The sequence below is a fragment of the Athene noctua genome, chromosome 8 (genome assembly GCF_965140245.1).
Source record: "Athene noctua chromosome 8, bAthNoc1.hap1.1, whole genome shotgun sequence".
In the NCBI taxonomy this organism is placed as follows: Eukaryota; Metazoa; Chordata; class Aves; order Strigiformes; family Strigidae; genus Athene; species Athene noctua.
Window position 1 is genome coordinate 1,071,349 of NC_134044.1, and position 53,248 is coordinate 1,124,596.

A 53,248-nucleotide genomic window follows, 5' to 3' on the forward strand; every position below is an offset into this window, starting at 1 on the left:
GGGTCTCCTGATTTTGAGTGGTTTCACCCATGGCAAAGGTTGCTCTTTCCTAAGGAACGGAACAAACCGCTGAAAACAAACAAACAAAAAAATGCCAAAACAGATAAAAAGCATTTTTATTTTCTTTCCATGACGCGTACGCCTGCCTGCTCGGGGGTGACACTATTTCAGGCATGTCTATTATTTATGTTTCGCTATATTTATATTAATTAGAGATGCCATCTATGTACGTAGTTCTCCAACTTCAAAAAAAGCAGGAGAAGGTGACTGACAGCTGAGACTAAAGTTTCTCGAGAGAAACAGGCAGAGAGGAGCAGAATACACAGCTATAGCTGCACTCTGCGTGCCGGTCCCATATGACATTCCTGCTCTATGCCTAGGATCTCACCAGTCCCAGCCCCACTTTCCCTTCCTCCTTCCTGACAGGGACCCCAGAGCAATGGGTTGGGGCTCCTGGCTGGGATGTTGAGGATGATGGAGTCCCCAGAGTCATGCCAGTTTTAGGAGATGTGGTGGCACTCATGTCATCTGTGCCTGGGCAAGAGAAGCATCCCTTCAGAACTCCCACTGGCCCCTGGTGATAGGCTGCGGCAAAGCACAGAGGAGTCTCACCTTGCAGAGCAGTGGAAAGAGGGCCCTGAGCTCCCCCACTCCCATCCACACTGACTGTCCCCCTCAGGAGTTGTAATCCGTGTCAACACACCGCCAAAGTGAGTGGCCTCTCCTCTTCCCTGAGATGAGTGTCCCTGTCCCGTTCTCATCCCATCCGATGGCTCTGGATCACTTGTCCTCCATCCCTGGGATGTCTCTCCATGGGTGAGAGGAGCAGGAGGAGAACAGGGAAGCTCCTGGCTGGACACGTGCTATTGCCTTCGCCCAGGGTACCAGGGCACATCCGCTCCTGGTCAGCCAGAGACCCAACCAGAGCTGCTGAAATACCTCCTGCAAAGGCTCAGCTGGCAACACAGAGTCCTTTTCCCAGAAAGAAGCCTTGCACCAGATGAAACCCTGCTCATCTCAGGGCTGACCCCAGCCCTTGCAGGAGCGATGCACTCAGGATGTGCTATTACCTCCAGCATTGTTCTCTGCCTGGCAGCAGCCTCCCGGGGCTCTCCAGATGTCTGGGAGCTCCCGCAGCTTTGGCCAGGGGTTGGAAGTGGCCCTGCATGACTGATGCATGAATATTTTTTTCAGACAGGGAGCCCAGCTCGACCACAAGAAGCCGACGGGATGTGCTACTCCTCTACTCTGCGTTGGGTTTGCTCTGCCAGGCTACTGGTGAAACACTCCCAACACACCCGGATGAGTGAGTTTCATTCTTTCCTGCATCCAAGTAGGTATTCCTTCCAGGGATTAATTAGTAAATTAAAAATGTAGAAAGACAAAATTATTATGATTAAGCACAAGCCCTTGTGATGATGTCTCTCTCTTGCAGATCTGCATGCTGTGCCTCAGCACATTCCCACCTCTCTTAAAGGGCTGCGGGCAGCAGATTCACCCACAGGATTGATTCCATTAATGGGAAAGACACTGGGGTTGGGATTGGGGCAGATGAGAGCTACCTACCGGTGCCTTAAACACAGATCCCCAGCCCTGAAAACCCTGATCGTGAAGCCCACCGTGCTTTGCACCCACAGGAGAAGGAGGGTCCCTTTGCTGGGGCATCAGCAGCCACGACCCAGGGATGCCGGCAGCAGCTGCACAGCCTCTGTGCACTGCCTCTGCACACGCTGGAGGTGAAAAACCTGGGTCTGGGGAAGTGGGAAGCAAAATGTGCCAACAGGGGGACACTGCCCTGTTTCATAATCTCTCCCCCTGGGGATTCATAACATCTCCCTGGTCCCCATCAGTTTACCAGTCCTCTCTCTGCTATGCTGGTGGCTCCCTGCCGCTGACTGGACATGACCTACCACAGGCCAGAGACCCCACAGCCGCGGCTGCCTGCACCTCTTCCGCAAAGGGCTCCTGCCAAGCCCTGCGCCTCGAGGCTGGGGCTGGCCGAGCCTCTCTCTCCAGATTAATGCAAGCGATGCACTGAAAGCTGGATTGATTAGAGCTGCAGCCCTGTTTTCTAGCCTTGTCCAAAAAACCCATCACATCTTGCCTGGCAAAAATTGTCCTTCTTAAACCTGAGTCACTTACAATTCCTTGTTCTGATGCTCAGTAGTTTCTTTTTTGCCACTGGTTCCCCCTGGCAGGGCCCCAACCCCTGTGGGGATCAGCAGGCAAAACACTCGACAAAGCCGTGGGCAGAAAGTGCAGGTCCTGGCAACTTTGGGGGCTGAAATCCCCTCCCTGCCCGTTCCCAAGGAGATGGTTGCTCTGCAGAGCCATCAACCTCCAGAGTGGGCACTGATGGGCAGCCCCCACTGCTCCTGGAGACTGGGCAGAGGCACACGGGGCCAGCCTTATTTTGGGGCTACCCAAAGGGAAGAGGATGCTTTTCTCAGTGCAACAAGCAAAGGAGAGATTAAAAGTGTCTTTTCATCATCTGGGCAGATTTGGGGATTTTTATCAGCTCTCTTCTTGTTTTAACTGGTTAATTTTCTCTTGAAATGCTGACCCAAGGCAACTCTGAGGTTTGCTCCTAACTCAGTTTAGTGCCACTTCCTCTGCCTGGGCTCTGTTACATAGGGGAGAAAGAATCCCTAGCAATTAGAACTTGATTATTTTACCAAATGTGTGATTACAAATGGGAACCACAGAGCCTGTTAGGGCCCTGAGTAATGAGCACCGCAGTCAAGATACAATTAAAATGAGCCCGAGCTCCCCCAGCCCCAACTCTTCCTCCAAAAACAAGTGGGCTGCTCAGAAAGCCATTCACCCACCCTTCACCCCCCTGCCAGTTATTGCTCAGTGACCAGTGGAAAGATGGTTAAATTTCAAAGGGAAAAAGAAAAACAAAAAAACCTTGAGAAATTTCCAGGCATATTTTTTTTCTTTTACAGCTTTTGTTCGGCTCGATGATGGTGCCCTGGGGAGAAGGACCAGCTCTGCTGCTCCCACCCGCAGGTGGTCACCAGCGTTATATTAAGTCGCGGTGAGCCTGGAGAGCAGCTGATTAGGCTGGAAATTAGAAAACGCGGCAGGAATGGGATGTCCCCCGAGAAGGACTCAGCCGCAGAGCCGGGACACACCAGTATGGCTGAACTGGCCCCTTCCCAGCCACCAGTCATGGTGATGAGGGGTGCCCCGGGGTGTCATGCTGGGGCCCCTGTGCCCAGCGAGCTGTGCCCACAGCAGGTCAGGCCAGCCAGCCCCTCGGCTGCTCGGCTGCTTTCATTACTGTGTGTTTTTCCAAACAACTTGGTGTAACCCCGGCAGGCTTTTCCCAGCCTCTTGCCTGGCTTTGCTGAGCATTGGAGGTGGCGGGAAACCAGCATCTCTGCTGCTGGCTGCCAGCTGACTCCATCCCTGCCTCCTGCGCCTGGAGACCATGCTACCCGGCTCTCCCCCAGAGAAGGATTTTTAGGCAAAGTGACATTCTGGAGTGTGAAATGTTTCTGATTTTGGAATCTATGGGGCTGGCGTATCACATGAGGGAGCGCTGGCAGGCAGCAGGCAGGAGCTGCAGCGATGCAGTCAGAGGGAATACGCACAGCGGTGCCAGCAGCAGCTCTCAAAAGGCTGCACATCTCTTGCCCAAACCTGGCTCCTGTGTGGAGTCAGCCTGCTGTCGGGGAAAGATGGTGCGAGTGAGTCAGGGATTTGGGCGAAGCGGTGTTCTCTCCACACCTGGAGGAGGACCCCATGCCAAGATAGCGACCGGCAGCATGGAGCCTGCGAGCCACCAGCTCCCTCTGAGCCCAGGAGCTCGGCGTGGGCTGGGGAAATCCAGGTGGGAGGGAGCTGGGTGACCGAGAGCCATGCTATCACACAGAATCCCAGAATCATTCAGGTTGGAAAAGACCCTCGGGATCATCGAGTCCAACCCTCAGCCTGACTCTACAAAGTTCTCCCCTACCCCACATCCCCCCACAGCTCATCCAAACGACCCTTAAACACACCCAGGGATGGGGACTCCAGCCCCTCCCTGGGCAGCCTGTTCCACTCTCTGACCAGTCTTTCTGGGAAACATTTTTTCCTAATGTCTGACCCTCCCCTGTTGCAGTTTCAAGCCGTTCCCTCTTGTTCTGTCACTAATCACCCATGAGAAGAGACCAGCACCAACCTCTCTGCAATGTCCTTTCAGGAGCTGCAGAGAGTGATGAGGTCTCCCCTCAGCCTCCTCCTCCTCACACTGAACACTCCCAGCTCCTTCAGTGGCTCCTCACAGGGTTTATTCTCCAGGCCCTTCCCCAGCCTCGTTGCCCTCCTCTGCCCTCGCTCCAGCCCCTCAAGATCTCTCTCGTGCTGAGGTGCCCAAAACTGGACACAACCCTCCAGGTGTGGCCTCCCCAGTGCAGAGCACAGGGGGACTGTCACCTCCCTGCTCCTGCTGGTCACACTATTGCTGATATAAGCCAGGATGCCGTTGGCTTTCTTGGCCACCCGGGCTCACTGCGGGCTCCTGTTCAGCTGCTTGTCAATGAGAACCCCCAGATCCTTTTCTTCCAAAAGGAAGGGCCAAGTCAGAGCACTCATAGGTGCTCTGCTAAACATCAGCCCTGCTCTGTTTCCCCTTGAGTGACCCTGAGCCTGCAGAAGATGATGACCACAGTGACAATGCGATGGCTCAGAAGGTGATGGCATCATGGCATCATGGCACCGCACGCCGTCAGCAGAGAGCACCAGGAATGGCCTCGAAACACAGGGCACAATGTAGCACCTTCCCATCCATGTCTCAGCCATGTTGCTCTCCAAAATTACATCTTGGCAGTGTAAATGCAGAGAGCAAAGACACGCGGAGTGCTTCAGCAGAGCCGTGCAGGAGGTGCTCTGCCTGTCTCTGCTAATGTTGGTGTGACAGTGTGTTATTAAAACATTTAGAAAAGTGTGCTGTAGACGGCCATGTCTGTGCTCCCAGTGGTAATTTTAACTCAAGTAAATGGCATAGTGGAAGCATCACACATTCGACCAAATACATGGAAAAACCCTTTTGTACAGAGATACCAACGTACCATCTGCAACCTCAGGTGACTGATGCTGTGGGTGACAGTTCATTGCACACACCTGGGTGCAGCTGGGTGCCTCCAGCAGGAAAAGGGAGGTGGGAAGAGGAGGGCAGGTGAGGAGCACAGAGCAAATCTGGGGTGCAGGAGCCCATACTACGGCTCCACGCCCTCGGGTCAGGCATGGGAACAGTAGGTTCCTGCCTCCCCTCGGCTCTCGGCTCAGGCTGCTGCCTTGCTCCGAGCACGTGGAGCAGAGCAGAGCAGGGAAGGGAGTCAAAGAGCTGTCAGATGTTGTTAGTGGTGTGACATCTCTTAATAAGGCCCATCTGGTTGGAAGGCAGTGGATCCGGCAGGATTTCTGCAGACCTGATGGTAAATGCTTTTGCCAAGGTTTTACAATCAGCATTAATAAACACGCTGGGGCGGCATTTGGCACTGTGAGCTCAAACTTCCCAGACTGAGACTGAGAAAAACCAGCAAAAAATCCTCACTGCGCAGCAGAGCTCCTGGGCAACTCACTCCACCTTCCGGGATGGGCAGATCCCACACAGCCTGCAAACACCCACCAGGCTGTGGGTCACTTCTGGTGGGGCAGCTGGTTCCCCCAGACACCCCATCTCGCTGGGAGTGTGTGCCTAGATCCTGCATCCTTAGGCAAAGGGTTGGCTGGGCTGCCCAGGTTTTCCACCAGCCTTTCATCCACAGAGAGCCACCAGACCTTTCCACGGATGCACCACCAGGGACATGGGTGGCTGCGTGGGGCGATAACCACAGTGTGGAAAGCCCTGTCCTCTGGGAAGGGGGAGTGTGGGGAGACTGCGGGGATCAAACCTGCTGTGACAAATGTGTCTCACCTAAAGGCAGTATGTGTCACGCAGGCAGCGGGCACTTTTAAAGCAGGATGGCAGTGTATGGAAAGTATCTGGGAGGGAACAGCTGGACCTGTAGGTGTGTAATAGCAGCAGGAAGATGTCCATGTGATTTAGGGAAATGCCACATTCAGGGATGATGAAAGGGTAGAGCTGAACTGAGTGGCTATCGATGAATCACAAGGCTTTATGGAACATGCTAGCAGGCGTTTAAATTACTCTGTAAAGCTTGGCTCAGTTCCGGCAAACATTTGGGCATTGCAGGAGTGGGCTCTGCCACCCATTCCCAGGCTTCTCCCACCAAAGCCGGGGAAATGGTGCAGGGCAGAGAGGGGAATCGAGCGCTGTGGTGCCTGGGGGGGCCCCCACACACTGCCACCCCCGAGGCATGGGAAGGGGCCAGCAGTCAGGTGCCTCAGGCTGGAGCACCTTGAAGTTGCTGATGCCGTGTATCCCTGGGGATGCTCTTCCTGTTATTCCTGCAGCTGGTCCAGACCGTGTCCCCTCTGTGCCTCCTCTTCCTCAGGGTTGTGTGCTCGGTTGTAGGTCTGTCCCCAAAACCTACCCCACTGTCCCCGAGGGCTGCTTGGAGCACTTGCTGTGAGTGATAAGAATTACTTTAAGTATATACTTCCTTAAATCCCTTGAACTCCTGAATTAAAATAAGGATGTGGGATTTAATTTGGAAGCTTTTGAAGCAGATATTTTTGTTATACATCATCATGTATGTCATGAGTCTAAAATATTTGGAAGGGCTGTATAAATAGCCGTTTGATCACCTTTTCTCAGCTGGCTCCTGCTTCCCTCTATCTCACAGCTGCCATGGAGCAGAGAAATGCATGTGGCACTCATGAACCTGCAGTTTTACTTTCAGTTACTTTCTGTGTTTACATCAGAGATGCTGTCACAAGGCTTGTTTCATCCAAAAGGAAAGGAGGAGAGGAGAGGAGAGGAGAGGAGAGGAGAGGAGAGGAGAGGAGAGGAGAGGAGAGGAGAGGAGAGGAGAGGAGAGGAGAGGAGAGGAGAGGAGGGGAGGGGAGGGGAGGGGAGGGGAGGGGAGGGGAGGGGAGGGGAGGGGAGGAGGGAGGACAATAGAGGACCAGGGTGTGTGAGGATGCTGTTTCCCCGAGCATCACTCAGACACCCGCAGACTGTAAGGACAACATTGTTGGCACCAAAACACCATCACGTTACTGGCAACTACATTGTGCTCTGGGCAATTGTTCTGTCAACCACAGCACTCCCGGCGTGTGAAAGAGGGGAATTTTCATGACATTTTCAGCGGAGAGAGTGACAAAATAAGCCAGAGGCTGTTTCCCACCTTGACAGCTGAACCAGCCAGGGAGGCCTGGGGGCATGGTTTGGAGCGCCCCACACCTTCCTTCCCATCGCCCTCCTCTCAGGCATCACCCCAGGCCAGCAGCTGGTAGAGATGCCCCAAGGTCTGCACCCCAAAAACACCCACCAGGTGATGGGGGCCAGGGCAGGGGGCAACTCTGACAATCCCAAGGTTGGTTTTTTTTTTTAAAGATACGTCAAGAAGATGTTTCTATTAAAAGACCTTCTGGGTCTAAGATGTGAATCCGCAGTTGCAGCCAGCCAGCTTGTCTCGGTTTCATCTTAAAACCCTCCACTGCTGGGCTGCTGGGGCCAGTGCCGCAGCCACTGGGAGATGAGAAACATTTGCCATATGCTGAGGGATTACTGTATAAAACTGAGATGCTTGGCTGCATGCCAAGGTACAGGGTTTCCAAATAGAGTCTGAATCCTGGACAGAAAAGTTCCAACTAAATATAGCCATGACAGCCTCGGAGTTAACTTTTTTTTTTTTTTTTTGTGAGTTCATTTAAAATAGCCTGTTTTGGTTGGTTGGTATGTTTGTTTGTTTTTTGTGCCCCGACAAGGCAGCAGGTAGAGGCATGTTTACCAACAGAGGTACAAACCCAAGGAGATGGCAGGAAAAGAAACCTTGTCCTTCCTCTTTCCCGCCCTGGGATGGTCCTAAGGGAGGGAGGGGATGCAGGTGCAGAGCCCCTGGGCTCTTGCCTCCTATTCCTCATGCTCTGCCCAGAAAAGGGCTATCTGCCTAAAAACCATTGCAAGGAGCCCTAAAAGTTGGGGGGAGGAGTGTCATGATAACACGATGGACAAGAGACAAACAAGTGGCCTCAAAGAAAGGCTGGCACCCACGGGGATGCGCTCGCACGTAGCTCACCGAGCTTTGCCGGGTGGTTTCGGCAGAGCCAGTCATGTTGCCAGGAGCCAGGAGAGATGGGAGGCTGAGAAAAACTCAGCAAGGAGATGGTGCTTTCACTTGGAAAAGGCGATGTGGATTTTCTGGGCTGCCAGCCCTGCTCACACCTTTCTGAAATGTGGGCTGGATTACTCAGCCATAGACCCATTGGAATGCAGAAACAAAATCAAAATCAAGCAGCGGCATGGAGCAAGGGGCTGGGATTTCAGCTGCACGCTGACAGAGCCAGCCCTCAGCTTCGGGATGGAGCAGCTCTGGGTGCAGTGAATGAAATACTTCCACAAAAACCCATAGAAAAAGCAACAAAGCCTAAATATCTGGGCTGGGAAAGCAGGCGTTGGATGCACTCCTCAGCACAGCGCACTGTGAGGAAGCGCTGGAGAGAAAGTGGTGCGAACTCATCCTCAGCAACACAGGCAGCATCGCTCCTGCTCACGAACTGGCCATGTGCACTCGAGGCAGCAGGATGCTGAAAATTCTTTAAAAGTTTGGGGAGAAAACTCCCAGAAAGCCATAAGTCATTGGCTATATAGTATCATATATATATAATGCAATATATATAATATCGTAAAATATTGTTAATAACCTTGATGAGAAAAAGGAGGCAAGACAAGCTCCTACATGTGCATTGGCTTGCACAGTATCTGCAAGAGCTTTCCAACACCTTTGCATTTCAGGCAGTATTTTATTTAAGGGTCCACAGCTCCTAGGATAGGGATAAGAATTAAACAGATGACCAAGACAGGCCTTAAATGAGGGCGGCCATGGGATGTCTAAGATGGGCAAGTATTGAATAATCAGGAGTTGTCCAAAAGAAACAAACTGGGTTTGTAAATTATATAAAAAGGCAGGAAAGAGGCCCGAGGTGTGATCCCACCGCAGCGGAGGAGCTGCTGGGAAGAAGTCTGGCTCTGCAAAATTAATGTTCCTAAACAACAGCATTGGGGAGGTCGGTGACATGGGGGAGGTACGGCTAATAATAACAAATACTGCCCGAGTTATACCTTACATAGATAAAACCACTGCTGGAACCAGCTTTCTGAGAGCCCAGAGAAAAGCTTTTGTTTAATTTATGGGGCTCAGGCTATATTTAGCCATCAGATCCTTGGGGTTTTATCACTGCTCTGAGCCAGCAGCTGGAACATTTTAATTGTTTGCTCTGGGTTTGTTTGTTTTTTTTTTTTTTTCCCAAAGGGAGAAAAAAGAAAGCAGGTGCTGGCGTCTGACCCCACCGGCCTCCCAACAGCTTTGGCAGCACCTCATGGGGCAGGGAGGGCAAATGGTCCTTGGGAGGGCTCTCTGCTCTCTTGGGAGGCTTTTTGCAGTGGTGCTGGGGAGTTCACAGGGTGAACTCCTGTCCTCCAGCCCGGTGGGGGCTGCACCCGCTGGGCACCACATTCATCCCCAGCCCCTGACAAAGGGCAGTGATCAGCAGGCAAGAGCACAGAGGGGGGACTTCCCCCCCCAGCTGAAGGCACGCTGTGTCTCCCCATCCTCTGGTTGCTACAGTGATTTAAAAATAGCCTGGGCGGTCCAACGAGGCGAGAGCATCCCCTTCTTCCAGGAAAATGAGAAGCACTGCCCCAGGCCTGGGAACATGCCTGCATTCGGTCGGGGTTTCGTTTGTCAGGAAAGCCCTTTGGTATCTGCCCGGAGCGTGGATGTGAGAGGAGCCATCTGCTCGGGGACAGGCGATTTACGCCGCCACGCCAGCCCGGGCAGACACGGCCACTTCAGATGCCTCGTCCTCAGCTCCCAGCACGCTGCCGGCGCCTCCACCCTGCTTGGCCCTCATGATGAATGCAGCCGGCTCTGTTTAGGAAAACACCCGCTCTGCCATGCCGGGATCTCCCACGGCAGCTCAGAAATCCCCCCCCTGGCCTGTGGCTGACAAGAGCCAGCGCAGCAGGGTGGCAGTGGGGACAACCGCACACCCAGGGTGTCCCTGCTGTGCGGGGCACCCGACAGGCTGCCAGCCCCTCTTTGGAGATGTGCCCTGGTGCTGAGCAGAGTGGGGCTGGAGGAGCCTGGGCTGGGGGGTCCATGGGCTGGGGCATCCCACCCAGCACAGCAGGGGTTTCAGGGCTTTCTGGTCCACCAGCGATGCCCAGAACTGCAGGCAGGGACCTTTTCTGGCCCCGAGTGACATTGTTGGTGACTTGATGTGAGAAAAAGGAGGCAATTAAAAGCAAAATGGGGCACCTCGGCCATGCACATGCCCCCAGGAGAGGCTGGCTTAGGCTCAGTCATTTGGCCCAGCACCGAGGGTGCTCCAGAACCCCCATCTGCCTGCACTGACTAGAAGGGATGTGGGGTTGGGACTAAAGGCAAAACTTTGAAGAAGGACAAGTGAAAGCAACTGTTTTGAACTTTACTTTTTTTTTTCCCCCTCTTTTTTTTTTTTCCTTTTCATCCCTACAGAGTAAATTTTTTTTCATTTGGACCCTGCTGACACAAACAAGCCCAGGTTTTGCACCAAAACGCTGGCAATCACCCCTTTCCATCGCCGGCTGGCGTGATGAGCTAATTTTATCCACCCCAGCTCCCCCCTAGCTCCTGGAGATTGTCCTGTTGCAGCCAGGGAGTGCTAGAAAATAGCACATCGCCCACTCATCCAGCCTCCTTCAAGGGAAATATTTATATTATGCCAAAGAGAGGGTTTCCATGGCAGTGATGACTTTAGCACCGTCGCCTTGGAAACCACTTGAGGCCATCTTGAAGGGTTTGAAATTACCCTTCAGAGACAAATAAGGAGAGGGAGTGGAAAGGCTGGCGGGATTAGAGCAGTGTTTTGGTCTCCCCCGGCTTGCTCATCAGCACCTTGCCCCCCTTGCTGCCTGGGTGCCTGCTCACGGGGGCTCACTCTGGGTCCCTGCCTGTGCTGCCAGGATGCTCCATACCCTAAGTGTCGCTTCATGTATGAACCCAGGAGAAACGACAGAGGCACTTTGAAAACAGAAGTCGTTTGATCGCTTCCTCCAGCCTCCCAAGCCAGCCGACAGTGGCTCCAGTGTCAGGGCATTGCTTAGCAGGTGTGAAAGAGCTGACGCCAGCCCAGGAGGTGGCTTCAGGGAGACTTCCCTGGGCCTGCTAACGCCGCAGTGATGACAGTGCCTGTCCAGCCTTGAGCACCATCTGCTTCCAGAGGGACAAACCCACAGGTCTCATGGGTTTTTGGCAGCTCCCAAGTCCTCGTTACATGAAAAAAGCCCCGTGTTTCCCCTGAGGAGTTGCCAAAATCTGAACCACCTGCAAGAGGCGGCTGCTGGCGTCAGAGCGCTCGCCTGGGGTGGCAAAATCAAGAGAGGCCCGTTCCCTCCTCCGCATCACGTGTCTCCCGTGGCTCAGCCCCCACATCCCACGGTTTGGCTGACCTAACGCTATCGGCCGTTTACTCTCCCAGCCTGCAGGAGCTCTGTCACCAGCGGCCAGCCCATCTGGCTCTCAAGGACACCAGGAACACAAGAGGGAGAGCGAAGCTTTCAGAGCAGACGGACGATGAGCTCCACAATGAAGCTGGCGGTGGCAGGGGCAGCCAGCGACTGCTGCCTCCTCAAGCTACGGGATTGCTTTCTTTATGTTTTTTTTCTCCATTTTCCTGAAAAATATTGGTTGTCTTTTAATTTAGTTAAGGGCAATACAAAATACATTTTCTTCCTTCTCCCCGAGCTGCCTCCACACCAAGGAGCTAGTTATTCGCCCAGCCAGAGCTGTGCCCTCGGCACCCACGCTCAGCTCTGCAGTGCACCTCTGGCGCTGCCTCCTGTCTCCCACCCACGGGCTCCTTCATGCCACCCCATGCCTGTCCCACAGCCAAAATCACTCAGCCATGAAAAACTCGGCCAGCTCGTGTCTCCCCATCCTGCTGCCTGTGCCAGGCTGCCTGCTCCTGCCTGTGCCTTGAGGGGGTCAAGGTGTGTTTCAGGGGCGTGAGAGGAATGGGCTGATGGTGCCAGGGAGTGACACCCTCTGGGGATTTGCAGCTATGTGTCTGCCTGAAAAAGCTTGGTCTTATTCTGAATCAGCCTGGCCTTTACGCCGGAGCCCAGCCCACCCAGCTTTGAGGGACAGTGGCTTCAGCCATCGCTGCAGAGCAGGGAAACAGTGGCCGGTGGGGATACAGCACCCTGTGGTACCCAGGGGGCCCGGGTGCAGGATTGCAAGCCAGGATGGGTACACCTGTAGGAACAGCGGCTTTGCCCTGCTGCTGCCAAGAACCCCATGTGCATGTAGTGATATTCCTACCCCACGGGATCTGGGGTAAAACAGGTCCCAGAGAAGCCCCACACAGGCAGCATCACAACCTTCCTCGCAGTGACAGTCAGAAATTGATTTCTTTTGGGCTGTCTGCATCACTGTGTATGAGTTGAGCGGTGTGGAGCTCTTTGGCTCCAGCACAGGAAAGCACTCAGTTGTATTCTTCACCTATAGCATGTGAAAATCCCTGTTTATATCCACGCAGCTTCTCGCATCTTGAAAGCTGAACACATGGGCTTGAGGCCAGCAGGCTCCTTGCTTTGCCCAGGAGGGAGACCCCAGCGCTCTGTGTGTCATAAAAATTTGCACCTATATATTTATTCATGTGCAGAAGGCGTCCCAGCCAATCAGGGCACCCAACTGTGACTTTTACAGAGTTTTTATGCCCTTCAAGTGTTCAGGTACAACACAGTTGGACTAGTCCCTAACACCCACGCTACCAGCCGCTAACCATGGTAGAACTTTGCAAAGCCACTCTATTTCTGCAGCGTTCTTGCCACTTGTCTGTTGATCCAGGCGTCCCTGGAGTCGGTCTCGCTCGAGTTACTGATCTGTGACGCCAGGCGATGCTGGGAGGGTTTCAAAGTGGTGTCAGAGGAGCTGGGATGCTGGTGTTCCCGTGGTTGTCACAGGGATGAAGCTGTCCTTTATCCCTCATGGACAGCTCTAAGCTTTCCAGAGGCAAAGTCCTGTCCAGGGCTGGGCTGTCTTTGATGTTGTTCATATTTAAGTAAAACAAATGAAAAGTCCCCAGTAAAATTCCGCTACCTCATCACATCACAGTGTACCATGTGAACTAATGTAGATATTAACAAAGCTAATGCACTTCCGTGCTATAAAGGCTGCTGTAACCGTGGGGGTCGGGGATGCGGGGGAACCTTCGGGGGTCGATCCGCGCCGGGGGCAGGGCCCGGGTCTCCGTTTCGGGCTGGCCCTACCCAAACCCCGAGAGATTTGCGAGCGGGCAGGTGCCTCCGCAGGCTCCCGCCACCCTCCCGCGGGGGTCTGGCCCCCTCCTGCGGCCGGGCCCGGGGCTGCGCGGGGGGCGGCGTGTGTGTGTATGTGTGTCTGTGTGCGTGTGTGTGTCTGTATGTCTGTGTCTGTGTGTCTCGTGTGTGTGTGTCTGTGTGTGTGTCTGTGTGTGTGTGTCTGTGTGTCTCGTGTGTGTGTGTGTCTCCGTGTGTGTGTCTGTGTCTCCGTGTGTGTGTCTCTGTGTGTGTGTGTCTGTGTGTATGTCTGTGTGTGTCTGTGTGTGTGTGTGTGTCTGTGTGTCTGTGTCTGTGTGTCTCGTGTGTGTGTGTGTGTCTGTGTGTCTGTGTCTGTCTGTGTGTGTGTGTCTGTGTGTATGTCTGTGTGTGTCTCTGTGTGTGTGTGTCTGTGTCTCGTGTGTGTGTGTCTGTCTGTCTGTCTGTCTGTGTCTGTGTCTGTGTGTCTGTGCCCCCGGGGGGCTCCGGCAGCCCCGGGATGGGGGGGCAGCTCCTCCGGCCCCCGCACCGGCCCGCCTCTGGCCCCACGGGTGTTCCTCCTCCTCCTCCTCCAGCCGGTGCTCGGTGGCCGCCGGCTCCGTGCGTTCCGCCGCCCGGGCCCGCCGGGGAGGGGCCCACCGGGGCCGCCCCCGGCCCGCCCCGCGCCCGGCCCTACTTAGACGACGGCGCCCGCCCTACCGAGCCTCGGCCCCGGCCCGCCCCGCCATGGCCCCGGCGCTCCGGTTCTGCGCTGCCCTGGCCCTGGCGCTGCTGCCCGCCGCCGCCGCGCAGGACGTGGCGGGAGGTAAGCGCGGACCCGGCCCCGAGGGGTCCCGTCCCGGCTCCGTGACATCCCCGGCGCTCCCTTCCGCCGGGCCCGGGGAGGGGGCGGCTCGGAGCCTTGCGATCGGCTGAGCCCTGCCGGGTACCCCCCCCAGCCCCGCGGTGCAGCGGATGGGGACCGATGTGGGCAGAGCGCCCCAAACTGGTGCCTTTGCGGTTACTTTGGAGCCCGTTTTTGCGGGACGTGCGGTGCGTGGAGCAGCCCGGTGCAGGCTGTCGCGCCGTGGGCTGCGCTCCCAGTGTGCGCTGGGCACGGGGTGGCCACTGGCGGCGGTGCTGTGGCCACGCCGGGTGGGGCTGGGCAGGTCCCGGCCTTGGTGGGAGCTCTGTGGGGTGCGATCCTGGGCAGCACGGGGCACTGGCGTGTCCCCCTGAGGGCTGGAAGGTGGGGTGCTGGAAGAGGGGCTTTTCTTGCAGCTTTTCCAGCTGCTGCTGCAGTGTAACTGCATGTAGTGATGCTAATGGCTCAGCTAGGCCTCAGGCAGGAGTTGGGTACCTGTCCTGGGCAGGGGGGACTAGGAGAGCAGCCAGGCCCCCACCAGTGACCCGTCAGAGGAGATCCTCCTTCAGAACAAGGGAGACTGGCCGGAGAGCTTCAGACGAGGAAAAAGATGGGTGCTGTCAGAGCTGGGTGAGGAGCAGTGGGCGGCTGACTGCCTCCACTTGGTGGGTGGAGGATGTAGCATAGCCCTGTGGGTGCTGTGCTGGGTACAGGAAAAGCTCTAGTGGAGCATGGGGACAGCCCCCGTCAGGGGTGTCCCAAGAAGTCTGCCCACTCCTCTGAGCAAGAGGAGCTGCTCTCCATGGGATGCCCACCCCCCTAATGGCTGCACGGTGGCTCCACTTGGGAGGAGCGTGAGGACCAGCATGTCTTCTGCTGTTTTCCTTCCACCTTGAGCCATTAACTTTCCTTCTTTTGTAGCCAAGTGGCAAAAGCATTATCCAAGCTTCTCTCCCACCCCTGTCCTGGAGGACTGTGGTGCTGCCAGTGCTGTCCTGTGCTGATCCCCTGCAATGAGCATTTAGACAAAACCCCGATCCTGGGAACAGCCCAGTCCCATACAGCTGAAAGAGGGTGGCTTTGACTTAATGGCTCAGAGGATGAGCCCCAGCTGGGGGTCCCAGGAGAGGAGACACCTCAGGGGAAAGCAGAACATCCGTAGGAAGCCCATTTAAAACTGCAGGCTCTCTTTTTGCCTGCCGATGGCCTCCTGCGGTGCAAGAGGGCTGCTTCTTGACTCCTTGTAAGCAAACAGTCTCGGGGCAGCACAGGCGCTGTGATGCTTTTCCGGCCTCGGTTGGGGAAACAGGGAAGACACAGCTTCCTAGAGTGTTTAAAATCTGCAATCTCGGCCTCTCCAGGCAGTGTGTAAACACCCTTATCTGAGCTATGTTAATAAATTGCTCAGTTGTTTGGAGGGCTGCACAGAGCATGTGACTGTTGACAGTGGGTCACAGCTGAGGGCTCCTGCCAGCTAGAGAGAGAAAATGCAGCTTTGCTGCTTCTCAGTGTGGAAAACAAGCACCTCTGGGGCTGATTTCTTCCTGATTAAAGTTCTGCGAAGCAGTGATCATCTTTTGCCAGGTCCTGAGTAGTCAGGCAAATTGGCTTATGATTTTTTAAAAAAAAAAAACAACAAACATGAACAGGCTGATGCATAGATTCTTTAGGCAGGGGGGAGGTTTAAATGGCTAATCCTCAAAGGCTGGCAAACCACTCTTGCTGAGGATCTGGGGGAACATACCAGTAAAATGGCAGGTGAGTCTCTTGTAGGAAGACTTTCCCAAGGAGCTAGTGCTGCTGCTGGGAGCTGCAGGCAAGCCCAGGAAGGTGGCTGGGCTGTCCCACCTTGTCCTGTGTTCAGATCTGATATGTTCCCCTGGCTCCACTGACTGGCATCCACAGTGGCATTGGTGCTGAGCTGCCTGTGTCTATAGAGCAGGGGTCTTCCTCTGCTAAATGGGGGTGGAAACATGGTTCTGAATGCAGGCGTAGATTTTGGCTGCAGTGCTGCTCCCATCACCTGGAGCGTTCCCTGTTGAAGGAGGATTTGGATGAATTGGCTGGGGCAGGGTACCACCCTTATGTACACCCACCCCACCCACCCCCTGCCACTGCACGCACCATAGCTCCGTGTCCCCCCTCCTTGTGCTCCTCTGCTTCTGCTTTTCCTGGTAGTAACTTCCTTGTCTGGGGCTTGTTTGCCTGAGCTGCTCTGTCATCCAGCAATACAGGACTGCACCACCTGCTCAGTGTTTGTCCTTGTCCTCACGGGGTCCCTCTGGACTGACCCCAGCTCTTCCCCCAGCTGTCCTGCTGCCTGTCACCCACAGCAGATGTTTGCTCAGGCTTTTAGGGAAATAAGACCCAGGGAGAGGAACTTGCAGTTTAGGATTATGGGTCAGTGGAGGCAAGGCAGATGACTTCCATTTGCATTTGGGCCTCCCACCGTGACACTGTGTTTCAAAGCCGGCAGCTCTTGCAGCAGCATTAAGCTGCATTGCTGTTGGTCCAGCGGGAATGACCACCTCCCAGAGTGGGCAAAGCGGTGGGCAGGAGCAGGCTCCAAGGAGCCCAGAGTTTTAAACAACTGAGAAGCTCTTCAAAGTACTGAGGTGTCTTTTCTTTCCTGTAGATTGTCGCCAGTATACGAACAGGAGCTGTGAGGAGTGTCTGAAAAATGTCACCGTAAGTAGCAGCAGTAAAACTCCCAACCTCCCACGATGCTTGAAAATGTAGTGTGGGCTTTGCAGGGCTGTTACAGAGCAGTTCCACTCCTGGGAGAGGGGCTGCTCCCCTGCCCTTGTCCTGAGCACGCAGTCAGTGCCACCCACCCGTGATGGTGAGAGGGAAAACACCCCTTGGTACTCTGGGAGGAGGCTGCTAGAAACTTCTAGGGTTTTGTTTTATGCTTTTTGAGTTGAGTACTGGAATTACTGATCTCCTCACGGATGGGAAACACTGTTGGGGATGCACATGGTAAGGGAGCTGAATGGGCTGGACTGGCTGGTCAAGCTGCCCCCCCATCAGTCTGTGGGTGCCGCGGCACTGGTTGGATGAGGGGATGTGTACCTATGTCCTACCAACCTCCGCTGCCTTATCTCTGATATCAGCAAACTTGAACTTGAGTCAGATCTTGCAGCAGACTTAGCCAGAACCAGTTTGACCAAACCCAACTGAATGCTGGGGTTGGAGGCACCAGGAGAGGAGGGTGCAAAACTGGTGCAGGTAGCTAGTGAGGGCACACACAAGCCTCTCCTGCTCATCAGCTGTGTTGAGTGGCTGTCTCAAAGGCTTTCTTCTTGTTCCAAAAATGCTGCATGGAATAAACACAAAGGGTTTGGTGATTATTACTATCATGCAAGCAAGGAGAAGGGTTCTCAGCACCTTTACTTGCTCTAGAGTATTTCTAGAGCTCTACGTATTGTACTCCCCTCGCCGGCTTTTCCTGGTGCAGGCAAGCCTGATGCAGCCTGTGCTGACCGAACACAGCCATTACTCCCAGGCATCCCGTGGCTGCTGGGTGGTCCTTAGGTACAGGCAGCAGTGTCCCTGTTGCTGTGGCTGGCAAAGTGAAGTGTGGCTAACTGGCAGTACTGCTGCACACCAGTGATGCTGCCTGGTTCCTGTGTCCCAGTGCCTGTGGTGTGCCAGCAGTGGGAGGTGTGTGGAGTACCCCATCCGAAGAGTCCTCCCCCCCGCCGACCTCTGTGAGCTCCGCTCTGCGCGCTGGGGAGTCTGCTGGGGTAAGTGGATCGTGCTGGAGCTGTAACTGCCTTTGCTGCTCGCTGCTAAATGGCACCGACTGCCGCTCGTGCTAGTGGTGACGGGAGGTTTCCCTTGCCTCCCTTTCTCACTGCTGGTGTAGCAATGACAGGCTGAAGTCAATCAGGGTTCTGCAAACTTCCTGAAGTGTGGGTGAGAAAGCAGAGTCTGAGCAGTCCCTGCCTTCTGGCAAGAAGGACCCGCGGGGCTTGAGCTCTTCTAAATACATTCCTCATGCTTTGGTGTAATGAAGGCTTCCAAATGTGGCCAGCACCTCGGAACAAGAATCAAAGGTGCTTTGCAGGCACCTTTGTGCCTGTGCAACCCTTCCCTGAGTGTGCCCGCCAGCATCTGACTCTTCAGCAGCTCTCTCCTCTGCTCCCCACGCATCGTTCCTTGCACTGCTCCTGGTTCTCCGCCTTTAGCAGTATGGCTGCTGTCCCAGGCGGGCTCTTTAAAATTCAAGGGGGCTCTTGGATCCAGAAGTGAGATGACTTCTCTGGAGGCTTGTGTGGGCTTCTTCTAGTGCTGAGCGTGCCACAGTCCCACTTAGCTCTTACCCACGTGAGAAAATGCCCTTTTCCAAAGCCGGCTCTGCATCGGCTGTGCTGCAGCTGCCTGCCTGCAGCCAGGCCACCTCCAGGAGCTTTTTCTGGCCAACAGCTGGCTGTTGGCTGCCTTTCCTCCCTGGTGCTCTGTTTCCTGGTGGGTTTCTGGAGCAATTAGTGTCATCTTTAGACCAAGCGTGTGCATGCTCATGCTCAGACAGGAGCTTTTTGGGGGCTGGGGCAGCTAGGAAGCAAGCTGGGGCTTGGTTTTTCTCACCTGTCCCCTTGATGGGGAACTTTGAGTTGAATTGTGGTTGCTTGTCATCCGTTGTGCTTGAGGCTGGGCTCTCTACTCACAAGAGAGTTAAAACTGCTCCCACACCTTGTGGAGGAAGAATCTCCTCTTTGTGAGCACTACAGTATGCTTTTCTGAAACTTGTGTAAGACCTTGAAATACTAGTTTTTATGTGACCAGCTTCACAAAAGGTTTCATTATAGAAAAACGCATTCCTTTGCTTGTAAAACTCGCTTTAGAGGAGATTAGTTCTGTGGGAGATTAGCTCTTAAATGAGTCTGCATTTTTGGTGTGTGTGTGTGTGTGTGTGTGACTTAAGCCTGTATCATCAGGTGGAGGAGTGCCTGGTGCTCTGCCACAGACCTCTCTCTGTGGGAAGGGGTGATCTGAACCCCAGGGTCACCCTAAAAGCCAAAGTTTCAAAAGCCCCAATACAGATATGTGCTGGTGGAGAAAACCCCCCGTTGAGCTGAAGAGCCTGTTTGGGTTTGTTTCACCTGCACTGGGCTGACTTCTGATCCTTGGCTATTGGGCTGTTCCCTACATGACTCCATGGGTCTGTTGCAGTGCAGCCAACAAAAGCTGTGGACACAGTGCTGTGGACAGTCAGGTCTCAAACACCATCTTCCTCAAAGCCTTACTGGGAACATGGACCTACAGACTTCTGTACTGCTGGAGGGGTTGTGTGATCCCAGCTGTGGGGACAAACACAACTGTCTGCAAACTGGTGGCTTGCTGCTTCCTGGTCTCACTGGTGACCTGCTAGACCATGGCAGCTGTCTGCAGTTGGTATCTGGAACCACATTCCTTGTGTGGCGCTTGACACTGTGGCCTGGGTAGGGATGCAGTATGATTTGAGAGTCAGATGGCATGGTTGTTGGCAGCAATGAAGCTCTCCACTGGGAGCAGGAGGCCTTGGAAGCAAGTTCAGTGGTGGAGTCAGCTCAGCCTGGAGTCCCTGCAGTAAGGGGACAGGCAGGCATCTTCTGAAACGCCCTGAAATGCCCCACATGCAGTGCACAGACTTCCACCGGGCTCACGGTCTGAGCTGCATGGAGAAGAGGGGATCAGAAGTGCTCTGAGCAGGCTGATGAGGTGCACTAGGATTTCTGTAACTTGGCTGCTCTGTGTGAAGTGGCTCCTAAACAAGTGTTTCCACAGGCCCAAGTCTCTAAACAGTTTGAATCACACTTGGAAGAAATCCCTCTTTGTTGCAAAGGATTTCAGGTGATGCCTAGCTGTGTCTGTTTTGGCTGGTGTCGCCACTGCTATTACTGCAGGAGCGGAGTAGGATGACTGCCTCCCGGGAGCCAGGGTTCAAGGATGCTGCTTCACCACCACACCCCAGCGGGTTTCGCACTGTGCGTGGGCAAGCAGATCCCCTAAACCCTGGGGAGATGTGGGGGGGGGTGCATGAAGCAGCCCTCTGCCTTCAGCTGCTTCAGCAGCACTGCTGGCCTCAAGCCAGTGAACCCCAACAGACAAAGAGTCTCACTTTGCCTCTCGCCCAAGGACTCCAGACACCCCTAAGTGCTTCCAGTCCACTGTCACCTCATCTCATCTGACTTCTGAGGCTGGCTCCTGTGGGCAGTAACTCCAGTGCCAGCTGTGACCTCTCTGTCAGAGGTTGCCCCTCAGCACTGAAGCCTCCAGGGTTTTTTTTCCCTCGAAGGGTTACTGTTCACCTGGATTAGTGATTAAGACAGCTTTGCTCCTGTTTCTGCCTGAGGAGTTTGACCTGTGTTTGTTCTCACCTTTCTGAGCAACTGAGTAACTGAGCACCATAGTTAGCAGGGACACAGACTCAGTTGGTGTGTATGTGCTGGTGCCAACACTCCGTATACCTATAGATAATGATGCCCATCTCTCTTTCTCACGCTATTACATGTATTTCCAGCCCAGTGAGGGAAGCTGCTAGTGACAGTAGCTGTATGCTTGTAAACATTGTTACTCCAGGCAGCCATGTATTTGTGTGCTAAATGTGTTTTGTCACATCCTTCAGTGAACTTTGAAGCCCTGATCATTGCAATGTCTGTGGTGGGAGGAACAATCCTTATCATGTTGGGGGTCTGCTGCTGCTGCTGCTGTTGTAAGAAAAAGAGCAAAAAGTAAGTATCAGAGGGGTTTTCTTGGAGCAGCTCACATGCAACCATGTACTGTTTCAGAACTGAGTGCCAAGCACCACTAAATGGCTTTTCTGTCTGTCAGGCCAGACAAGGATGACGAGAGAGCAGCCAGGGAGCGGGAGAAGAGGCGGGTGCGGCAGGAGGAGAGGTGAGGTTGCCCCGCAGCCCTTGCTCCCCCATGAGCGAGCCACACTGCAGAAGGATTTGGCTCCTGTCTGTACTGTCAAACACAATGCCAGGAGGGACATGAGGCTCGACACGTGCAGTTGGTGGCTGCTTCAACCTCAGCTCAAACGTAAACCTGATGAGCAACGTCTTTCTGGCGTGACTGGTAGATGCAGCATCACAACAGTGTTGCCCAAGCACTGCTGATGTGTGTGGGCTCTGGTGGTCCCCCAGTGCCTCCAGGAGGTGGGCGGTGGGGGGCTGAGCAAACCTGGCAGCCTGGAGCCCCCTAGGTTGGGAAGAAGCAAGGAGCTGTAGCTGTTCTTGCTTTGTTTTGTATCGCCAATCACTGACTCGTGGGGTTTTTTTTATTTGCTTCTTGCAGGAGAGCAGAGATGAAATCACGGCATGATGAGATCCGAAGAAAATATGGTACAATGCTGATGCAAGCGATTCAAACTAAGCTTTAGATTGAGCGGCCTCAGTAACTGTGTTCCTTGCTATGGTTACAGCTGCAGAGGAGGCCTGGCCAGCAGGGAAAACACAGTCTCCGCTTCCCCCATCTCAGGGAATTGCTCTCTTGCCCTCTGGGAGCAAGTGTAGAGATGTTTGGGTCATGGTGTGTGACCCCACGAAAGCGCTGCTCCTCTTGGGCAGAGGAGTGCTTAACGCTCCCCAGGACCTGCATCCTCCTAACTCACCATGTGGGAGAAGCTGCTGGGTCTTGATGGGAGGGGAGAAGCAGAAGCTGGTAGACACAGCACGAACCATAACGCTGCTGCCCTTCAGGGATGGTCCTCCGGCAGCCCTGCAGTCGGCGAGTGGTCAGGGAGGGGGGCGGACAGGAGCTCAGGTGCTGCAGTTGCTGGAGCACGGAACAGGCACAAGCCTGACCGCGGAGCCAAGTCCTCTGGCAGCAGCGGTTCCCTGGGAGGTGGCTCAGTCCCTGGGTGCTGGGAGTGCACAGCCTGGGCTAGACTGGCCTTCAGGTGAGTCTGGTGGCCCCAGGGCGGGAGGGGGACCTGCCTGAGGACAACAGCAGCCTGGAAGGAAGCGGGGAGCAGCCAGTTGCTCAGGGCTGGTGGAGGGGTCTTGCCTGTGCATTGGGGCTGCTGGAACCTCTCCCAGGGTGGCCACGAAGCAGGGAGCAGTTGGGTTTATGCACACTGAGTGTGGTGGCCTCTGGCTTTAGCAGGGGCTGTAGGGAAAGCTGGAGATCTTTCCTCCACTTGCAGCTGCTGTCTGCTGCAGGTCCAGGTTGGGCAGCAGATCCAGGGACCTCTGGCTGGGGGATGATAAGCAGACAAAGCTGTGCCTGAAGAAGGTCTTGCTAGGAGAAGCATCTGCACTTGCAAGTGGAAGAGCTGTGCTCCAGGACTGTCTTGCTGTGTCAGGGCTCTGTCTTGCTGCAGTCTGACCACAGAGTTTGCAATCTTGTCCTTTCTGGCTCTTCTTCCTCAGAAGTGTTGGGCTGGGGCTGGAAAAGCAGGCAACAGAGTGGCATGCGGGCTTGTGACAAGCCCAGATGTCAGCCCCATAACTCTGCCTTGCTGCCTCCTAATCTGTGGATGTAAGAGCAGGGGAGGAAATCTAAGAACAGTTTTGATTTGATTTGAGTCTGGGCTCTCTGCTTCCAAGTCCAGTCCAGCAGAACGAGGGTGCAGGAGTGCTCTGGAAATCATCAGTTGTGCTGCTTTACCTGGACTTCATATGGACTGCCTGGGACAGGAGTTTGCCATCAGGTTGAGCTTCTTAATGGATCTCTCCTCTTTTGCAGAGGAGGAGAGTGAAATAGTGCTGACTGCATGCACAGCTTGAGTTCAGAGCAGGGCCTTTGGGAACTGCAGGACAGGAGGCTGGATGAAGCATGAATGACAGAGTTACCAAGATCCAGATTTCTTGCTGGCTGTGACTGACAAGGTAGCTGCTGTCTGAATGAATCTATCTTCTCTTCTAGGCCTCTTCAAGGAAGAGAACCCGTATGCAAAATTTGAGAATTAGCATCTCTGGACCTGCCCACCCTGGTGAACAGTGCCTTCCTGCAGTGCTGCAGGACTCCATGCTTCCCCTGCCATGAGGAGACCACTGTGGTGCCACTTCCCGCTTCACTTGCCACAGAAGATGAGCCAAATGCTTGATGACACCATTGTCCCCACTCCAGATGCTCAGTTTGCTCCAGAGCTTTGCTCTTGCTCTGCTGGTGCAGGAAAACGGTGGTGGCAATACCAGAGGATGACACAATTCTTCTCACTCACCCCTGGGGTGGTAACACAGGCCAAAGCAATGCAAATAACAGTCCTTGTCCCTGGACAAGGGCAAAAGCAACCTTATGTATCTTTCTCACTCCTGCCTCTCCAAATACCCTTCACACACACAGAACCAGGCTCCTCCGTTCCCTCTTTTCTTTTTCTCTTTTTTCTTTTTTTTTTTCGTTTAGTATAAGTAAAAGCCAGCAAGAGTTTATTGACTTGGTCAGCGGGAGGCCTTGGCTGTTACTCCAGGTGCCTGTACTTGTCCCAGCACAATAGCATTCCTTTTAGAAAGCACAAGTTTTTGGTTGTCTTGGACCTCTAGAAAGGAGGTCCCACATGCACATTCTCACTTGCAACTAATGTGGGGAAATGCCCCAACTCTCCTACCTCTCCGTGCCTTTCTAGAAAGCTGGTCTCCTGGCCACAGCTGATAGCAATACTGTAGGGGTCAGATGCATTTACAATATGTTGACTATATATTAAACTGATTTGATTACTATCCTAGTCTGAAAGAGTTTAATTCTGCTTCCACACCAGGTACAGGTTGGCAGCAATGTCTGATGGAGTCATCAGTGTTATGTGGCCCTGACTTGGTAGCTGAGGGAGGCAGAAGCAAGGCTGCCTTCAACTCTTGTTGGGCTTCAGAGGAAGAGTCTGTTCATGGAGATGTTCAGTTGTTAGGAAAAGCTGGGTGTTGGAAGTAATGCTGCAAGAGCTTAGCCTCTGTCCCCTGGCACTCTTGAGAGTCCTTGTCTAAGTGAGGTGACCTGGGAACTCCTAGCAGCATTGGGCACAGACTAAACCCTGTGCTGTGCTACCTGCATAAGAGACCCAGGGGTGGGGAAAGAAGGATGGGAGCTGACTGCTCTTATGTGGTCCTATACTTGACCAAAACTGGCTTTGCAGTATGAAGGAGCCTTGTGTGCAAGCAACACCTTGATAATTTTGTCTAAGAAAAGCTGACTGTTGCCTTCTGCCTGATGGGGTGACTCACTCCAGGCTGTAGACAGTAGCATTTGTGTGGGCTTGCATAAAATGCTCCATTTGCACTGGCAGGCTTATGGCCCTTGGACACAAACTTCTCAAGCAGAACTTCTCAAGCTAAACCAGCTGTGAAACCTTGCTGCTGCTGCCTGAGCTGTGTGCTGGCTGCCAGAATCTGACTGGCTTTTGCCAGGATGGTCAGAGGTGCAAGACTTGCAGGTGACTTAATCTAGGTTGTCTCTGGCTGCTGCTAGAAGATACTTGGCTTCATGTGGTAGGAATAAAGTAGGAACAACTCTGCCAGTGCTGAATAAGCACCTGGTCTGTAACCTGGGCTCCTGTTAGTGTGAACTAGGCTGCAGTGTTGGCAGGAGGGCTGAAAGAGTAGGGACAGATTGCCAGACTCTCATGGGTGCTCTCTGATCTTCTCTCCTGGTCTGTCAGACCCACTGGGCAGGGGCTGCATTCTGGTGCTGACAGTCAAGAGCTGTGGGAGGTGGTGACAGTGTCTTTTGTGGCTGTGCGTGGCTGGGAGATGATGCATTAAAGAAATTCCAAATGTGTTTGGTCTGTAGCTCCTTGTGCAAACTGCCCCGTGCACGTGAAAAATAGATTGGAGCCCTGTAAGGAGAAGTGAAAATATTCATAAAGATGCTAGTTGTGCCCTGTTCTTTACTGAGTACACTGGCCTGGAGGGGCTGTGGCCCCCCAGCCAATCAAAGGTATGGGGGACCCTGTGGGAGCTTTAAGAACAAGCAATGTATGGGGGCAGCTGGTGCTAAACTGCAAAGCTGTTAGAGCTGCCTTTACCCCTCCTGGGCTGTGATGGGTCCCAGGTCCCATCCTGCCCTGGGGGCTGGGACCAGTATAATTCCCTTGGGCTACCTGGAGCACCTCTACCGGCCCCACTCCCAGCGCTAAGGGTTGGAGCCTCCAAAACCATCAGGGGTGGGGAAGTCTGTCCTCCACTGCTGAGCAAGGGCAGCAGAGGGACCTGCTCCACCTGGAGCAGTGGGTCCCTGCCTGGATGGAGCATAGCCATGCCCTGGGGACACACAGAGGGTAAGACAAGCTGCCAGAGCAGTACTGGTTATTGCTGGGCAGTAGCACTGGGTCATCTGCTTGCATCCTGGACTCCAGCATCCCCAGCCTGGGGATGGAGATTCTGCTAATTTTTCTAATTAATCCTGTGAAAGTTGTTGCGTGCAGGTATCGTGTGGCTGATGTGCTGCAAAGTTGGCGATCCCTTTGACTCAGCTGGACTGTGGTAGGGAGGTGAAGCTGGATCCTTGGGTGGATGAGATGCCTGTCCAGGAACATGTCCGGTGGTCTGACTGAGAGCTGAGACTGGCATCTAAAAAGACCTTTTATGAGGATTAATTAGTCCTTTGCGAGGCCACTGTACTGGGAAGGCTGGCCCATGTGGGGTAGGGGGAGCAGATGCTGATGGGAACAGCATGGCTGGGGGGTGGGACAGCTGCCTCACCACCCATGGGTGCATGGCTGAGGACAACGGGCACTCAGAGGATGCGCAAGGGAACTGGGAAAGGGGGGTTAACTGAGTGTAACTGGGAGCTTGACTTTGAGCCACAGGACAGTCACACATAGCGGGGCTGTACAACCTTACACAAAAAGGCCAAACTTCGCACTGAGCTAATTCCCAGGGCAGGGCGTGGCCGCTCTGCCATGTAATAGGAAAGGTGGGACAAACAGCCAACACCCCAAGGGAGAGGCACGGGCCTCCGGCTCGCAGGTGGAGGGTGACCATGGCGGGGTGGCCCACTGCCACTGTGGCCACTTCCATCCCTACACATGGTCATGGTGGCAACAGCAGCTGCAGTGGGACCCCTGAGGTCCTCAGCACCGGAGACCATCCACTGAGCATGGGGAGCGCAGCCCCTTCACGCCCCACTACCGTGTCTGGAGCCCATCCTGGCCACGGGACAGCAACGGGTGCAGCCAGCTCTGACACCCGCCAGAGACCAGCAAAGACCCGTCATGGCTGCGGAGGGTCCGGGAGGAAGAGCCGGGCTCAGGGGACCACGTGTGCCACCTCCCCTGGCCCTGCTTCTGAGTGGGGGGGGCCGGGCCCCCCGTGGTCCCTCTGAAATAAAACCACGGGGATGCTGAGCGGGACCAGGCCTGGCTGCTTCCGTGCTGCTCGTTGCTGCAGAACCGGGGGAGTGGGAAGGGTACGGCCCTGGACACTGGGGGAGAGGGAAGGAAACGGCTGTGAGCCTGGGGAGAGGGTGGGATACGGCCCAGGGACTGGTAGAGAGGGAGGAATGTCGGTGTTGGAACTGGAGCAGAGGGGCCATTGCTGGATTCTCCCATGCTGCTGTGGGGATGTGCCTCTGGGAGGGGAAGGGAAAGGGAGAGTCCCCTGGGACTCTTCCAAGCAGACCCCGAAGGGGCCCGCGTCTGCTCTCCTGAAGGCCAGGGTGAGGAAAGAGCCTGAGACAGAGGTTTGGGGGACACTCTCCCCTCCCCTCCCTCTCCCATACACCCCCGTGCAGCAGAGGCCTGTGATCCTGTCGGGAGGTTCCCCAGGATGGGGGAGGCAGCACTGACACAGCTGCCTGCGCTGCCCGTGGGAGAAGCGGCCCAGCCACGACATGCCTCGTATTTCGGGAGTCTCTTCTTCGGGGAAAGGGAGCTCTTCCCGCTCCTCTCCAGCAGCGCCAGCCCCCCCGCGCTGCTCAGCACCAGGCCGGGCTGCGCAGGGCCGTGCCGCGAAGCTCCTGGACAGGCCCGGATCGGAGATCCCGGCCGGGATGTCGTTTGGAGCTGGAAGGCTTCTGGTCCCCCTCCCCGGCACCCCGCCTGCCGCCGCCCAGGGGCGGGCAGCCTGAAAGCCTCCCGTCCCACCGGCCGCTCTGGGCGCGGCGCCACACGACGCCGCCACGCGGCTCGGCGGGCCGCCGCCTGCTCTCGACCCCGCCCCCACCGCGCGGCGCTTCCGGTTCCCCGTGACGCACTTTCCAGAGCCGCCAGGGGCGGGGCGCGCGGCGCCTTTCCCCGCCCCCTCACGTGACCGGGCAGGGGCGGCCAATGGGCGCGCGGGGCGGCTGGCGCGCGGCGGGGCGGGGTTGAGGCGCGCGCTCTCGCGGGCGGCAGGCAGCGGCGGGAGCTGAGCGCGCGGGCGGCTCCCTGCCCCGTCCCCCTTCCCGTTCCCCCGTCCCGTCCCCGCCGCCATGTCGGAGGAGAAGCCCAAGGTGAGGCGCGGCGGGGCCGGGGCAACCGCGGCGTGGCGAGGCCCGGGGAGGGACGGGGTTGTGCGGGGGGGAGAGGCCTCTCCGCCGGGCTTGTGGGGTAGGGCTGCCGGTAGGGCCCCGCCCCACCCGGCGGCGTGCGGCCGCCAAGATGGCGGGGTGGGCCGGGCCGGGCCGCGGCGCGGCGGGAGGAGGAGGAAGAGGCCCTGTGGAGCCCCGGGCCTCCGCTGCCCCGGGGGAGGCCGCCCAGCCCCTGTAAGCCGCAGCGAGTGGCGTCCGGCCTGAGCATGACCCCGCCTGGGGACGCGGTGGGCCTCCCCCGGAGCACAGCTTGCCCGGCCGAGCTCTGAACCCGCATCTTCCTTCTGTTTCTTCATCTAGGAGGGCGTGAAAACGGAGAATGATCACATCAACCTGAAAGTGGCGGGGCAGGACGGCTCCGTGGTGCAGTTCAAAATCAAGCGGCACACCCCGCTGAGCAAGCTGATGAAGGCCTACTGCGAGCGGCAGGTAGGCACGGCTCGGCGGGGCTGCTCTCGCTGCTCTCGGCTCGCTGCTGTCCTTGGGGAAGAGTCGTTGGGGTGGTGGAAGCTTCGCTGGAACACTGGAAATACCAGTGCTTTGGGGCGCACGTATCTAGGCGTGTGAGTGAGCAAGGACTCGGAATGCTGGCAGCTCTGAAGTGTTCAGAGTTTTCAGTTAATGAAAACTGCCTCTTCCTCATCAGGCTCTGCTAGAGCTCTAAAAATGTCCCGCGACAGTGTTGCCAAAATTCCTCGAGTTCTGATCCTGGCTCTGAGACCAGTTCACTCTGAATTTTTACCCTCGTAGTTCTCTGTTCTACCATCTCTAAAAACTTTATCAACTTGTGTTTTCTGATTGGAAAATGGCACAAAACAGACTCACCTATGCTATGACTTTTGTTGCAGGTTTTTTTTTTCCTCCTCTCTTCACATGTCTTTCCCATTGCCCGCTGCCCAGTTTGCACTGCTGTATTCCACAGGTGGCCACCAGCCACTCTGTGTCAGTGGCTGTTCCTCAGTGCCACCCTGCGCTAAACAAGAGAGGGATTTCTCCCCAGAGCCCAGCTCCCGAGCCTGCAGCCCTCGGTGCCTATTCTTCACTGCTGTATTAGGTGGTGCAAAATAGAGGGTGGAGATGCAAATGGCTTTTGGAATCAGAGTCAGGTTTTGTTTGCAGCATTTCCCCTTGTCTGTAGACCTCTTCAGAGAGGTGCAGGGAGTTTTTGTGCTCATGTGGCTCTGCATGGCTGGAAATGTGAATCACACAGGGGAAAGCAAAGACCTCAATCCCTGAGGCAAGGCATAAGGACTGCCTGATGTGATTAAATGCTGTCAAAACAGGGTTCAGTCCTCAATTCAGCTCGAATTTCAAGGGCATCTTTAACCTGCTAATGTTAGACCCCAACATTTTTGTAATAAACCTTGCAAGTAAAAATCTACATTAAGTCCTGCAAGTTCTTTTTTTCTCAAACAGTTGTCTTCATGGTTCCTTTTTTCATCAGAAGATAAAGAACTAGAACTGGGAGCAGATGCCTGGCATGAGTGAAAACTTGTCTTATTTATGGGTGGTTAGTGCTGATAGCTAGATACACAAAAAAGTATTTTTTTCAGTTTTTTTTTTTTGATGTTTTCCTTGGAGTCAATTTAATCTACTGTTACTTCTCTGATTGTGTGAGAAACAATTTCTACTCCTTCCTGATGTGTCCTCTGAGGCTTTAGGTGTATTGATTGCTCTCTGCTTAAATTACATTTGTAAATTAACTTTTGATATTTGTGTCTCACAGAGTGGGATCAGAACGAGGTGCCAAACCCACAGCTGTCGTTCCGTACAGAGTCCTTGCTGTGACAGCAGGGCAGTGGGACATTGCTCAAACAGCTCCACTTCCTCAATTTATATAGCAAGATAGATGTGCTAAGTTTCCTGCTTGATTAAATCTTTTGAGTCTTAATTTTGTTAATATTTATTCTGACAGTAAATCTGTGTTCTGTTTGGATTCTGAAATAAAAGCATGGGTTCTCATATTAATTACTTTAAACTTGTAGGGCTTGTCGATGAGGCAGATTAGGTTCAGATTTGACGGACAACCGATTAGTGAAACAGACACACCTGCACAGGTATGAAAAATACTTTTGCTGCAAATTGCTATACAAATATTTTGATGTCTGCATGCAGGTCAAAGGGATTTGAAATCAAAATGATTCCGAAACAGTTGCTCTACATTTAGCACGTTCCAAATAATTTGTCTAGGGTGGGATTTTTTTTTTTTTCCCTCACCCCTTGAATGTTTTCACTGCTGGATGCGGGGGAAAATGTGTAAGAGCATCAGTGCTGAACAAACCAGCACTGGAGTGCTGGTGTGGAAGGGACGCCTGGCAAGTGCTGGTGTTTTTGCCTCTGTCCTACTTCTGCACTGGCTTATTCAGAGCCAGCACTGAAGCTGTAGCTGCCATCAGCGCTGAGGACGTGGGGAATTTCTTGGGCTGGCAAGGCCCGAGGCGAGGAACTGAGGAGACGCTTGGCTGGGGAAATTTGTTGTGGAAGACGTGAAACTGCTGAATTTGGCCTGACTGACAGGAGTGCCTTGGAAAGGCATTTTGGTGTTGGTGATACTCTGATCAGAGAGGTGATGGAGTGCCTGCTCCAGAGTGACTGATGGGAAGTGTTTCATGCATTAATTAAAATTACACCTTAAGTGCTCTATTATTGGTACTGGTTAGGAGTAGAAACCTAAGTGCTTTTGTAACCATGATGTTGTGTATTTCAAGTCTTGTATTTTCCATATTCCTCTAACAGCTGGAGATGGAAGATGAAGACACTATCGACGTGTTCCAACAGCAGACAGGTGGAGTGTGTTAAGACGTGCCGTCCTTTTGAGGAGTTTAAGGATCCTCATCACACCTCACTCTCTCATCTGTCCTTGGATTTGCTATTAAATAGTAAACAAATGAACATGCCAATCACACGGGATTCTTCTAAACTTTAGAGGACATTTACCAAAATTGCTTGTTGTCTTTGACGTACTGCGTGTGCAAGTCAAAACAGTATCTGCAGGGATTAATCTGTATCTTAAATTGGGCCAATTTGATTTAAATTCAGATTAAGTAATATGCATTGTCTCTCTGCTGTTATTTTTTCTTTTTTTTTTTTTTCTTTAAACCTGTGGCCTAAATATCCATGTGTTAGGACATGGAATGTTCATTCCTGGCTCTTGTTGGTCTTGCCCCTCTGTTTAATTCTGATCATGTAAATAATTCAGTATATTTTCATGCCAGTTGTGAACGTAAAAGTTTCCTTTTAAGATATGCCTAAGAGAAGGAAAAGTGATGCTGATTCCAAGTTTTTAGCGTGTGTTGGAAACACAGTTACTTCAGAAGCGTTAAGCCTGTGACACAAGGCTGGTACGTGCAGATACAATGCTTAGTATAGAGTTGGAGTTTAAAATATTGCAGATTTACATGTGCTTTGTCATATTATGATAAAGTCGTCTGAAATATACTTTTTTAATGCAGAAATTAGATTGGTCCTGAATTATTGTCAGAACTGGAGTTAGCAGAGCAGCTGGTCCAAAAAACTAATGCTCGTGATGGAGTGGTGGTATTTTTTTGTTTTGCAGGCTTAGAGAAACCTGTCACTGCAGCTTCAGCCATCTGCTGAGTGCCAGGCAGAACCTGTCACCTTTCTCCCACTCCCTTTAGTATGTCTCTTATTTCTCAGTGGGTACTAAAAGTGTGTGGCCTCAGGTTTCTTTTTAATACTTGCTTTTCGTACATAAACTTCATAAATGAGGGGGAAAAAAGCGCCTTTCAACATCACCAAGCTGTACGTGCAGAAGAGGTGTCAAAAACCTGGTGAGCAAGGAGATGGGTGTGCGTGTACATGCGTTCAAAAAAATAACGTGCTCTACTGCCTCACAAAACTTAATGAATTGTAAATGCATTTGAGTGATGGGTTTGAGCTCCACAGGAAGTGTGGAGTCTGTTCCGGATGGATTTTTACAAAGGCCATCCTATCGTCCTTCAGTAGGTTGTCTGCTGCTGCTCCGTGGGATCGTTCTCTTGCCTTTTATATTTACCTGACCCATTTGGCCACATTAGATCATCTCCTGCTTGCTGGAAATCTTGCTGGAAAGGCCCTTGTTTTTGTTTTCTTTTTCATTTTCTTGTATATGGGCTGGGGTGGGACATCCCATCGATCTCGCTGTTTATTCACTGATTTGTACATTTATTTGTTGTCCTTTACTATTGTATACAGTAAATATAGTTTGGTACTCTGTCTTGTGCCTTACACTTAATATGGCCGTGCTTCCCTTGCCTTGGCTTCTTTCCGCCCTCCCTGCAGGGCAGGTGGATGTGGCAGCGATGCTGCGGGCATCCTCCCTGGAGACTCTTGAGGCAGCAGAAGTACAGGGCCAGGCGTAAATCGCCGGGCTGTCTGCCACGGGGCGGCAAAACTCCCCCTCCCTGCGGCATTTTGCCTCACGGGGCAACTTCGCACACTGCCCGACCCCTCAGAGCAGCTGCAGCTCCCCCGTGCTGCAGCCTTTTGCTAGCGGACGGCCGCCAGCCCCGGCTGTTTCCCTGCGGCCCCGCCGCCGCCCTCGGGCCGCGTTTCCGCCCGCCCCAGCCGTGCTCGGCGCTGCGCGCGTCGGGCGCCGCTCTGCGCACGCGCGGTCCCGCCCGGCGCTGGGAGGCCTGGTGGCGTACCATGGAGGAGGAGGGGCAGAGGGCCGCCCTCTGTGCCGTCCTCTCTAGCCGCCCGCCCGGAAGCGGCGGCGGGAGCGGCGGGGCCGCGCCATGGCGGGGACGGCGCTCAAGCGGCTGATGGCCGAGTACAAGCGTGAGTCGGGGGAGCGGCGGGGACGGGCACTCCTGGGGCTTCCCCTACTCCGTCCCCGCTGCCTCTCCGGACGGGATCCTTCTGAAAGCCCGCGAGGGCCGGAGTCCGCGGGCCGGGCAGGAGCGGTGACGGCCGCGGCCTCCCTGCCGGCGCCCGGGGCGCCTCCCTGTGCCCCGCCGGCCTCGGTTTCCCAGCCCCCGCCGGCTGCTCCGCTGCGCTCGGCCTGTAGAGCTCTCCCCTCGTCCATTCAGAGACATCCGGGACGGGGGGGTCAGGGGGCACCGCGGTCTTTGAAGTGCGGCTGCGGAAGAGGGGAGGCGTGGATGCCACCGCTTCCCTCGCGAGGCTGTTCTCCCTTCGCCCCGGGCCTCGGTGGGAAACCGCCCTGCGAACCGAGCCTGGCTGCGAGCCCCGGCGGTTTGTGCGCGGTTGACACGTCTGGGAGTCCGTGGCGTGGGGAGCTTAGTCATAGGGAAGGCCTGTGAATCCAGGGCAAATGGCCAATTTTTATTTTTTTCCTAGTTAGATTTTCCAGGTGGAACAAAATGCAGCCACGGAAGCCTGTGTTGCAAAGCTTTGTTACCTCAAAGAGGTGTTTGTCAAGACCTTGGCGGAAGCGCGGTGGTTAGTAACGGCATTTAAACTCGAATTTAGTCATCCACAACACAGACTGTTTAAAAATCTGCGTGAGATGTGACTTGCAGGGGGTGGCAGGTGGTGTTCTCTGGCCCCACCGTAGGGTACAGGAACCTGCTGCAGGCTGGGTCTCTCTGGGACATCCCTCTTCTCCTGGAGTGGTTGAGCTGCTTACTGGTGAGCTTGAGAGGTGTCTAAAGGTGCCTTTTTTTAGCAAGAAATACTGTTTGGTTGGTTGGTTTTTTACCTAGTTGCTTTTGGTCTCCGATGTTCTGGCTTTTATTTAAGGCAAGGAAGTAGAATGGAGTAAAAAAGAGAAGTCTTTGCTAGGGGAAAGATGGCATTAGACGGTAAGAACTGGCCTGCCCCAGTGATGGTCATTCACAGAGCTCCTGAGCTTGTCCAGGGCCGAGTTGTTGTTTCTCATTTAACCATCATTTAGTGAAATACTTCAGCCTATAAAAAAATAGAGTAGACACATGTTTCCTGCCAATACCGTGTTTATTCTCAGACTGCTCTGCAGAGCACAGGTCTCTAAGCTGAACCATCGCACAGGTGTTTGTGAGGGTTTGGGCTGCGCCCCACCACCACTCGGGCTGCTGCCAGTAGCTGCTTGGGGTGGTGAGCAAGCCCGCCAGCGCGGTTGTGTGGGTAACGCTTGTGCTGGCAGGGTGTCCTAGAAATCTGCATTTTTCTGTTGTGATCCAGAATCACTGACCTGAAAGACATCTGCAAAAAGACTCTGCTTTTATCTGCTCTCTTGCATAAATCCCCTTAATCCCAAAAAGCATTTTTGATGCTTGTTGAGAAGCTCAGAAATCTTGTTAGAATGTCTTGTATGATTAAATTCTGTAGGAAAAAGTGATATTAAATAGCATCAAAAAGAATTTGACTTAATGCTACAGGCAGATATTACGTGGATCTTCTCCACATGGTTTCCCAGGGTAGCATTTAATATGAACTGAAATAACATCTTGTTTGTGATCTTCCTTTATAAATACTTTCCCGCCTCTAATAAAACATAGTGTAAGACATGAATGTAGTCTGCAATGACTGAGTGTACAGTGCTTTGACATCCGGAGACCTGAATTACAGAAGTAGAGTAAGCCGAACTTTTTGGTTTCTGTGGCCGCCTGGATCATGCTGCGCCTGGATCATGTTGCTTTCCTTCAGCAGGTGCTCTCATCAAACTTTGCTGCAAAACCCAGAATTGATCCTGTATGATAACCCTTCCCTAGCGTTTCACAATCGACTGGGCAGTTGTAGCTCTTCAGAAGCTGTTTTGCCCTGTAAAAAATTTCAGCAAAAGCTATTCTGAAAAATAATAATAGTTCCAGTTTTAGGTAGCTCTGCTGCCTCTTTCTGCAGGAAGAGAGGAAGTCCTGTCAGGGCACAGGGCTGCAGTCTGGTGTTCAGCTTTGTGTGATCTTTCAGCTCCCTCCTGACAACGTGTGTTTCCGATGTATGTTACCAGTGCTGGCCGTAAGCACTGCGTGGCTCTGAGTGGATGGGGCTGGGGAGACAACTTTAAATGACCCCTTCCTCCTGGCTGCCCACCTTGGATGAAACGTTGTATATATCTACGTGTATATTTGTGCATACAATTTCTTTTTCTTAATTTATCTCCTTCTTCTGCCTTTAGTTACTTCTAGTTGTGAGAGCGATGTTTGACAGTCACTGCCTTTCTGGTGGATGTGTTTTGTTTACCAGACTTCTAATTCTTTCCTTACTTGCTTTATTTTTTTAGTTTTGGTCTTTGATTTTCTCTCTGTATGTCTGTGTTTAAATCTCTAAATAAAGGTTTATTGTTACCTTATGTGAAAAATGCTTGACGTTGTGAGAAGTTTCTACCTGTTGGAACCCAAGGACATTATTCCGTTTTGGGAGAGGCTGGAAAATTGCACTTGTGGAGAAGGAAGGGAAGGTGACTGTGGACAGCCAGATGAGATGGATTTATTTTTTGTCTTCATTTAGGTCTTTGTTTGCTGGTTTAGAGTGTTAAGACTTTTTTCTACTCTACCAGAACTAATTTAGATAAAGCTTTCAAAAAAATCAGATACAAAGAAAGGCATCGTTTCTGTTAGAGCATATGTTTGTTGTTAATTCTCGATTTAGAATAGTATTAAAGCCTGAAAGTAGTTGCTCAATAGCAGCTTAGGTTTATGAGAGTTAAGAGATAGAAACCTTTTTGTTCCTGGCCCCATAATCTTGAAGGTGTCTTGTTGCTGAACTTTATAAATCTAAAATGGGCTACTTTGAAAGTATTAAGTCAAATCTGTAGAGATGCAAGAATTGTAGGGCCAAGTTGTGTTATGCCCTGTATTTCCTTTCTGCTATAAACAGGCAATAGAGCCGTGGATTGTAATGCCAACCGGTATCATTGGAAGTGCTGTCGGGTTAAAAATATGAGATTTACATTAATTCTGAGATTTCAGAATTTTCAGAAAAAATACACCTTTGTTGCACAGAAAAGAATCTGGCTGTGCTTCCTGTCCATGGAGAGAGTTTGTGTGAAGCTGGAGGAAAACTGCCACTGCAGCGGTGTGGGATGTGATGAGCTGCTTTCTCCGAGCGGGTGGGGGGGAAGAGAGGGATGCATGTTTGTAGTAGGCCTCTGCAGCTGTCCCTGTTAAACCAGCTTTGAAAATGCGCTTTCCTAAACGTAACGCTTAGGAAATCTCTCAGACACACACTGTGCCGTGTGTCCGTGTGAGTTCAAACTGCCTTATGCCAATCAGATGCTACGTCAGAGAAGAGAGAAGAAAATGGAATTTCAGGCAGAGTGGAAAGAAGATCATTCTGTTTTCAAACATCTCAGTCCAGATGCTGTCAGATGCTGAAGTATGTGCCTTTAATATTTCCTGAGTCTTGTGCATTTTATCACCTTGGAGATATGCTAAATTGATACAGTTTTTAGCAAGCATACTGATCAACTTCTCACTTAAGAATGGGATCAGTCTTTTTATTAACTGCTTTAAAAAGAAGGTGTGTTTTTAGTCCTCCTCCTTTTGGCCAAGGTGTAATTGGTCTGTAATGACTCCATAATGAGCAGTGAAATGCAAAGGGACACATTGATTGTGTGTGCACCCAAATCTGCCCCAAGTTCCTCATAGAAGTATTGCACATCACTGGGCTTAGCTCTGTTTCATTCAGTCTCAGCTTACAAGCAAAGCTTTAAAATAAGGCTTAGCTGTGGTGCTAGACGCGGAGACTTCACTGCATTTTGATTTGGAAGCAAATCCCCTGACTGTGTGAAGCAAAGCCATCCTGCAAACCAAACAGGATGCCTCGTGGAGGATGGGAAGATGAGAACCGCTCCCAATGCTTTCCAGTGCTGAAGAGAGACATTGGGCTGAATCGGGTGATGGGCTGCACCCAACACACGTGCCTGAGTAGAGAGCTCCCCACAACCCCCCCACAACCCTGGGGCACCCTGAAGTGGTTGTTGTGATGTATAGGTGACCTGGTGCCTATACATCACCACAACCTTCCCTTCCAGCAGCAGCTGCCAGCCTCAGCTTCTCCTTGTGACTCTGCCATGCCTTTGTTTTCCACAGAGACTTTTCCTGACCTTCCCTTTTACCTCTTTGCAAACAGATTCCTTTTCTGGCTTCTGGTTTATCCTTTTTCCATGCCAACTGCTTGTCCTTACACCTCTTGGAATCCCTGAATAGGTTGCGTTACTCATGCATTTGTTTCTTATAGGAGCCCTGTAGGCTTGCTTGACCATAGGGTACTCCATGGACACGTTGGGAGACTGCTTTATCCTGCTGATGGCAGCTCTGGTAGTTAGCACCATGTAAAATAGCAGCACGGGAAGGTGGCCTGGCTCTGCCTGCCCCAAAGAGGTTGCCTACCCGCTGGCAGCGGGGCGAAGTCCAGATGCTCTGCAGAACAGGGGCTGTGCTCCAGTACAGGTGTGGGGTCCCACAGCCCCAGGTGAAGGTGATGGAGTTGTGGCGCCAGCACATCAGGAGAGCCCCTCTGCATCTGATTGCTCTGCTTCCACCTCAGTTGTCCCATGGATCCTGAGGTTCCACTGCTCAGAGGCTTTTTTTCCTGGGCCCACGGTCACCAGTCAGCCATGGGCTGCTGCACTGAGGGCTCCTGCAGAGTCTTGGTGCTGATTTTGCTCCTTGGAGAAAGGGGATCAAGGGAGGTGGCTCTCAATTTGTGCAAACTGCCTCTCTCAAGTAGCTGGTGTGGCATCAGGGCCTGTGTTTTGCCCACCAGCGCCTCACGTTGGATGCTGTCCATGCTCAGCAGAGGGCTCAGCTCCTTGCTGACGCTAGGAAATAGTGCACACAGATTCAGAAACTGCGCATCAGTGTTTGAGGGTGCTGGGTGATGGTGGCTGGGGCATGCGCTGGCACTCTGCTGTCGTGGTGACAGGTGAGAGGACAGCATGGTGTGGCACTTGCAGAGGGGGAGAACTCTTCTTGGGAAAGCTTTAAACCGTGCATGTTTAAAGTGGGGGGATGTCTTGCAGGCCAGGAGGCCAAACTCAGTCAAGCAGAAGTTATCACCAGGCTGGATGCCATGGAGAGCAGAGGGTGGGCCCTTTCATCTTCTGCTGTGTCCTGCCATGTGATTTGCTTTGGAGAGCAGCCATGGAGGGACAGGATGGCAGAGGAGAGTGGGGTTGGAGGCTGTTTGGCCTAGCTGACTTGTCAAAGTCATTCTGTGATGAAAGGTTAAAACATGCTCTGATCATGGGCTTTTTACTGCTCGCTTAAAAAGAATTGGAAAAAATCCCCCCTGACACTCCATTATAGTGACCCTGTTTTGGAGGCTCTGGTAAGACTGAAGCATCTGCTGCTATGTCTGCTACTGGCAATTCGTGCAGTGCAGCTCCCAAAACCTGTGCTCCCAATTTCCCTTTGAATGGCTCTAGGGAATCACAGGGTAGGATGTGACCATGCATGTGGAAAGGGGGATCGCCTTCCTCAGTGGCCAGGTGTAGCCACTTAAAATCAAAGCTCATGTGCCCCTGCACTGCCCAGTTACCACTTTGCCTGATCCTTAAGGATGGAAACCTCTTTTGCCTATCTCTGAGGGGAGAGCTGAGCAAGGTGGAGAACTGAACCTCCATCCTCGTAAAGGCAGGGTTTAGCTCTTGCTTCTCGTTGCCCTGGTTGTCCTTGCAGGTGGGGAGCTGTCTGCTGCAGGGGACACGCTCATGCTGCCACCAGGCAGTCACAAAGGCTGCAGGGCTTCTCAAAGGAAGTGATGGGAAATATCAGAGGGATTTTCTTCCTAGAGAGCACCACAAGATGGAGCAAAATGATTCCAAGAGCTCCTGGGTTTGACATCTCCCTCTTTCTGTCTAAAAACATCAACAAGAAAAGCTGTTAGAGAGCCACTATCAAGCTGGAAAAACCTGCTCCTTAACATCAGGACATTGTGGGAAACCATAACGCTGAGTTTCAATCTGCTGCTGTGCTTTTGAACTTCAATCGGAGAGCTCTGTGCCAAAGTTAATGGCAATCTGAGTGAACAGAACAGCTTTGTTATCTTTCCTGTTGGAGTATCTCAGCATGTTTTTTAATCCAGTGGGAACTTAAGACAAAAATCTGTGTGCTGTTTTATGCAGTTTTCTCACATTTTTCACATATAGCCTAAGAGAAATTAGGTCACGTGTCTCATTTTTCGGTTTTTGACTTCCCATGTTCCCTAGTTCTGCATTCCTGCTTGTCTTCATGTGTGGGAATGTGTGCGGTGCTTCTTCTGGCTGCATTTTACATGGTACAGGCCACTAGTAATCCACAGGCCATTGGTTAGGCAACAATGCTTCTAGATAAGCAGCTCAGAGCCCTTACTTAAGTTGGCCTAATTACTGTCACCTCCTCTGGTCTGACACCTTCAGAGCATCACCACCACCTGCCCTGCGTCTCACTCGGAGCTGTGGGGCTGGTGTTCAGCCCTCCGAGCTTCACTGGTTGCCTGTGCATGCCTAAACTTTGCCTTGCCAGCTGCTACCACCCTGCAGGACTTCAGAAACTCGGTCCTTGCACTAGATAGTAGAAAAACTGGTTATTATTTTATCAGCGCACAGGATGCTGGGCTTCTGCAGGCTTGAAACGAGGTACTGATGCTGAGGGCTCTTGTGCAAATTGGGAGTTGTACCAGTTTCCTACAGGAAGTGAGGGTTGATGGATCCAGATTTGCCATGTGCGGCCACGGCTGATTTATCGCTGCTTCTTTTTTTACTTGCGTTTTCCAGGCTGTGCAGAGGGAGTTGGATTGAATTTGAGGAACAGAGCTGCTTGTCAAATCTTTCTTGCTTCTGCTTCTCCAGTTTTTTGCGTCGTTTTGGGTTTTCTATTGAGATGCTGTCAAGCATGAATTGGTGCAGAGATATTATGGGTATACAACCTGTTTTCAGGCTGTTGAGTTTGTACCTGCAGATACCACAGTGCTCCAAGAGGAGAGTGCTTCCCATGCTTTGTGGAGGCTTTTTGGTTCCTTCTCAGTTTTAATTGTTGCCTCTGGAAAGATTAGTTTTGGGAGCCTGGAAAAGCACAAAATGCCAAATAATCTTGTCTAGAAAGCTGTCTTGCATGAAGAAGTTCAATTGTCAGCAGTGAGATACTGGGCCTTCTGGATGTGGAATTTTGCCTGGTAAAACATGGCCAGAAGATTCTTCCCATGGTGTTCTCAAGCTTTTCTCCAAGCACGTTTGCTGGTGGGACCTCTGTGCTAAGCTGTGGCCACCCAAACACTAGCTGAGATGCTTGGTTCTGCAGGTCATGTTAACTTGCCTTGTATTTTTCTTTTTACAGAGCTGACCCTGAACCCACCAGAAGGGATCGTAGCAGGTGAGGAGCTGAATGGGGTTTGTGTACTGTGTAGCTGTAGCCTTGTGTTCAGGTAGTGCTGAGCATTGTTTTGGTTTTTTCTTAACAGGTCCCATGAATGAAGAGAACTTCTTTGAATGGGAAGCTCTGATTATGTAAGTTAATACTAATATCTGAAATCAGCACTTGCACGCTATGATTAGCTTCTAGGAGAACAAGAATGTAAAAAAATAATATCAGTTCTGCATAAGAACCTGCCTTTGGCTGGGAACTTATTTTCTGACCCAAACAGGGAATTATATTTGAAATTTAAACAGTGTGACAGAGGCAGTGTTGGAGCTTAAGTGAACATTTATTGTACAGGAGTCATTATAATAAGCAACACTCAGCATATTGCAGATTTGACAGGAATCCACATTTGAGCTCCCTCGGATATATGTTGTATATACAAACACTGTAGGAAACAATGATTTGCTTGTAGATCACACAGACCTGTTGGGAACATTAGTCAACTGCAAATACAGGACAGGTTTTTCTCATTTTTAGGTGTAGCAAAATGCACAGATTATTGGTGATAGGAGGAAAAAAAAAGCAATGTGTAAAATTAGTTTACTTACTATTTCATTTTTTCCAGAAAACTGGATTTATCTGAGAGAATATTCAAATTAAAAAAAAAAAAATCTTTTGAAATTCTTTGCACTTCATGAGTTGGCTGGTGTTGTAAAGGCATTGGGTGCAGTGGTTCTGTGTGAAAAGCTCTTCTGTTGGTGAATAGCTCTAATTGTGACTGTTGCGCTTTGGGGAGTAACAAAGACTTCCTTACAAAGCTGTGTCCTCTCCCTACCACTTCTGAACTGATGGGTACAGTTGTTCATAGCAAAACTTGCCATGAAAAGACAAAATCTTCTTGTCCAGCATCCTACAAGTCATCTTCTCTCTTGCTTGTACTCTTACTTATGCTGTACCCTTCTTTGGGAACTTTGAGTGTATGGAATAACCGGTGATTTTTAAAAAATAAAGTTCTAAAATGGTAGGGGAGAGAAAAAGAGACCTTTGTCACTCGGGTCTGACAATTTACACAAATGCTACAGAATTAAAAGATGAAAAAGTTCAAAACTGCTAAGTCTATCTTGAAGCTGATGGTCTGTTTTTAGGGTAGATCCAGGTGTGTTGTTAGGGTAGATCCAGGCTCCATATTTCAAGATTCCTTTAGTAAGAGTTGGTGATTTCCTTTCCTTCAGCCAGGGTCAGGGGTTCTGGGAGGACACGAGGGCAGCAGGCAGTGGCTGTGGCCCCGCTTGCAGCGTGCCTGCTGTGCTCTTGGCAGGTTCTCACTGCAACCACCAGTGCTGACTTACGAGATTCTGAACTAGCATGGGTGGCAGAATTTTCCCAGCTCGGTTTGCTTTGAGTGAGTTGTTTTTCATCCCTAGATTTCTTGGGATCAGGCACGCAACCAATACAAAAGCATCCCGAGCTGTAGCACATCACCTATTCCACACAAGCTGGCTGCGTGGGTGATCCTACTTTATGGCAAGAGTGAGACTCTGAGTTATTTTAGGCCTTGATAAATGGAGATCTGGATTACCGCTGATTGATATGAAGAGTTGTCAAATGCCTCTGCTTATGTGCAGCAATTTATCCTGTAATAAACAGGTTGTACCTCCTAATAGCTCAGTCCCCTGAAAATAAACACTTAGCATGGAAATAAGTAATTTGTTGCCTGACACCAAAGATTTTGGCTGCACTGTCTTACACTTTCTTTCTGCAAGTGGGATAGTTAGCACTGTTTTGAAACATGCATTTTGTAATGTACCAAATTTCAGTCCAGACAGCCGTGTGTTACGTGGAGGGTAGAAATCCCAGAGGATTTAGTGCACTTCTTGAAGTCTTGAAGGGGATTCCTGCCTATCGGTACTTTGTCGTAGCAGAGATTTTTGTGGTTGAGCAGAGCTTTCATGGGGGACACACAGAAGTACTTTTGGATTTGATTGATTACCTAGAAAATACTTTTTCTGATGTTTCCCATAACAAATTCTTAAACAACAGAGGAGCCGCTTGCAGACTTGAAAGCCGTTGAAAGTGCTGAGTGTTGAGCTTCAGGTCTTTGTCAGCGCAAAATGAGAGGCGGAGGTGCTTTAATTTTGGTTTCTGTATTGTGTGTGTGTCATAATAAAATTATATTTTAAGATCTGCTAAATTCTGAAGCTGTGGTACAATAGAAACATGTTTACCCTAAGCGTGTTTGGTTACTTTCATCTCTGTAGAAAACTCTATTAGTAGAAGTATTTGTGCACGTTTGGAAAGCAAGCTAAATGATTTGTTTATATTTGTCTCTGATAATCTTCTTGAATGTTTTGTAATCTCAAATGTGCTGTGTGAGATTATGGGAATGAAAAGTGCAGGTGAGGAAATTAAAGTTGGCTTCAGATTTTTAGATAGATGAAGTGAAAAGGTAAGTAAGCAGTGTAATAATGGAGAATAGAATACTGGGGGTTTTTTTCCCCTTCACCCAGTTTATATGAAGCTGGAGCACATATAATGGCAAATAAATACAAAAAGTGAGACCTAAGAGAGAAAAGACATCACCTATTTATCAATTCAGAGGTGGGCTGGGTAATGTTACACAGATTGACCTAAGAGCTTAGCTCACAGGTAAAATAATGGTGGTAATAATTTGCATTTCTGGTTTTCTTGCCTGCAGCAGCAGTGCTGGATAAATATTAAACATATAGATGTTAAGGTTGTTCTACCATGGCTGAATGGTAGAACAGTTCTTATGCTCCCAAGTGAGCATAATGAATCCAGAACTGAAAATATAATGTAGTAATCTTTCTGAATAGTTTTGGAGCCTGATGTAAAATGCACTCTTTTGATGAGACATCAAACAGTAGCTGAATTAGAGCATTTATGAAAGCCAAGTTTTTGCAACAGAGTGACTTATTTGTAATGATAAATAGCCCCAGCACGTTAAGAGAGTTTACTATAATGCTGCTCAATTCCTTAGCACTGCGTGAGGTCCAACGGGCTGCGTTGTGTTGTGCAAGTTCATGGATTTATGTTTCAAGACCAAGTTTTGCCCTCTTCGGTTGGCATATGCGAGTGTGTGCTATTAAAGTTCATCCCCAAAAGACACAAAACCACATAATTGTTAAGAACTAAAGATTTCTTGAAAACTAAACAGCGTAAATTGAAGTCAACTTATCAAAAACCTGTCTAGAAAGGTAATTAGATCTATAATTAGGCTTAGGACTTTTGTTTACTATGGAATTCCCCTTTACAGCATCTGATGACTGTAGCTTTTTGTCTTTTTTCAGCATCTTTTTCCAAATAAGAAGCCATTCACAGTTGTATGTGAAGCTCTGATTGTAGAATTGTCCTTGTCAATGCGCTTTTCCCTCCTGTTTTGGCAGGTACCCACCATCCTTTTCTTTCCCTTGCCTGGGTAATGGCCAGCTCAGGGAGTTCAGAGTTTCTTGTTTTCATGCTTAGGTCAACAAGGCTGTTCATAACATCTCTCTCACAGCTAAGCAGTCTGGTTGTCTAGCAAGTCATTTAAACGCTGTCTAATGGCCAGAGGAGAACTGATGTCCGCTCCTCAATGCTTTAGGGAAGGCTGTAGAGTAACATCATGTGTGGAAAAAGTTGCAGAGGCTGTCTGCTTTGCAGGCTGTGAAGAGTGTTAGATGGAGCAGGTTTAAGACGAGATATTTCCTGGAGTTCTGCGCCTGAAGCCTGTGCCTTCTGTGTGCACACGGGTAGTGATGGCCAGCACTGTCTTCCCTGGGGTATGGGAGCTGCTTAAGGCAGCTGGCCCCTTGGCTTGGTGCTCTTTGCTCAGTGGGACGGGTGTCAGCACTGCATGGCCTGGCTGTTTCTTGGAGGAACCCTGATCAAGTACTAGGTAGTCTGGATGACTCTGACAAGCTTAGCAGGTGGGACGAGATCATAGCATAGAGCACCAAGGCTTTGAATGGGATATACTTTGCAATCATCACCTGCTCTGCAAAGATTTCAAGAGCAACTGTGCTCTTTACCTCTCTGGCCCTGCCGATGTCCTTTTTTGAACTGAAAGTGGTGCTGTCAGGTTTAAATATTGCAGCCTCCCTGAGTGTTTTGTAGTTGCAAATGCTGTCTTGGATTAACTTTAATAATTTCTTTGAAGTTGATCCTGGCAGCACTGAATGGCTACGACATAAGCATTTTGTTCACATAATACAGGGCCTAAAATGGAGCATGTAGGGTTAACATTTGACAGAAGAGCCCTTAAGGCAGCGTGTTTGCTCTCAAAACAGAACATAAGACACCCACCAGCTTTTCAATGCGTGTATGTACATATTCTTAGAAGTTCAACAATAAGCCTTTAAAATGCAGCTGGAATTAAAATGTTAATGAAAAAATGCATTCAGTTTACTCTCAGATGTGAATTGAATCCCAACTAAATTTAGGGAAAAGGCCAGAAAGGGAACAAAATGGTTGAGATGGTTTAGCTTTCGTTCCCAATGTATGTTGCTGCATTTCTCTAGTTCTACCTGCCAGTGTCAATATTCAGGTTTAAATCCCATAGTTCTTGTGTTTATCTACCAGCCAAGTCTTTTGAATTCCAAAGCTAAGAGAGTGAGCCTCCTAGGGCTTTAGGTTTTGCTGGTCTCAGTTTTCTTTTTCTCTGGGTTACCAATTGCAACTTTAACTTTTAGGAGTCCTTGAACTTTTGTGTTCTTTCTGGCATAGAGAATGTGGATTGGGAGGAGGAAGCATGAACATATTCCTAAACCTTATTTCCCGGACATTATAGCCCTTGTTTGAAGAGCTTTTTACTAAATACATGAGGTTTCCTTGGCTAAGATTTTCAGTGATGAAGCTTGTTTCATGGTCTTTCCAATCAAGGGAGATCATGTTTGTGTTATAACTTCCAGATGGTTCATCAAGTTTGAATAAATCATGTCTAATAAACTTTTTTGCTCACCTTCCAAAAATGTTTTATGTAGGGAGAGTAAAATAGTTGTCTTTATATTCTCAACGTGACTGCACTTTGAACTAGATGATGAACACAATGAGGAAATGTTTCTACAAGAATCCTGATGAAGCCATTTGTTTTCCCTGTGCACTTGAGGGGAATGCAAACTAAGTAACTTAAGTCTGCAAAGAAACATTGTTGTCCTACATCTAGCAATTATGGTCCCTGAGCTGTGTTTTTATTTTTTACAAAACACTGCCGTGTTTTTTGCATCAGATAGTGATAAGTGTTTATGTGTGGTTATGCTCGATACTGGCAGTTTGGATCTCCATAGGTTTTGTCAATTATTTCTGAGCTACAGCATTTTGACATCTCTGTCTTGTGCAGCATAACAGTATCTTCAAAGGCACAGAGTCCCACACCTGCCTCTGCTTTCTCTTGACGTGCAGACGCTCAAATCCTGGAACATGCCTTGGAGCCAGATACTCCAATTATATCCAGACACACCCTGCTAATTAAACAGTGTTGTGACCTTCCTAGTAATTTAGTGTGCAAGCTTTGATTTCCCCCTTCCCTCCCAAACCCCGTATTTGGATTTAAGTTTATGAGGTGTGGGGTGAGAGTGCGTTAACTCTTTGTTTTCTGGAGATGGTATAACCCAAACCTCAGATGTCTCATTAGACAAGAAATCAGGTGAAAAGTACTGTTTAAAACTCTGGTGAATAGCTTTTTATCTGTTCCTAGGGGTCCTGAAGACACCTGTTTCGAGTATGGGGTTTTCCCTGCCATTCTGAGCTTTCCACTCGACTACCCGTTAAGTCCTCCGAAGATGAGGTTCACCTGTGAGATGTTCCATCCAAACAGTGAGTCTGATGCAGGAGGACGTACAGGGGAGTGGGTTACTTGTGTGCCATAAAACCACTTTTGCAGCAGGAGAGCTGGCATCCTTACCAAAGGTGGTTCTCTCCCTTTCCAACCTTGGGCATGCAGCAGGAGTGTTCAGCTGTCCAGCAATTTTGCTCTGTCTTACCGTCACTTTATCACATTATTCCTCATATACCTTTTGGTCATAAACAGTCCAGTAAAGATTCCAACAATTCTCTCGCCTTTCAGATCATTCCAGGAATTCTTGTAACTAGTGTATAAATAGTTTAAAGATAAATCTTCTGTACATGATGTATGATTTAGTGAATTAATACAGACGCTTTCCAGTCTTACTCTGTGGCTTGTATTTAAGTAGTTTGTTGTTATTTTAACGAGTGAAAATTTGTTCATATTCACCAAAGCGTGGATACAGCTTTTTTAGGTAACATGGCTCTTTCCCCATTAAGACACAGGTTTAGTAATATTTCTGACGTGACCTTTCTGAAATACAGAGTGCTCTGTCCAAGCTGATGACACATTTGCAGGCATTAATATTAAGGCTTTGATGGCCTTTTCTCTGCAAATTCTGATGTTTAAGATGATATCTTAAGACTTTTCAGTGGAGGTAACTGAAGTAACAAGTACAGCTGACAGGTTTGAGCCTTGGACAGGTAAAAGCCTCAAAGCACTCTTTTGCAGCCTGGAGCATTACTTTCGGCATTCTTTGTAAAATTGTTGCTTATGACATCTGCTAAATCAACATGGATTGTGCAAACACTGTTTATCACCACCCAGATTTGATGGGCTGGATCTGTATTCTAGGCTATTAGGTCTCTGCCACTTGAGAGCAATAAAAGGAAAATGCTGTCCTCCTGCCTAGTGTTTCCTCCCCAGCTGATGTTCCTCTGCTTGCATAACACAAATCTTAATCTCAGCTGGGAGTTGATTTATTTCATCCTATTCCAAGGAATTTTGCAGTTTATTGATGTTCTTCTGTTCTCAAAGCACCACTGATACAGATTCTTGCCCATTTTATCCACGCGTTTCTGTCCTCCTATGGAAGACACGCCTGCATGTCATGGTGTAGAACTGTGTGGACATGCCCGAGGCAGGGTAGCATCACCTCTGAAGCTCTGATGTCTGCAGCAATGCAGCGTTTGGCACCTGGAAGCTGTGTGGCCATGTTGGCACCTTGCTCCAGCTGAACTAATTCACCCAAACTTCTTGCCAGGATTGGTCTCCATGAGCAAATCCATGTCCACGCAATACTATGCAGATCCAATTGTGGCCTTGTCTTGAGGTTCACTGCTCACAGCTTCTTTGCGTGAGCATAGTCAGGAGGAGTGGGGTGCAGAGAAGCACAAACCGCCTGACTCTCATGTGTTACAGGGTGGCCCTACACGTAATCACTTCCTCCATGGGGTTAACAAATATCCTGGATGGTCAGGTCAGCCCTTTAAAGTCCTGTGACTTTGGGTCTTGTTAATCTAAATTTGAGATCACTTGAAGTAAACACTTCAATCTTCTCAGGTGAGATTGTGATGGTCTGGTTGTACTCAGAAAGGCTGTAGAAATGGTGGCTGTGCTGTGCTTTTTGTGTTCCTTAAGTGCTTACTCCTCCACCTGTGAAGAGTTGCAGGAAAGTGTTTAAAAAGTCTGCTGTGTTCCCTTATCTTTGCAGTTTGTGTAATGTACAGGACAAATTGGGACACCACAGAACTGTCTTTTAAAATAAAATGGCATTCATGGACAGTCTGGCAAAGATAACTTCAAAGAAGCGACAAGTCTTGGATTAGTACTTAGTGACAAAGTGGAAGATGCATACACCTTCCTGGAATCAGCCTTTGCTCTCTTGACTGTGCTGCTCTGTGGTCTAGTTGTTCTAAATGAGTCACTGCATAGAGACACTAGAATAACTCACAAGTGAAATACCTTCTCCCAGTGTGTTCCTAACTTGCAGGAAGAAGTGCTGGTTCAGCACACACTGTTTTCACCTCTTCCAGCTATGGCTTAGACCAGCTCCCGTCTTCAGCCTGGGGCTGCACAGGGGGGATGTAAATAAAAGTCTTCCAAAGCACTAACGTGTTGTAGGCTTGTGCAGACATTAGCTAGGTGAGTGGAAGGAACTGGAAATGAGCACGACTCCTCCCAGCAGTTATTCCCTATTTTTGTTTTGCCTTGTTTTCCTGGCAATGGCACAGGTTTGGTCACCGGAGGAATAGAAGCACTGAAAGTACTGGGCTAAAGCTGTCATTCCTTGGGGGGCTGCGGAATTAGGTCATGTTGCTAAAGCAGTGTTTCAAACTCTGTTCTCTTTGTGTTGCCTCCTCAACCTTTCTTTGGCCTCCTTATCAAGTCAGTGGAGTCACACGTCTGTGAAGATGACTTGTAGTGTTGCAGATGCTTTGCTGTGGGAAAGAAGCACTTTGCTTACACTAAAGGTGGGAGGGGAAGACATCTGTATTCTTAATTGATAGGTTACCTTATTTCTATGTGCTTTAATGCAGCTGAGCTTTAAGCAGAATTTTAAAAAGTAGTGTGAACTCTTCTAGTTGTACTTCAGTAATATTCAAAATAAGATCAATTATATTGTTTGTAACATACCACTTTTCCCTCCTGGCTGCAGCAGAGCAAGTTTGCTTAATTCTTTTTACGGTCACAGTCCAGCAGAAGACTCCAACATGCATTCAGTGCTGTGTGACTGTAACCCTTCGATTTAAGTAGGACTCGTTACCTACCTGGAGCTGTGTCTATGCATAAATACTTGCTTGGTTCCGCCTGGCTGCATCTCTTATCTTTTCCATGGAGCCTGTCACTGGTTATTAAACAACATGAGTGCTCTCAGCAGCCTTCTGTTGGGGAAGGATAACCCAAGTTTCTTATGTTTGCTTAAAGGAAATTTTTGGTAGATTTTTGTCTCTCAGATTTTACCTGCTCTTGCCTTTGGAAGAGGAAATTTAAAACTGGGTTTAGCTTCAGTCCTACAAAGGCCAAGTCCAAATGTTGATCTTTTCTAAAGATCTGGAGAGGCCAAGTGTTTCCACTGAGTAACAATCAATCCCCTGTACTTCTTGTGCAGTTTACCCAGATGGGAGAGTTTGCATCTCTATTCTTCACGCTCCTGGGGATGATCCCATGGGATATGAGAGCAGCGCTGAGCGGTGGAGTCCTGTGCAGAGTGTGGAAAAGATCCTCTTGTCAGTTGTTAGCATGCTGGCAGGTAAGGACTTCTGTTTTGTTAACAGAGGCTTAGATTAGCAGTTACTGAATTAGCTAGAGCTGCTTCCTGCTGTTTGGCTTATTAGTGAGCAAGGGACATTAAAAGCTGCTCAGCAGCAATCACAGTTCTTAAAGCCCTAGTATTTATTGATTGGTAAACCAGTTCTCTGAAAGTAATTGAAGAAAGTAAGACTGAATTAGTAAACAGGTGTTTCCAGCTTTGCAAGCGATCACACTGCTTTCCTTCCAGGTCAGCAGCACCAAGCAGTTGGTGATGGTCAGCTGGGTCCAGAGGCTCAGCAGGTTCCCTGCTCCTGCACAAAACCTGGGCTCTGTCTTTGTATTTGCTGTGATGTCTGTTCAGTTCTTGAAGGTCTTAACGCTATTGATTACAGCCTGTGTTGGATTTGGCTTTAGCAGCTGAAGGGTTATGAGCCAGATCTAACCAGTATGATAAACTGGAGTCCATGGCCTCTGTGATTTGCAAGCCAGCACCCTCCATTTCTGTTTGTTATTTGCCAGCCTGGGTCTGTACCCCATTCTGCCATCTCTGGTTCAGAGGAAGGCTTCTTGAGAAGAGAGGTGGGTGAAAAATTTTTTGTGTGGCCTTATAAATGGCTTTTTTGAAATCCAGCAGGGGCTGTGGATCAGTTCTGTCACATCCAGCTCCCTGAAAGATGGATCCTTTTCCACATAGTGGACAGAGCCACTGAACTGCCTGAAAATGGCAGAGCCGTGTCCCTTAGAATTGGTTTTGAATGGTAAAAGATTTTAGACAGTTTAGAGGGGTTAGAAGCAACAAAGTCGATCAAAGAGCAAGCGACAGATTCTTATATGGGACCATTTTAGCTTCAGCATAGTAACCTGCTGTTGGGAAGCTGTGCAGACAAACAGCACCTCGCTGGGCTCCTCGTGGCCTCCAAGAACTTGGTTTGTGATGCAGCCTTACCTAGACTGGTTAACGTGGGAGTCACCTGGTCTCTCTTGTTCTCTGCCTGTGTGTCCTGTTCTCCCATGACTTTTGGAGGAATTAGTCATTAGACATCAGTTGGTCAGCTCCTTCCAGGCTGCTGGCAAACCCTCGACTCTGGCTCTGCAGACAGTGTAAGCCCAGGCTTACCAAACTGGGTGACACACACATCTACTGGCTTTTAAGGGCAGACCATCAGCACAGTGTCAAGAAAGACTGAGCCCAAGATGTCTGCCATGAACTGGGCTGGAGTGGATTTGGACTAGTGTGTGAAGCATAATGGGTAAAGTACATTCTGTTTTAGTGACTTGTGTAATCCCCCTGACAGTCGCCCCCCTGTGTGCTGACCACGAACCTGATAAATCCCATGTTCCATCTTACCTCTGTACAGAATGAAGTGTTGGAGTCATAGGGGTTTAATGTACTTTGTAAAGTGCTCTGAAATCCTCAGATGAAAGATGTTGTAGAAATGAAAGCATTCTATGGGTTTTCTTGGTTTGTTTTGTTGTTTTTTAATAGAACAAGCCATCCCAAAGAGTGACAGAGCCTGTTTGGGTGGCCTGGTTGGGGGAGGGCTTTGTGTCTGTGAAGCCGCGGAACCAGAGCAAACATTTTGTGGGGAGCAGTGTGCAGTTTGTGCAGTTTTAAAAACCCTTGATGGCGCTGGTGGTGCCACATTGTGTTGTTCCATGTGCACGCTGGGGCTCCACTGCTGAGAGCATAAACAAAAGAAAGTCTTGCTTTTCTGCCACTTGTTTCTTACCAAAACTCGTCCTTGCTGTGATATTCTCTTGTGATCAGTTAAATCAGAACTGTTTGGGAGTCCAGGAGCTGTCACTGGATTTTCTTTAGTAGTGTTTCTGTAGTCCCAAGCGGGGGAAGTGTGCCAAAGCCATGAGGAAGTGGCAGTACAGAGGTATTATTGAGGGTCTTGCTCCATTGCCCACCTATCTTTCAGTCTTTCTCGTTTCAGAGCCAAATGATGAAAGCGGAGCCAATGTAGATGCCTCCAAGATGTGGCGGGAAGACAGAGAACAATTTAACAAAATTGCCAAGCAGATTGTGCAGAAGTCACTTGGACTTTAAGCTCACAAAGAGACTGAAGTGTTTTGTATTTCTCTCCACCTGAAAATGAGCAGTGCTCAGTGCTGGTACCAAAAAGGAATACTTTGCAAAACTAGTTCTTCTTATCATTTGTTATTTATTTACCATCTCTTTTCTTCTTCCACTGCTTCAGAGAAGCCTCTAGTTCATTCACTAAATTTTGTGGAAAAAGGATTTAAAACTAAGGAAAAATATGGAGACAATGCTGTTTCAAAGGCTGCTTCTTGCTACCTCACTTCATGGTATGGAAAGCTTGGAGACTTTGCAATCAGCAGCTCACCTTCACCGATCTGTTGTTTGAGAACAGAGCTGATGTGGATCACCTGCCGGAAGAATTAGTTGTATGTTTTTATAGGTAGCATTGCATCTGGAGCACCAGTAGACAGGAAATAATCTATCAGTTTTATGATACTCGCCAAGTTAAGGACAACATTTGCAGACAGAACTGAAGAGTATCGTTAGCAAGAGAGGCTACAAAATAAGGTTATAGTCAGGATGTGTTAGCAGAGAAAGTGATTGTGCAGCACACAACTTTATGATAAGACCTGGGGAGTTGTTGCCAGTGACTGGCTGTTCCCATGTAGCACTGTGAATTTGTGTTGAGCCTTTGAGTCAGTGTTTGCTGGGAAGAAATTCCAAGAACTGCTTTATTACTCTTCGGAGACAATTGTAAATTTTACGTTCAATGAGAGATGCAGGATATAAAGACCGGATTCTTAAACGCTTTGGTAAGGTTCACCATGGGCAAGGTAGTTCATTGGCAGCCTGAAAATCCATTGAGGATGTGTCTGCTCCTCTGGGCATGTAAAATATCTCTGTAGTAATGTCAGCTTCTCTTCTGTTGACATTTGTGTGTGCAGAGGATTAGGCAGTGCTGGCCTTTGCCGTCACAGTCCAGCTCACCCGTTTTTCAGGTGAACGAGCAAAGGTGGACGTGACGACTTTTGTAAAATTAGCTGTAACACTTCTTTATGCTGACTGCTTTCGTGTATTTAAGTCAGAGAAGATGCTGACTGTTTTTCTAGAGGATGGTACGACGCATGTTTAGAACTGCAGAGCATTGTAGCCGGTTGCTGGTGTGGAGGGTGTGGGAAATACCAGCTGCAACAATCAGTTTGCAAAACTCCTTAGGGGCCACTGGTGACCTTTGTGCTTTGCAAGCAAATCTTTTGTGTAGGTCCAAATCTCCAATTTACCACAAGCAATAACATGCCCATTGATAGCACACGAAATCAAATTTTGTTGGCAGCTTTACGGGCTAAATTTGAGAAGGGCTTTTTATTTTTCTGTGAAAAGCGTGTGACATGGAAGGAGTCACACCTTGGGGAAAGCTTTACAGAGGTGATTGTGTGCATGCGCGTGTGTACAACTCGTCAGTATTTATGTCTTGCTGTCTGTGCTGCATTTTCACGTGCTGCAGATTGCAGTATGCCATCGTTCTGCACCTCCGAAGAATTTGTATTGCTACAACTTGCTAATTTTACCTCCTTGTAGAAGTAATCTTGCCTTGGTCTAAGGGTGGGAGGGGGACCTGACATAGTTTGGGAGCAGAGATGACGAAATAGTGTTGTACCTAACTAGTATTTCAAGGCGTACAGGAAAATGTAGCACTTCTATGCAAATTGGGAGCATTTTTTGGAACTGTAGTAGATGGAGCATTGCTCCTGGGAGTACTGCAGCCCCTTTTGGAAACAACGCTGGAGAGCTGTGAGCACCACATGGCAAATGGTGGATTCAGCAGACATAGAAAAGTGGGCTTTTTTTAAGTGCGGAGTATTTTATTCATGTGTGCTCACTCGTTATCTTTATTTTATGGTGGATCTAGTCTGTATACTGAAAATAAAGTGATTATATTTTCTCCTTTCATTGATGTATGCAAATGTATTGAAGTGGATGTTTTTATATGGGTAACCAACTGGTCCAATTCTGACTTGGTCCAAAGGAGTGGAAGGGCTTATTCTACTGCAGTTAAAACACAAGGGATGATTTAGAGGAGTGGAAGAGTTGACACGGTTGCTTGGGCTTTCCAGGCAAATGTCTTGTCTCTAATGATAGCAATGACTTGATAATTCAAAGCAAACTGTACTAATCTGACAGCTGGCAGATGTCATGCAGTTTACTTCTTACGAAGGTCTTGTTATATCCATGCATCTGGCCTAGGATATGTTGTTATGGCAACAGGTGAATTGTGAGTTTTAAAATGTCATTCAGAATCTGCTGATACTAGCTCTTGGATTTGAGAAGGATAGTT

The 53,248-nt window shown here is 50.3% G+C and overlaps 3 protein-coding genes across 6 annotated transcripts; all 3 read left to right on the forward strand.

Moving 5' to 3' along the window:
• Positions 1 to 14,056: 14,056 nt before the first annotated feature.
• PTTG1IP (PTTG1 interacting protein) lies at positions 14,057 to 23,893 on the forward strand. Its single transcript, XM_074912599.1, has 7 exons — positions 14,057 to 14,204; positions 16,879 to 16,931; positions 17,881 to 17,989; positions 20,854 to 20,959; positions 21,060 to 21,125; positions 21,528 to 21,574; positions 23,100 to 23,893. The coding sequence occupies exons 1-7, from the start codon at positions 14,126 to 14,128 to the stop codon at positions 23,141 to 23,143; spliced, it is 504 nt and encodes a 167-aa protein (XP_074768700.1). The 5' UTR covers positions 14,057 to 14,125; the 3' UTR covers positions 23,144 to 23,893.
• A 3,549-nt stretch (positions 23,894 to 27,442) lies between these two features.
• Positions 27,443 to 31,886, forward strand: LOC141963245 (small ubiquitin-related modifier 3). 2 transcript variants are annotated; one of them, XM_074912427.1, is made up of 4 exons: positions 27,443 to 27,593; positions 27,972 to 28,100; positions 29,657 to 29,728; positions 30,408 to 31,886. In XM_074912427.1, the coding sequence occupies exons 1-4, from the start codon at positions 27,573 to 27,575 to the stop codon at positions 30,468 to 30,470; spliced, it is 285 nt and encodes a 94-aa protein (XP_074768528.1). In that variant the 5' UTR covers positions 27,443 to 27,572; the 3' UTR covers positions 30,471 to 31,886. The 2 variants fall into 2 exon arrangements, with proteins under 2 accessions (XP_074768528.1, XP_074768530.1); XM_074912429.1 differs by lacking the exon at positions 29,657 to 29,728.
• Positions 31,887 to 32,323: 437 nt separating this feature from the next.
• On the forward strand, positions 32,324 to 52,863 carry UBE2G2 (ubiquitin conjugating enzyme E2 G2). 3 transcript variants are annotated; one of them, XM_074912319.1, is made up of 6 exons: positions 32,324 to 32,450; positions 39,869 to 39,904; positions 39,993 to 40,038; positions 45,585 to 45,703; positions 48,784 to 48,924; positions 50,852 to 52,863. In XM_074912319.1, exons 1-6 carry the CDS (start codon positions 32,408 to 32,410, stop codon positions 50,977 to 50,979), a joined length of 513 nt encoding a protein of 170 aa, XP_074768420.1. In that variant the 5' UTR covers positions 32,324 to 32,407; the 3' UTR covers positions 50,980 to 52,863. The 3 variants fall into 3 exon arrangements, with proteins under 3 accessions (XP_074768420.1, XP_074768421.1, XP_074768422.1); XM_074912320.1 differs by having other exon boundaries at positions 32,335 to 32,450; positions 50,867 to 52,863; XM_074912321.1 differs by lacking the exon at positions 32,324 to 32,450 and adding an exon at positions 39,004 to 39,171.
• The last annotated feature ends 385 nt before the right edge of the window (positions 52,864 to 53,248 follow it).

What these genes read in the sequence shown, in the direction of transcription:
- PTTG1IP (XM_074912599.1), top strand. Translation starts at nt 14,126, where the DNA reads ATGGCCCCGGCGCTCCGGTTCTGCGCTGCCCTGGCCCTGGCGCTGCTG. An exon ending in AGTGTCTGAAAAATGTCACC is followed by an intron (nt 16,932 to 17,880) that starts GTAAGTAGCAGC and finishes CCTGTGTCCCAG; the next exon opens with TGCCTGTGGTGTGCCAGCAG. An exon ending in TGTAAGAAAAAGAGCAAAAA is followed by an intron (nt 20,960 to 21,059) that starts GTAAGTATCAGA and finishes TCTGTCTGTCAG; the next exon opens with GCCAGACAAGGATGACGAGA.
- LOC141963245 (XM_074912427.1), top strand. Translation starts at nt 27,573, where the DNA reads ATGTCGGAGGAGAAGCCCAAG. An exon ending in TGTCGGAGGAGAAGCCCAAG is followed by an intron (nt 27,594 to 27,971) that starts GTGAGGCGCGGC and finishes TTCTTCATCTAG; the next exon opens with GAGGGCGTGAAAACGGAGAA. An exon ending in AGGCCTACTGCGAGCGGCAG is followed by an intron (nt 28,101 to 29,656) that starts GTAGGCACGGCT and finishes TTAAACTTGTAG; the next exon opens with GGCTTGTCGATGAGGCAGAT.
- UBE2G2 (XM_074912319.1), top strand. Translation starts at nt 32,408, where the DNA reads ATGGCGGGGACGGCGCTCAAGCGGCTGATGGCCGAGTACAAGC. An exon ending in GAATGGGAAGCTCTGATTAT is followed by an intron (nt 40,039 to 45,584) that starts GTAAGTTAATAC and finishes ATCTGTTCCTAG; the next exon opens with GGGTCCTGAAGACACCTGTT. An exon ending in AGTTGTTAGCATGCTGGCAG is followed by an intron (nt 48,925 to 50,851) that starts GTAAGGACTTCT and finishes CCTATCTTTCAG; the next exon opens with TCTTTCTCGTTTCAGAGCCA.